The sequence below is a fragment of the Dermacentor andersoni genome, chromosome 7, assembly GCF_023375885.2.
Source record: "Dermacentor andersoni chromosome 7, qqDerAnde1_hic_scaffold, whole genome shotgun sequence".
Classification (NCBI taxonomy): domain Eukaryota; kingdom Metazoa; phylum Arthropoda; class Arachnida; order Ixodida; family Ixodidae; genus Dermacentor; species Dermacentor andersoni.
This window is the reverse complement of record NC_092820.1, coordinates 63,122,736-63,183,683: the sequence shown is the minus strand read 5'-3', so window position 1 is coordinate 63,183,683 and position 60,948 is coordinate 63,122,736. Positions and strand designations below refer to the sequence as shown.

The 60,948-nt window shown below is 46.6% G+C and overlaps 1 protein-coding gene across 1 annotated transcript; it reads left to right on the top strand.

The window, feature by feature from the left end:
• The first annotated feature begins 1,339 nt into the window (after positions 1-1,339).
• LOC126534850 (nephrin-like) lies at positions 1,340-21,706 on the top strand. The gene is made up of 7 exons (XM_050182074.3): positions 1,340-1,567; positions 5,081-5,231; positions 8,058-8,168; positions 10,947-11,159; positions 16,253-16,546; positions 18,521-18,781; positions 20,418-21,706. The coding sequence occupies exons 1-7, from the start codon at positions 1,340-1,342 to the stop codon at positions 20,645-20,647; spliced, it is 1,488 nt and encodes a 495-aa protein (XP_050038031.3). The 3' UTR covers positions 20,648-21,706.
• The last annotated feature ends 39,242 nt before the right edge of the window (positions 21,707-60,948 follow it).

Sequence of the window (60,948 nt, the reverse complement as noted above, 5' to 3'; positions counted from 1 at the left end):
TCCGGAGCCCATAGAATCTCTTCGGCGCAGGAAAGTCAATGGCTGCAACCACGGTACGCTGCTCCGTTCTTAGACTGCGTTTTGTCGTTTTTAGCTTATGCGAGTTCAGTTGAGAGTGCTGTAAACACAATCGGCCCTAGCTTTTTCCTAAGGTATTTCTGCGAATGTGTCATAAACGTTACAACTTAGCGTGTGATTGCCTTTCCTAACATTCGCGATTGCGTCGTTACTTCGCCCAGTAGTTTCTAGCCACGAATCAGCTCTTCAAACTGCTCAGTTGGTCAACTCCATTGAAGAATAGAACGGTTACCGACTCCTTCCTATCTCGCGGGAGCTACGTTGCCACGCTTTTGTGCTATCATCTGCAAAGAAACGCTACCAGCAATAACAGATGTGCTAAGGTTCAACTTGCAGCGAACGAGCAAGTTTGGTATTCTCGCGACCCTCCGGAAGACCATGTGTAACGCACGGGGTTGTAACTATAGTCCATAAGAGAAATATTCCTCAGTACTACGTCTATGAATCATCTACGTGTTGCCACTGTTCCACTGCATCGTGATATATGCCATATATGTGTGCAACAGGTTTAACCTACAAGTCACAGGTTGTCACGATTGACAAACCATAGACGCACATGTCATCATTTAAGCGACAGTTATAGGCCGGAACCATACTACGCAAGCTACATGTCGGCAGCACTTCGAGTGTCTGAGTACATCAATTATGTCAGTTCATCTGCACCGCGAGTGATCAATTACCAATATTCAAGCATGAAGCAGGAATTGAACAGTTGGCTTCCAAACCTTAGAGCGCTTGCCATCCTTCAGTGCTTAGGAGTGGCTCGAGTTTCTACGTTATAAGCCATTCTAGTGTTGAGTTCGATGGTAACCAAGTGCTTCATTTGAGGGTACAGCCTCGATTCTACAGACTCAACACTTCTGTGTAGCTGTGGGCCACTCCACTGAAACTTAGCTGCGGCAAACGTTGTCACACATTGTTAGCCTTTTTGGCACGGTGCTCCAACGATCGGAAGCGCCGAACCACGCCCTCTGGAAGCGTCATTCCACAGGGTGCCTGCCGATCCTTGAAAAAGTGAGCATCTGTCTGCTGATAGGACCGATTTCTATATTAAGAGTGTGTTAACCGCCTATGCACATGAACAAAGCTGTTAGCTGATACCGTCAAATCTGTTGCGGTTGCAACAGCTATTGCAATTTCTGGCTGATTTCTTGCCTAAATACTCTCTACAACGATAACCGAAGTAAGACGCAGCCAAGTGAGTACTTGAAAAGAGCTGCGCCGAAGGAATTCTATGCTGGTAGTAGACTGTTGCCCAAAAATGGCCACGAAGTGCGTGTTGTTCCCTTGGCTCGCGCTGCTGGTAGTAGTGTACCCGTGGTGCCTCCTCATCACTGCCGGTGAATCGTACGGGCTGTCCTTCCAAGCGGCCGCTCCGCCAGCCACTTGTCTCCACGTGCCACGCCGAGAAGTCCTTCAAGGTTCCAGCGTGTCAGTGCCTTGCGCTGGGGCAGATCACGACAGCGGCGGTCAGATCAGATGGTACAAGGTGAGCCCCTTGCTGGATCTTTGGGTGAAGCAGAATAGACAGAAAGAATAGAATGACGATTTTATAAAAATGCGAAAATGTGCTTAGTTGTCGCACACTGGCACTGCGGGAAAAGAAAGGGGGGGCGGGAGAGGGGTAGTGGCTGAGGATAATAAAAGAACCTGAAGATAAATGCCGCCTTCCGGACCAAGATGGAGGACAGCGGGCGCGCTTAGCAGAAACTGCGCGTCACTAGGTAATTTAATTATTTGGACACAACGGAACACGTGACGTGTGTGCTACCAATGTGCGGATACGGCCGCTCCTTCCTTCCTTCCCCTAAATAATCTGTTTTACTTCGCGAACACAGAGGGAGAAATAATTATATATATAAAGAATGGCTCGAGGCCTTTTGGTTGAAATAGGTTAAATTAATTAAATTCTGGGGTTTTACGAGGCACGCCGTGGTGGAGAACTCTAGATTAATTTTGACCACCTGGGGCTCTTTAACGTGCACCCAATGCATGGCACACGGTCGTTTTTATGTTTCCCCCCCTTCGAAATGCGACCGCCGCAGCTGGGATTCGATCGCGCGCTCTGAGACTTAGCAGCGCAACGCCAAAGCCGCTGTGCTGCTAAGCCCGAGAGCGCGGGATAAACCACTTACTCACACCACCCAGGTGAATAATTGGATTAGGCGAAGGGAGATCGAACGCCACATCGAAATGTAGGCAGAGGAACGGTCCAAGGGCGCGCGTAGTCGACTCGTATAGCTTAGCTGCAGCACACAGCAGAAGAGCCACCAGTGCGTGTAGACCACGTAATCAGCACTGACTGCTAAGCAAAAGTTTACGGAGTCTAACTGTCGGACGACAAAATAAGAAAAAGGACACTCATAATACATCAGCGTGACTTATGCTTTCTTTTTTTTTATTTTCAAGGAAGCTCGCCGTAAGAAATAATGTTTCTGGTTCATATACTCAAGGTGAAGGAGACCAGGCCACGTTTCGGCGTTTCCGCTGTGGCGCACCCAGCGATCACAGCTAGATGTGGCAATGTAGCCAAGGCCGGCTTGGAGGAGAACTCGAGTATTTCTGTTGTAAGTTGGGACAACTAGACAGACCTTTTCAACAAGAGCGCCGCACTAGGCGTCGCCACAATGCTATCTAGGCTGTGCTAATCCCGCGTGAACACCCGCGCAAAAGCATTGCAGACGCTGCCACGCGTGCCTTTCTGCTGCCGCACCCCGGAAAGGAGGTTCTTGCTATCCCCAATGAAAAGCGTCTGTAGTAAGCGGTTAGCAACAGCTTCCGTAGCTCGGAGGGGACAGTTTGGGTGTGTTACATTCAGGGGAAAGTATTGCTAGTTGAAAGCACCGGTGACAGTTGATGCAAGGGCCAGCCCGGTTCATCGTGCCCAACGTCTAACTTTCTCCGCTCTTGTAAGGTTCCAAAGAAGGGTCAAGTCACACGGTTGTGTAAAAACGCGTGAGCCCTGCCTGAGAGAATTTTCACAACAGTGAAATAAGGTGAGGGATCGAGGATGGAGGAGGATCCGCACAGGGTGAGAAGTGTGTCACTGCTATTGGGAAGCAACGGCGAACGGATTCGCAGCCTTGTCTTGAATCAAGTGTACCTTGGCGCAGGTACAGTCTGTGTTGCTATAGATGTAAAACATCCCTCGCTGACTTACACTGCGTTGTGAAATTTTTTCGCCACTTGAATAAACGCTCTGGAATCTGGAAACGCAAACATGTGGAATACCCTAAGAGATCCGCAACTTGCTCTGAGTCGAAGGTGACTTGAACTCTGGCGACCGCGGACGAAATCATGTGGTAATTAGGCTAACAAATGTGCGCGCGCTGCCTGATAGGGTACCAGTATCTGTACGGACGCTTTGAGTGTCAACTCAATTTGAGTCAGTGGTGTGGGGGTCGCGAGTGATATTTCTGCCTCGCTATCTTACTCCTAACTTAGCAGTTTCGTTCATCGTTATGTGGATGAAGTCACGTGAAAGCACTGGCTTGTGCTAATTGTTTATGTAAAGGCTACACTGAAGGTGCATAAACAGTGCGGAGAAAGGCAAAGTAAGTTGTTTTTAAACCTTGGCCGGATGCTTGGAAATCAGCTTCGTTAGTGGCGTTTATATACGCACATTCTTATAAAGCAGGTCTTGGAGTAAAGCGAAGCAGCGCAGTTATGGTGCGTACAGAGGCTCAGTTAGGCGCCCCAAGTGAGCCCACTGCTTAACACTAGGTCACCTAAATAGAGCCATGACGCGATATCTGTTTGAGCTTCGGCTGCTTGTGATGCTGTGCGTATGTAGTGCGCTGGTGATGTTTATTTATTATATAAACAATCAGTATGTGCTGGCTTCCACTTTCTTTATTTCTCGGGGCTGTGTTCATCAGTCTCTATTGTTCCATTAGCACAGGCCAGTTTAAATATAAAGTCGTCGGTGACAGATAGCATCATGCCCCTCTTCTCCACTGGGAAGGGGCCATTACCTCTTCCATTTAAGGAAAATGTAAAATTTATCTGCATGAGAAATTGCCATGTCAACAAAAGTAATAAATGTATTTACTGTTTCCGTTTTATTTAACGGCTTTTGGGCACTTGTTGCCACAGCGAAAGCGACGCTAGGCGGTAGTGACGTCATGTCTGCTTAGCCGAAATCATAAATCAACCGCCATTTTAAGAGATATACGTCAACTATAGCAATTAAATAGCCCATTTGTTTACCAGTTATGATGATCTTTCTCTGGTTCAAGGAGGTTTTTGTGAAACTGTTAGATGGAACAACAGTTAATTTCGTAGCACATTTTCAAGCTGGATGCTTCGAAACTAGTACTGGTCTTATGATTGTTGCTGTTGTGTGGTTCCTGTTGTTGACGTACTGCCGTTTCTGTCACTGCGAGTGCGTTAGCGTTTCTACAACTAGCGACTTCTAATACGGCTGAAGGCTGCATTTCTAACTACCATTATTGATATTGTTTGTTACAATATTAAAGAAACAGCAAAGGAAAAAGAAAAAATTTCGTACGTTTGAAGACATTTCTTTCAAAAGTTAGCTTTCATTTCTTTGAGGGCAGGAAGTCGACTAAAATTTTCTTGTCAATTTGCCGTTCAAACGATTCCGATGCCGTACGCGTTAAGGCGCCGATATCACAGCGCTTTCTTTAGTGGCAACCTTGCACCAGAACGGCTCCCGAGATTTCATTGCTTACTTACCAAGTGATGACCCGATGCATTAAAAGAACAATTACCTAGCTCCAGAAAGTGCTGGGAAAGAAAGCTAGTCAAAAGGAGGAAAGTAAGCAGAGCTCAACCAGGGCTACCAAAGTGTTTGACTTCTTGGGAAGCCGTTGCGCAAATGTCAACATGGTGAAGCCGCAAATACAGTGAATCACTTGCCTTCCTGGCTTGCCTCGCCTAATGCTATAGTAAACTGAGTCATTTGCTGTTTCATCTGTGAGAGCTACCAGTACGTATTGATAAATGTGTTCAACGCACTCTCAACATTGCCTGTTCGTAGGAAGGCAAGCTCGTATTGCCCGTGCAACAAGGCCCCGTGGCCATGAACGGCTCCTCGCTCAGGCTGACGCAACTGGGCTCAGCTGACTCCGGTTGCTACCAATGTTTACGGGACGACGGCCGCTGGAGCTCGTACGCTCTCGAGGTTATAGGTAAGCCTACGGACGGTAAAGGTCACAAGGATGGCGGTTTTGGCGAGCTCGCATCTATTGCATAGTATTGTCCGCAGAAAAACGCAGAACGAGAAATCGAAAAGTATGGTGAAGGCAAGAAAGTGGAAGCAGAAGGGGAAAGGGATCCGGCGGAAAGGCGTTAGACTTGCAAGTGTTTATTGCGCTATATGTTTGAACAGCCTTCAGCAATGGACATCATGCTTGCGTGTAATTGCTGTGAGCATGTCACAAGTGTCACGTAATAAACACTTCGAAGTTTAATGGTTCCCTCCTACTGTCCCCGGTTTCTTTTTGCGTTTTTCATACTCTTAGGTAACTCATTCTGACTTGCACTGCTTTCAATACAGCTGCAAAAGTGGGCACGGGCATGTGGACCCCGCTTTATTATTAGGGAAATTGATTTTCGCTGGCTTCGACCATCATGCTCACTTTCGAGTCGCTTTCCGAAGCATTTTATCCTTTATGAGAAAATATTTGGCGTTTCTTGGTGCATGCTACCGCCATAGTACGTAGCCGAGCCACAAAAGAGGGACACTTGGCAAGGGGCATTATATCCGAAGGTGAATATATCCTTACGAGAAATTCCTTGCAGGAGTGGCACCTCAGACTATCAAGCACATGTGTTTCATGCCAGGGGTGAACGCTGCTTGATAGTTCCCGGATAAAGGAAGCAACACTGACACTGAGATCTGCCACCCCAGACGTTTTATTGTGTCACAGTCACCACCGCTGCATATCTAGAGTGAGAGATACTCATAGCGGAGATAAATAAAAAAATAGGCAGATAGCGAAGACTAGTATCTCGCAAGGAATTGTGGGATGCAGCGTCTTCTGCAGGAACTTCCTCTTCAGGACGCCGCGTCTCGTCGTTTACGCTCTGCGGTCCGTGCCGTCGCTTTCTCTGTGCTTTGTTGGCCTTCGCAGTTGCTTTTCTCGCAAGTTTCTCACGTTATACCTTGAGCGCTGTTAACACTTAACTTAATGACCAGTGTATTCCCCACTCTTGTTTTCCCGAAGCAAGCTACCATTCCTTTATTCTAGTGGTAACGCCTCTGGACTACTGTTCGTTCGCAGCAAAATGTTTGTTTGTCGTCCGCGTTTGGCGCTATACAGCTTGTCCCACATAACTTGAGCCAAACTTTTAAAAACGAAAGGCGCTCCGGACGCGAGTTGAACCGAATGCATAATGTTGGCACTGACCCAGACCTACTCAGGCTATTTTTCTTGTTTCCCCCTTAAACTAACGGATTAGTTATGTTTAAGTAATCAACTTTTTAAGTGTTGGCTGCAGACCCCAAGTGGGATACGCAAAGTTGTAAAGCACCTTGGAAAACCTCTTAATAAATTGTTTCCAACACGATATATCTCACGTGGTCCCTTTTTCCGTGTTCCAAAGAAAGCCCTGAAAATATGAAAAAATTCCACGTGACGGAGCGCTTGCGCACTGATATTGTGCGCCGCTCAAGCGTGCGATGGATTAACAAGGTCGGCAACACTCGGCCAGCAGCATGCATTTGCTACGTCATACGCTAAGAGCCGCATATCCATATACCTACACCAGGCATAACGCCCTGTTGCGGGCCAGTCTCGCTGCAGCCGACCTTGTTCATCAATCGCACGCTTGATAACAGCACAATAACAGTGCGGAAGCGCCCCGTCACGGGGAATTTTTTCATATTTCGTGGTTTCTCTTTGTAACGCGGAAAAAAGGACCACGTGAGATATATCGTGTTGGAAACAATTTATTGAGATGTTTCTCAAGGAGCTCTACGACTTTGCGTATCACACTTGGGGTCTGCCGCCAATACTTAAATAGTTGATTAATTAAACATTACTAATGCGTTAGTTAAGGGGAAAATAAAAAAGATAGCCTTAGTAACTGTAGGCCAGTGTCAACATTATGCATTCGGTTCAACTCGCGTCCGGTCCGGAGTGGCTTTCATTTTTAAAGCTTTGGCTCAAGTTATGTGGGACAAGCTTTATAAGAACTTGTTGCACTTCATACGGTAATGCGTCGAGTAATTCCTTCGACATGGCACTCACGATGATCTGACGTATGAAATTGTGAAACTTATCCATCACGTGGGAGAAAAGGAGCATGATGTCTCTTTTCAATAGATACCAAGCCATTGCGGCATCATTGGAAATGATGACGCAGATAGGGCAACTCGAACGTCAAACCAAGAACACTGCGTCCGCATACCTATCTAAAGGACCGACCCTGCGAGACAGCTTCAGATTTTAGAAAGCACATTATCCTTTGCTGAGTGGAATACCGCGCATAGAAGGCGCACCAGACTGCACAGACTAAACCCTTCGCTGCAGCACTGACCTCTGGCCGGACTACACCGACCCAAAGCGCCTCTTCTGTGTCTAATGTGGGTGGGAGTTTCCTTCACAAAAGCTTAGTCAGCACTAATTGGAATGGCCGATAGTCCTGCATGTGATGCTTGCGGATACGAGGAGAACATTGATCTTTTATTGTGCGGCTGTCCTAAACTTGCAGCACAAGGACAAAGTGGCTTTTTCGTAAGTAATATGAGTGTCACGCTGCTTTACAACTCCTCTTTTCATGGCCAGGCACCAAGATAACGCAATCTTGAGGGGAAATGCGTATTTTTCTCACAAAAGGCAACGGGAAGTCAACAGTGTGTCTCGTTCATTCGCCTTGTCCCTTGTTTAGATATCAGCATAATACAATCACCATTACAGCGCATCAAAACGCTAAAATTTAAACAGCAGCCCCTCCATTGCCTCGTCTATTGTTGTTGTTTTACGAAAACTTCATTCAACTTTTATGTGCAGGTCCGATGTCGCCGCCGGAGATCACTGACTCTGACGGAAATGCTGTCGGATCCAAGCTAGGCTCTCTCGTGCAGGGCGAGGCACTGGAGCTGTTTTGCAGCCCACCGCAGGGTATGGTGGTGTCCAAATACGCGCTCCAGCGACAGCGCTCCCTGGGTAACAGAAGCTAATCTCGAAGGCCAAGCTTTTGTCACGGCGTGCGCTGGAAGCACATGCGTAGCCGGAAACACATCATTGACGCTTATCCAGTTAGAGAATCACGTCCTCATGTTAAGCATTTTTGTTCGTATTATTGCTGGAAGCAAATCCCTCGGCGTAACAGGTAATGCTTCATGGGTTCACTCAAGGTGCATGTGGACTTACCGTAAATGGTGCACGGGTTGTCAGAGATCGCGCCTGATGTTGATCTGGCCTGCTACCAGATATGAAAGGCCCCGGTGAACTCATAATGGGACAGAATCTGCTGGGGGAGGGAACACGTACAAGACCAGAACAACCTCCGCTTAGCGATTCCTTCAGCCCTGTAGTCAACCACTGGTACGTGTCTCCTTTACGCTGACTCTTCCATGTAAGGAGCTGGTGACACAGCGTTTGAAAGCCGCCTACCGCGAGCACGGAACAAGGAATACGAGTGAGAAATTTTTGACTTTCGCGGACACGAAAATAATGACGTAATTTCAAAATCTCTGATCCAGCATTTATTTCACACATGGGTGACAAAAGAAAGTCGTCTTGTTAAGTAAAACACAGCCTCCCGCTACCCCCCCCCCCCCAAAAAAAAATATTTTGTTATTGTTGCAACTACCTCTAATTAACATGTGTGTCATTTCGTCCCAACGCCATCGTACGTACTAACAATGAAGCTTTAGCTCGACGGCTTTTATCTAAATACATCGGAACGGAGAAATCGTTTTTCTCGGCATCCACTGCACCGAATTAGAACTAGGTTTCTTGCATTCAAAAGAAAAAGTTAAAATGCAGTGACTGTAGTAAGGAAACTTTTTATTTAGCTCGTCAATTATTTAGGAAAAATGATTGAAAAGCTCACAGTGTAGAAAAGAAAAACGGTTAGTATCGTGTTTACAACTTTGTAACTCACCAAAAAAAAGAAAAAGAACATTATCGGAATTAGGTTGTGAAGCGACGAACATTTACGTAATATACATCGCTCTGAAATATAGCAGTAATCTGTAAGTAGGAATTATGCAAGACCGTCACACACTTTGTAACAGTTTCGTGTAAGCTGTAGAATCATATATATCATTTGTTGAGTTAACAGCTTAACAGATGCCGTTTAAGGAACCACGATATTTGTTTTTGGTGCAGACATACGAATTTCTAAATTTCGCGCCTGAAATGTTTTTAAACTTACAAATTTTCGAAAATTTTTGTAAAAGTTCAAGGCACTAAAGCGAAATTCCGCGTCAAGAGACGCTACAATTAAACTTTGTCTTTCATATGCAACAAGCTTCAGTCAGAGCGGTGCAGCGCCTGTCTCATTTAAGCATTCTTGGTTTTTACAAGTATTTGAACGCGGAAATTGAAGTTGGGCCCGAGCCCAGCTTCCCCTTAAGCCAAAATATACTTTGTCAAGCACGGCGCAGAGTAGTGTAACGGCCGCAAGTATAATGTGGCTGACCAGTACATAAACCTCATTGCTACCTCATTGCTTGTGAATCAATGGGGTCCAATTGTCAACACGAGGAGTGCGGTCCATTAATTATGTAGATCAGGTGCTCAAGTCAAGCGTGCATTCCGTCTTTGAATGTGGCGCTGCGGCGGGAATAGTATGCATTCATAAAAACAAGACAAATGACAACTTTCATTTGGCGTAATTGTTCTAAATAACAAAACAGCGTTGTTGTGAAACGCCCTTAATAACGCATAAACAGTGTTCACAACTTTGGTCGCGACAAGCCTAAACAAAAACCGCCAGGTCGACCATGTCTCTCACGCAATTGAATGTCTCTGTTACGTTTAACACGATTATACACAAGGAACTACAATGAAATGTCAGCAGCAAACAACAGGAAGTACATTGCATTGGCACAAAAGCGTGGCTTGAAAAGTTTCTTCTGGAGCATTCCGTGAGGGAATGTACCTTCGGGCACCTAAGCAAGCTATTTCAATGCAATAGTACCTGTGCGTTTTTTTTACGAATAATCAACTGTATTTTAATGCTATTAACAACAACTCACTACCTAACACTAATAATACTCGTTTAGTGTCGAAGAAAAATTTGTGACTACCACGAGTTCATAATATTTGCAGAATAAACTACTTGTTAATATGACCGATATCATTTTGGAATTATTTGCCAGCTAACATGAAGTCTCGCTGCTAAACACAATAGTTGGTTGCTGGATTCTTGATTGACGTTACTAGAGCCGTCTAAACAGTACGTAAATACAAGGCACAGATATTACAAACACAGATTCTTTCTTTCTCGCCATCGTTTCTGGTGTCCGCTTCTTCTTTCCGTGTCCCACTCATAATGCGCTAGTAACGCCAAACACCGATTAATTGTGAAGTGCACGACTCAACTATCATTATTTAGAGAAAGTCCTAAAATCAGTCTCCGTATCGTAATTTTATGGCCATACTGCCCTCATTGTCTCGCGTTATTAAGCTTCCTTGTGGTGCATATATTTATCTGAATTATTTGTAAGGTACTTTTATTTGCAGTGTTACGTTCGTCTTCTTCCTGTTTGCCTGCTGTGCTTTAACGTTGCCCTTCTCGACGTCGGTAGACCTACGCTCTTCGGACTAGGCTCTGGTCTTCGGCAAACGTCTTCGGAGTTCGGCGTCCTAATTTGTAAAGATGTATTTATGTGCACGTGCACCATTATCTTTATGCTAACAAAATTTGCAATCCTCCGGCTGCCGCAGAGTTTCCGAGTGCACGCATCCGCTGGCAGCTGCAAGACCAGTGGGGTCCCTCGTCTTCGGCCGCGGCTGGCACCACGGTGCTGCTGAGCGGCACGGGGTCGCTGCTGCGCGTCGAGGCGCTGGACCGGCGCCACCACGGACTGAAGCTGCGCTGCACCGCGAGCCGGCCCGTGGCCGGAGCTGCGTCGGCTTCTGTCACGCTGGACGTTTTCCGTAAGGGCGACCGAGAACCTTTCCGTCTGTGCTTTTTGTTTCACTTATTGGGAGGAGACCAACACAAAACGACCCTTACGTCGCTTGACGCCATGTTGTGAGCGAGAAAGGAGCGAGTGGTATGCGCACTAGTTTCGGCGGGCGTTATCTAAGGAGCGGGGTCAAGTTCAAGGCATGCCCTGAAGAGCAACGTGAGCGACGCCATTTTTTTAGCTTGCGCATTGTTTCAACAGCAAGAAGACAGGTCATGGAAACGCTACAGGCAAAGGCCGAAGAATGAATTGAACTTTGAAACTTTAGTAAGGATACTTGCTACTAATACGAGGGTCAAGGGCACAATGAAAAAAAAAGCGGGTGGGGGAGAAGTGTAAAGGCTCATCCAAGCAAATACAGACAATGAAACCCTGAGTGTAAGTGATTAAATTATGGTGTTCTACGCACCGACACCACGATACGATTAGGAGGCATGCCATAGTAGAGGGCTGCGGAACCACTTCTGGGTCTGCCAGTGTACTAGTGGACCTTTTATCATTCGAAACAAAAACGGAAGCACTTATACGTCGAATAAAATTTGTCTCAATGGCTGGGGTGCATGTTGCCTATTGTACTATTCAAAGCTCCGAAATGGAGAATGACTAAACCAGGTGCCCAACGAGATAAACTATTTTACCACATCACACACATATACACTTCCTCTCGCGCATGGCGCTTGTTGGAAATCACGTGGAAGTCTGTGAGTTCCCGTTCATAGATTTCCATAGCACCAACGATTGCATAATTGGGCATTTTTCTTCCTGCGTCCCTCTCCCCCGGTGTAGGGTAGCAAACCTGTAGCAATGTCGTCAATTCCTCTACATTTCTGTTACTTGCCTTCCTCTCTTCCCACAGTCCGATTACTACCGTGCACTGATCCAGGCAGTGATGCTCACTTTCTGCGCCCCTTTCGTGCATTCCGCTTCCATAGCTCATTCTATCGTAAAATTAGCTGCCGTTGGTTGCAGCGCGCCATAGCGCACTTAGATAAAGCAACCCCCACTATGAGTACCATGACACATAGCAGGGAATCGTTTCGGGCCATGCGGACTTATTTACTCTGTTAGATTTGGCTGTCGGTCACAACAGGTACAAACAATAACTTGACTTTAAACATTGACTTGTCTAACACTTCATTAAACGAACTGACAAATATATCTATAAATAGGAGCTCATTGGAAGCGAATTCCTGTTAACCCGTGATACAATTCTTTTCTGTGTACGTTGAACTTGTTCAAGTATTCTATGCTATTTTACTAAGTATTCTGTGATATTGTACCGCTTTATGGCTCTGTTGGGATGCCATGTCTGATTTGAAGCAGATTTTTTTTCTCTCTCCTCTTCAGCATGTATCCAATTTCTAGAATCTGCAAGATTAGAGGTTGTTGCATTGCACTGTGCTTTGTATTGTATTGCGCTCTTCACCAATCCTCCACGTTCTGCTCAGCGTTGTGGTGGCCAGGTCTCCTCAAGCTGTCCTAAAGAGCTTTTCTTTTTTCCTGGTCTCGCGCAGTATGTTTGCTGCAAATATGTTTGCGAAGCATGTTTGCACAGCATTTTTGCTGCAAATAAATACAAATTTAATTTGATAACGCTAATGTTGCGCCGCACTTGTTTGCACATTGTGACATGTGCTTGCTTTATTTTTCTTTTGTTTACTTTCAGCATTCTTTATTTCAGTGGTATACTTCGCCACAGCAGTTTTATAATGTTCGGTTCTATATACTATGTTGTGGCCTGTCTTTTGCTACACGTGAACTGCGATTATCATGCATTTCTTAATAGAGACCCCCGGTCGACAACGCATAAGGAACAGCTGTTACGAGGTCAACTCTTCCTTGGAACGACATTCCTGGGGAACAAAGCTGGTAGTTCTTGCAGATGGCAAACTGTTCGCGGATAACACGCTATTGGGCGAGACACGCACTTCTAAATTTCTGACTTAAATTTTGTTTGATTTGATTTTTAGCTCACGAGAAATTGCCAATTTATTTGAACTCTATGCGCGGCGTTGCCATTACTTAGAGCCTTAGCCGGCGACAAACGCAGCCTGCATAAGTGAGCACAGTGATGCACGCGTCTCGAATGACGTGCGCCGTAGATCGTATCTATTTCTGCGCTAAACACACTTGCGCGTACCCCTGGCTGTGAATAAGAACAGTTATGCATTTACAGGGAGTCAATAGTTAACTGACAACTTGCTGACAGCGCCGATAGCGACTCAGTAACAGCGCTGATAGGCGCTGTCACTGAGGCATGGGCATCATGACTACGTGCACGTGCTGGGGGCATGTTATGCAGCCGCGAGTTTAGTCTTCGTTAGCGCAAAGTTTCGATGTCCTCCACTGTCAGGGTGAGGTGATAGGCCACTTATGTACGAGAAGCACCTTGTATGTTTTTATTTATTTATATATGCAGCAGCCCTAACTGAGGGCTACAGCAGGAGTGCGAAAGGTTACAGACTATCAGTAAAACACAGCAAAGTAAGTAAAAGGAAGTAATTGAAACAAGTATAATTGAACCGCGAACACATACACGAAAAGAACAGTAATACTGATGGAGCAATTCACGTGTTATAAAGGTGGTCCCCAGTGGCAACTAAACTAGTTTAGTGGTAAGGAACGGATGTTACCGGGCGAAAAATTCCAAGGCTCTATTATGCATGAAAAAAAAAAGCTGTATTTGAATGTGTTGGTACGCTGAGTAAAAAAAGGTGTAAAGTTCTAAGCGTGGGAGCTGCGGGGACAACTTGCTTTTGTATATGTCAGATGGTTACAGTAACAAAGGCCAGAGGTGGAGTTATTAATTGCATATAAAATTTCAAAGTTTCGATGTGATGACGCGAAAGCAGCGCTTCCATGCTCGCTGATTATAGATAATGTGTTGCTGAGAATATGCGGCTGTAATGCGGAGAATATGCGGCTGTAATGAAACGAATGAATTTTCATTTAACGTTTTCGAGGGAGCTTACTCCACAGTGTTTGTAGGTGTACCAAGCCGCGGACACGTATTCGAGAACCTGGATGCACTTGCAGTTTTATATAAAGGCAGTTTTATGTCACGAGGGGGTCTTTGTTAAAGCGCGGCCCGAATAGCCTGGTTATTTTAGTGCTTTTCCGTTTACATATTCAATGTGGTTAGACGAAGAAAGGTTTTCTGTTAGAATGACGCCTAAATATTTATATTCGGACACTCTTTAAGGGCGAACCAAAACGCCTTTCAAAGAATAGCCAAAAGAAAAGTAGCTCCGTCGGTTGGTAAATGACATCACCACTGTTTCACTAAAGATGGCGCTAACTTACGGTATTTTAGACCAAGTGCAAGAAGACATGAATCATTGCACAAGAAAGTAATGGTCTTGGATGAAATAATGGTTTCATACAGAGAACAATCCTCTGTGTAAAGACTAACTTCAGACGAGGGGCAGCAAAATAGGTCGCTAATATATACTAAAACTAATAAGGAATAATAAGGTGCCTTTGCGGACCCCTGAAGAACACCGGGGCTGACGTCAATATGGAACGATTCTACTGAATTGAAGGAAACAACTGAAGAAAACTGGCTATCCAGGAAACAAGACGGCATTTATTAAGTACATAATTTCATAATTTCATAATTTATTTAGCTATGGTGTTCAGTTTTACTAGTAGCCTAGAATGAAGCACATAATCAAAGGCTTAAGAAATTCAATGAAGATTTCATCCAGTATAGATTACCTAGATGTGGATTACAAGTGGCATCATGAACATCTTAACTTGGCATCACGCGATACTTTGGCTCAAGTGCGAGCTTTAATAGTTTACCATATATGGTTCTTGAATAGCAACGGCATTCATCCGTCATTGTAGTGGGACAATTCCGAAGCGCGAAGTAAATTACGAAGCGCGAAGTAAAACGCCACCGGCCGTTTCTTTCGTTGTCGTTCAAACAGATCTTTCCTGTCCCAATTACATGCCCCCTACAATCACGTTTCCCTGTCTAATGGGCGCTTAAATTAGTTTCAACGGACCGCCACATGAAAGTAAGAAAGATTACTGAGCCCTACAATATGCTCAATTGTCTTTCTGGCTTTCATCTAACAAATAGATGGGTTCATAGGAAGATAGGGGCTTGCAATGTTAACTGTGGCAAAACAAGTGTACTTCAGCAACCTATCTTCTTCTACCATGGTTAGCTTCATACACCAGGGAATATTGTTTACAATGTGCTCAGTGAACCTACCGTATTAGTGCAAATATAACAGGAGCGCTTCTTTTTATGTTCGGCCTGGGAACGTGCCTCGCGTTTTGTTTTGATTTGTCACACAAATATAATGCGTTTTTTCTTTCTGGCATTTGAAACTGCAGCGGGCTAAACCAAAAGGCACCAAACGATCTCTACCGTGAATGGATCCGTGTTCCGTTCTGCCGCCGGCACTTCTGAAATGCTGCCTCTCTAATCACCGTGGTGGTGCGGAGGACGACGTCGTTCTTGCCATTGTAGCAACGACTAAACCGTGCATTCACTCGTCCTTTCAGTTGATTTCGCTAATGCAGGTCTAACTAACGATGTTTAAAACGCCATGCGTGTATGCGCTCTAATGCATCGTTTCTTGCTCCTTTGCGGTATCATTCCGCATTATAATCGTAATATACGTTTTTTTTTCTTTTTCAGGGACCTCACAAGACCCCATCACCTTGTAGTCGTCCTCTGGTTATTTTCATGCATATTCGGTATTTGTCTTTACACCTCGTTCTCGTGACCCAAAGCACACTTATCGGCGTTCGACGCACACCAACTCTGGTGTTGGGCTGCTGAGCATGAGGTCGCGCGATCGAATCCCGGCCACGGCGGCCGCATTTCGGTGGAGGCGAAATGCGAAAACACCCGTGTACTTAGCTTTAGGTGCACGTTAAAGAACCTCAGATGGTCGAAATTTCCGGAGTCCTCCACTACGGTGTGCCTCATAATCAGAAAGTGGTTTTGGCACGTAAAACCCCATAATTTATTTTTAAAACCAACCCTATGCGTGTTTACCAACACGTGCGTTCACTGAAGCGGCCTCGAACTCTCCGGCGCAGTGGCTCCCGTTCAGGCCCTGCTCGTGCGCCGGGGTCCCCTGGTGGCCGGCGTGACCGCCGAGCTGGAGTGCGTCGCCTGGGGCTCGCGTCCCGAGCCGACACTGCGCTGGACGCTGGGCGGCCGTCCGCTGGCCTCGGCTTTCAGCCACTGGGACGGCCGGAACGTGAGCACGGCCACGGTCACGCTGAGACCGACACCGGCGGACCACGGACGCCGCCTGGTGTGCGCCGCCAGTAACCCTAAGACTCCCACCGTCCCGCCCGTGCAGGACTCACGACGACTGGACGTGCACTGTAAGTGCGCCGCCGTCGTTATCCGCATGCTACTGGCGGAGGCCTCTCTCGGAGATCTCGAGGACAAGCACCCTTACGCTGTATCAGCCCATTCCATCGTGTAGGGAGCGATCTTTAGAGCAAAGCTTTCCTTCGCGATCGGCAAATGGTGCGCGTCGCCGCTACCTGTAAGGCGCCTAATTAGCCGCTTTATGCAAGCTTCGCTTCGTAGAGAGTCCAATATTTGCGTTGGGCTGGCATGACTATTTATTCGATAGTCGCGCGTTGGCCGCTTTTCTGGAACATGCCGCAACATTCCCGGAACAGCTTGTTTCTGAAGCTGCCGAAAGGCATTTTTTTTCCATAATTATCCCTTTCAGACGCTGTCTACACAATTGTGTACAGCAAGATAGTGCATCAATAGCAATAGCACTGATGTGAGTAATGATATTTAAAATGTATCACATATGTCTTAAAACACTTATTATTGGAGCTGTGGTAGAATTTTGAATGATGTGCAGAATGTTTTAGCCGAATGAGCGGAAAGGTTGGGTGTTTTTACTCGGTGTCATTATGCTGTATGTAGCGGCTTCACTTCTTTCATTGTTTTTCACAGTGTCATGCGCCAGGCATAATTTTCAAGTGGCTGGATGAGTGCTTTTTAAGCGTTTGAAAACGCGAAATGGTTTATGTTCTCATATTGGATGTTCCTGTAGGGAGTTTTCTCATGGAGTCCACATTCTGTAAACTTGACAAAACTCAATAAACAATATAAAATTCTTAGTCTTTCCTGCAGCTGTACACTTTCGATGATTCTGAAGTGTCAGTAAAACTGGTGAAAGCAAGTTTTCAATCAAGGGGATATGGGAGAGAGAGAGATGCAGATGAGAGAAAGGCAGGGAGGTTAACCAGACCTAAAACCTCTGGTTTGCTACCCTGCACTAGGGGAAGGGAAAGGGGAAGTAAACACGGAAAGAAGAGCTTGACAAAAATAAAAGCGTGAGAAAAAAAAATATGAAGAGGGATGAAATGGGGTCATTATAGTCTTTCTAATAGGCCACTGTCACGTAGAAAAGTCAACAAAGCCTTGACCGACTTTTGCTGCGACGACGACCGACTTTTGCTGCGACGACTCGGAAGGCGAAGGATCTTGTGTAGGCGACACCAAGCCACAGTCGGCAAAGTACTGCTTTTTCGAGTCGAGAGAGTCCAGATGGGGGTCGAAGTCGAAGGGGATATAGTGAATACAGACAATGCAAGTACCTAGAACAAAAGTTACATTGAATGATCCAGGCCATAAAATGAAATATTTGTGCGAAATTTCAGCAAGGGTAAAAGTGAGGTAAGCGCAACATTACTAAATGCATAAGCATTTCTATGCCTACCTACAAGAAATTTGTTCGTGTGTCGCATAAGACTAATGCAACGGTTAATACCCCCTTAAACAATGGGTCGTACTCTCGTAAGTAATGGCTCATGCCCCCTTAAGGCAGAGGAAACAAGAAATGTAATGCAAAAGGATAGAAAGTTGGGCGAGTTGTTACGGTAACATGATCTTGGATTGTAGCGCGAAGTGACACGGACACAGACTAGAAGCAGACAGGACGAGCATCCGAACCATTAATAAAGCATTGAATGCCCCCCCCCCCCCCCTTCATATAATGCGGTGGTTTTGCAACAGCTTCGCTTGACATCCAGGTTGATAAGGAGCGATAAGAGTTGAGAAAGGTCGGATAAAGTTCGGTAAGGTTGATAACAATCGGCGAGCGTTAATAAGGGTTTATGCTGGTCAAATCAAGTGTCATAACGTTTATAACGACATAAGCTGCGCGGCGATGAGCAAGTGGCACAATGTTTACGCATACTTAGGCAACTTAGACGCATACTTCGGCAATTTTCGTTCGGTCGTTAGCAGCGATTAACGCGCGTACTTCAAACGCGACTTCCGAACTCCGGGCACGAATCGTTCAGGTTGTTCGGCGCACTCGCGTGCAGACGCTCCCGAGGTGCAGCTGGAGACTTGCAATGCAGCAGCGGGCTGGGCGTGTCTTCGCTGCCGGGTGGACGCCAACCCGCCCCCGCTGCGGCTCACCTGGACACGTGACGGTGAGCCGGTGCGAGACGTGCCCGCGCTGTCCACCGTGCTTCGCTGGCGCCAGAGGCCAGGCCGACTCGAGCACTACGCCTGCGCCGCCGAGAACCCTCTCGGCGCGGCGTCTAGTCGGCCGGTGGGGCTCATTCTGCTCGAGAAACACGGTAACGAGATACACTGCGTACTCGATTCCGCAATGTTACATCGCGCGCTCCTCATTTGGTTTCCGGAAGTATAATGAGAGTTTTTTGCTCATTTATTTATTCGTTCGTACTTTTTTTTCTCTATGAGTAAACACCAGGACACTGGACAGTGCCGGCAAAGAAAAGACGGTACAATATGGTCACGAACAGAGCTCGTTGGGTCATGCATTCCTGAAATTCAGCAGATGACTTGGATAACACTAAACGCCTTCAGCTTTGGATCGTGTTTTTTTTTTCATCACTTTAGAGCAGCTTGCCTGGTTAATTCTAAGGAACAAACTAGGCCAGAATTTCCCACCGCTATCTTTCTAAGTAGGAGATAGCACGCAGCTGTGTGCGCGTGCAAAACGGGCGACCTCACACACTCTCATTTAATATAGTGGCCTTTCTATACGCTGTATCTTTTACTATCTCGTGATTTGCTACACAGACTGATGCCGCTCTCATAAGCTCAACGCACCTCGAGTTTTCTGTTAGATACCTAAACAATAGGTGAAGTGCGCCTACATGTTATAAAAGAAATGTGTGACCGATGATTGGAGCAAACTTCGGTCTTCTATAGCAGAGCAGCCAGTGCTCTAGCCATTAGGCCAAGATCGCACGCATGATTTTCTCGTGCCAGAACACGCTGCCTAAAACTTCTTGTGTGTGTGTCACGCGTGCCATTTTCTCGCATTTCCCTCCTCCTCCCTCATGACAGCTAGCGCTTTGATACGCTGTGTTGGGCTGCACTGCCTTTGGGATCGGCCCATATTTTTCGTCAAACGAATACCCACACAGTGGGTGCAGTCCGGATTTATTGCAATCGTATTACAAAAATACGGTATCATGTTGGGACACGAGATGTAGAAGAGCGCAGCATACGTGGGAAAACTTCCTTAAGATGTTATGAAAATCAATGCGGAAGGAAAGTAGGACAATGAGCAATTCAACGCATTTAGCGCAGAGTAGTCGGCTACAATGATCAGCACCGGGCGCCGTCCGCAAAAGCTCTCGACAGTGGCGTATCGGAGAGACGCTAAGGCTGAAGTGTTTTGGTGCCAGAACTCTCCCCACGCCATCCTTTTTTATGTCTAAAATGCGAAGCCTGATGAAAAGAAAACGTGGTAACATATCATACCCGTATATAGTTAGAAGACACTGGCCGAAATAAACAGCAGGCTGGAAGTGCCTCCGAATTTCACTCTTGGCTCTGACAATGGGTCTTGTTCGTGCGCGTAATCACGCCGCTCTTTGGCACCAACCATTGCCGCAAGTAAATGGTTGTTTATCTTAAGCAAAATGAAGAAACGTAAAGAGAGAGAGTGACTGCTGACAACGCTATAACTGTCTAGCTACATCACAGCTGAACAGCGGCAACGCTAAGCATTGCTGTAGCAGACCACGGATGACCATCATTTCTTTTAATCCCGTAAGATGTGCATCAGAATATATGTGTGTATTGAAGTTTCTTTGCGCTATTATAATGAAGGCGGAGGTCCTGCCGCAACTACAGCTTGTGACGCTGCACTCTGCAGCAGACCGTCGCTGCCACTAAGCCACTGGTGGCGTGTACCTAAACCGAGGCTCACCGTTGGTACCTCCACCATTTGCGCAGGCAAGGCGACAATGTCGACGGCCCTTACAGCAGCCCTGCTTCTCCTGCTCGCTCTCCTGCTGTTGCTCGTTGCTTTCTTCTGTATCCTGGCGTGGAACAGGCGCCGCCTGTGGCTCCGAGAAGTGCGAGGTCGGACCAGAGGGCGGCGAAGCGCTGACGTGCTCCACGCGGCGTCGCACAGTGGACCATTAGCGTCGCTTGAGCGCGGCGACGTGCACAAGCCGGCGTAGACGGGACGTTCAGTTCTACAGGTCGCACACTTCCTTTGCCTGCACCGCAAGAGTGGCAATCAAAGGAACTCTATGCTTTCGATTGGCCAACCAATCGGTGGAATATGGCCATGTGTTGGAAGCATTGCAGCGTGGAACGAATGGAGGGAAGTGGTTGAACAGAGCTACATTGATTTTTTAGGTACTATTCCGAAAGAAACGGCAAATGTTTTTGGAATGAAAAAGAAAAACGAACTGAAAAACAAAACAAAAGGTACCTACTGCATCCATTGACCATTAAACAAGTTCTTGTTCGGGGAGGAGCCGGTTGCACAATAGGTGCCAAGGTAATAGATGTATATCATATATTTCACATATAATATGCATTCATATGTTGGTAACAAAAGGAAGGCCCTTGTGTTGCCATGGCGACGCCTCCCCAGTAATTATAAGTCTGTAAAATAAAAAAAAAAGTCGCTCAGACTCACTCACAAACTATTTCTATTGATCAGGGCTGATTCGGACTCAGATTTACCAAAATTCTACTAAGCCGGGCTCACTCGGACTCAAACTCACCAAAATTGTACTTAGCCGCGTTCACTCAGACTCACACTTCTGTCTCAGTTTGAGGGAATCGACTCATGAGTGAGTTTGTCGACCAATGGTTGCGAGACCTCATCAGTAATTCAATCAATGATTTTATTCGTCAGGAAACGAAAGCAATCGCGAGATGCAGGAAGAGGTGGAGAGATTCACGAGAATTTAAGGTAGAAGAGGTGGGCTGGCTAGTGAGTGCGACCATTAACCGTGCGCCGTGCCGATACACATGACGTACGACTGGCACCATGCTTCAAAAATTATATCTACTTGCACACACCCCGTTATCGATGGTTTATGCCCTTGGATCAACTAGCGCCCTTGTAAAAATAAACATACTCACCAAAATCTAAATATCGAATGTAGACTGTCTATCCTCTTCATACCTTAGATAGCCTCCTTTCATAGCTCTTCGGTTGAATTGCTGCATGCCTATAAGTTTGTTGCCTTGCCACCTCTTTTGTATTTCACATTCTTCGTCAAAAATAGCGTCTGCATGAAAAACAAAGAACAGATTTCGTGGCCAAGAACTGGTGCTGTGCAATTGTTCCTGTTCTGTCAATCTGTCGTGCTATAATACTTCAGCAAGACTGGTCGAGATAATGGCTGCAATCAGACGCTACCATACGGTACGTGATTACAAAGAACATTTCGGCGAAACGTTTGCAGCAGAACACACTACCTGTCTCTAGAGAACTTCTAGCTCTCCAGGCACGGACCAAGCATGCGGCCAGACAACACATGTTTTTTGCATTACATTGCTCACAAGCTAGGACGAAACAGAAACTTCAAATCAGGGTGGCGCACAGTGCGAGACTACACACAGCGATGGACCAAGGACGAAGACCATGCATGATGTTTGTTGAGGCAAGAATTGTGATGATAGGTATATGCCCAGGAAAGTAAGAGAGCAACAGCATCAAACAATATTTAGGGGTTCTGTGCCTCTCGCGCCACAGTTGAACAAACCCGTCCTGGAATATACTCCACTGCACAGTCATTTAATTTCATCAAGCCACTTGAACAATTAAGAGCAACGAAGAGCAAAATGCCCTTGTTAGGTGGCCTGCTTCCAGGTAGTTGTGCTGCCCCTACTGTTTTTTCCAGCCTTTTGAGATTAATAGTGGAAATGTCAGAAGGCCCAAAATACTCTATTGGGCAGCCACCTGCGAGCATGACGGGCCCTGTGATGGAATAACATTAGTCAGGGCACGCTTGAAAGGCACTTTTAGCAGTCTGCATTCCACAGTGCAGTCATGCGTAGCCATTGTAGGTGAAATAGCAGCAGTCAATGCGAAAATGACACCCACTGTTGGCAGCTGGCATGAAAAAGCACATTCATATGGTAGCATTGTTTAACTTGGTTATCTGGCCCAGGCAAGTAATGCGAATAAGAGAACAATTATCAAGCATCATTAGCTTAGTGAGGCCCAAAATACTCAATCGGGTAGCTACTCACAGCAGTAGTCGAGGGCACGCTTGAAAGGCACCGTTTGCAGTCTGCAAATCAAATCGCAGTCATGCCGCAGCCATTGTTGTATTTGTTATCTGACTGGGCAAGTAACACGAATGTAAGCACAATTTTTCACCCTGAATAGCTCCGCTAGCATTGTCTGTACTAAAAAATGCTCAGTAAAGCTTAATGTGTTTTATTGAGGCAATTATTTAATTCACAAGCCATCGGCATAGCGATCGACGGCCAGGTTCAGACAATGACATTTGTGAAGTAATAAATGGTGAAAGTTGCAAAAGCTCTCAGTGCACTGCTTTGCGGGGCTCTATTCACTTAAAGATGTGTTTGTAACGATGAAAGCGTCAGACAGGAAATGACACGCCACTGCACAATGTTATTCATATTGAAAATTTTTGCCATCATAAGTGATGGACAGCGAAACCGTCGGTTTACTAAGACTCAAAGCATGAAAAATGCACCAGCATAGCAAGGTGTTGTTTCACAATATGCAGCCTTTCACGTGCACTTCTGGCGAGCGGCCACATGCACTGATGCATAAACATGAACAGAGGTAAGAGGCAAAGTTACTGTGCAACCCCCATAATGCTTTTAAGAAAATGTATCTGTCAACCTTTCTGTTTTCATAGGCGATCAAAATTTGTTTTGAGCAAGTTGGTTAATCACATTGCGGCAACAGCACAAGAAGCGAGGACATAAAACACCGCGGGTAGGCAGATTGATAAGACGAGGTAGACTAGTGAGAAAGGTTTTAATGAGATGGAAGAGGCCAGCCCTGCAGTCTACATGACTTAGTGCTTTGAATGAGATTGGTTAATGAAAAACAAATGCTAACATAAGATAAAAGGACAGAAATAAAAGTAAGCGCAAATACGCATGGAAGCAGGCACGTATTCACACACAAACGCGGAAACTAAGAAAATTTGAAATATAAAGAAATGTGGGAAATGAAAAAAATTAGACAAACGCAAGAAAACATGCACACATTTACAAGCAGACGCGGGTACAGGCATTGTAGGAGCGGGTTCACAAGCTGCTGTGTCTACCTTCTCGTTTGCTATTTTTTACCGGTCTCTTAACGCTGTCTTGGTAATCTTTAATTGCAACATATTAGGAGGATCGAAAAGCAGTGCGAAGCTGTGCTGTGGCAAACCATATCGAGCGCTGGCAACACAACTGATGCGTGAGTGTGCCACAGCGCGCATTCTACAGTTTGCGCGCGCGGTGAGCACTGGTGGAAAGTAATCAATCGACGGTGCTACACATATGCTCGAACACCACCGTTAGACGCTCGGCAATCTCACTGCTGACAACGATCGTTGACGCTAAGTTGACGGCGACAAATCTTTGCGTTGGAGGCTTCTTTTGCAAATATTTTCTGTTGAGACGCTCGTAGGTTTGTTTCATGCTCGCACGCTTTTCTCATTTATCCTGAGAATGGTTTTGCTCCATGACTTACCCCGTCCGACGAGAAACGCAACGACACACTACACGAACACACCCGCGCTGACAGTAGGCACCAGACTTTGACAAACTTTTCTCGTCGTAACTTCACATGGGAGCGAAAAAAAAACATGGAACAAACTCGCAGGATGTGTGTTTGCAGCGGTCGCCACGGGATCCTGTTTTCAGGCAAAGCGTAGCGCAGCGTCAGCGATGCTCGCTGCAATGTTTGTGCGCCGAATCACGGCTTAGAATAAACGCAGGCGGCACACATGCGGCATCGTAAGATCACAGTAATATTTCCGGCATGATAGACAATCACAAACAGTTTGGTAATTCACTTTGACTAGGGGTTGACGCGCACAGCTGACGCGACTTGACCCAGTTCGAAGCCCGGGCGGCCATCTTCTCCGACGGCGGGGTCACCGGCCGTCCGGCTCATGACGTCGGTCCAGAGTGCGCGCCCATTGGTGGATGCACGTTTGCATCCGCCTCTGAGAAGTAAACGCCCCCTTTTTTCTAAAGTTGTATCTGACTATAGCACTAGTTGATTCAAAAAACGTTTTGGTGTTTAGTGACTCGCGATCTGCGATTAAAGTCTTCTCAAGAGGACTTGTTGCGGAACCGGCTAACAGACTGCTGCAGGGTAGGGATATCACTTCGCATACAGCTACTTGGTTGTCAGCGCACATGGGGACAGCGGCGGGAGCCCCGCGTAATTTCAATGAGGTGGCGCACAGGGAGGCACGAGGATTAGTGTGCCGTGTACTCTCTGAAGGGGCTGGATCTCCTGCTTCTGAATTCAAGGACCAACTGTCAACCTACGAGATCACAAAGCACTAATACTTAGGGCGCAGGGCATTCCCTCTGCCACATTCTAAGTTAAATAGGCCACAGGCGGTTACATTAAGGCTTCTGCAGACACGAACGTACCCTAACCAGGTCATCATGAATAAAATTAAATCGGACTGCGGGGTGTCAGTCTATTGTAGTAAGTGTGGGGGTTTGCTCGATTTAGAACACATGCTTTGGCGCTGCTTGGCGTTGGCCGGTGATGGTTATCGAGGGGAACAGTGATGCCAGTGGATGCTGCACAGTGAAGTGCTGGCGGACCAACTTAGGGCTGCCCAGAGGGCCCGTGTGACGACAGAGGGGCTCGGTCTCTGTGTCCCGACGTGGGAGAGGCCCGCATCAGTCCCAGACTGATCCCTCAGGACCTAAATAAAGTTCTTCATACCATACCACATAAGTTCATTTACACGCAAAACTTTTTAGTTTTAGTGGGAAAGAATAAAAAAGAAATGAAACGTTGTCTGTTAGTTCATGTCACATTCTTTTTTTTTCCGATGCTCTACCACATTCAAAATTAAGCAAGGAAGAAGCCACCGCCCTCCGTAGACTACAAACGAATACGTATGTCCATGGAATTATCATGCAGGGGATGCACCCCACCAAATTCTCATACCTATGCCGATATTGTGAGGCACCAGACACCCTCCAATACATGGGGTTGGTTTGCCCACACCGCGAGAACAACAATCAAGATGATGCCTCAGAACCGCTACAAGCAATTGAAAAAACGTGGGAGGCAATGTTAAAGGCACAGAGCCTGGAAGATCAGCGAAGTCTGGTGGACCGGGCCCGGGCTGCGGCATTAGCCAACGGCTTTCTGGACTAAGAGAGCCGCCCACCTAGGGCGAAGAAAGAACACTTTCTCGCTGTTTCTCATAATAAACGTTCATTCCTCCTCCTCCTCCTCCTCGCGTCAACTAACGGATAGAGTTGATACTAAGCGGGACGCGTTTCCTCTTGCCAGTTTTTGCCGAGTGTCCCGTCTCGTAGAATTTATTTCTCTATGTTGACAGTTTGTACATCAGGTACAGGAATCGTTCTGAACAATTTCATGCCAGTCAAAAACACGATCAGCATGAGTGTTTTTTTTTTCTAGTGCGCCTTTTCTGGCTTTCGCTCGCTTGTTATCCACTCCTTCTCCGCAGCTGCAGCGTGACGCGGTATTTCTAAATCCAAGTTTGATCACCCGAGGACGACCATTTGAAAAATTCACCGCTGCCGTCTGAAGTCATCCGATCAATGCAGCATTCTTGTCCCCAGTATTTCCCAGTATCCAAATGTGGCGCCACGGCCAGGGTTTGACCCCTTTGGCACCGCAATGCCAGAGCCACGACGCCAGCAGGATGTGTCTAACTGTCATATAAACATCGAAAATATGCATCCTTGGCAAAATGGATCGGACGTATTTATTTATCGCGTCTTCACTGTTTATTAAAGTTGCTAGCGGCATTTTTTGAAGCACCCTGTGAATTCTGCAGCAGCCTAACTAAAAGTTCGTATTTCACATAACGAACATTCGTGATTCTAATAAGGAGCACACCTAGTTCCGTTCCTTGGTTTATTCTCGATGTCATGCGGTTTGACGAAGCGTTGATTTTAAACAAGGACGGTGTTATTAGAACGCTTACTAAAATATTTGAAATGTATGGCGACGACTGCTGTCATTCCAGAGACGAGAAAACCAATTTGCATTAGACTGCGAATATAGTGATATACGATTGCGGTTTACGGCGAAATAGCAAAAGTTATGTATGAGGCCATAAAATGGCATATGTAGAGTTTCCACATGTGGTACTCGTCCACTTGCTCTGCTTATTTTTTTATCACAAAAACTTTGACAGTTATATTTTATCGCAACTTCAACGAAACCACAAAGGCCTTACCAAAATCAAGCCACAACGCATGGGTCATGGGTATGGTTAAGAGTAGTGCTATTTGCCGGATGCGATGAATATTTCGCCGAGGGAAAAGATGCCTTCAACGGATGTCTGTCACATAAGCGAAAATAAAAGGAAATAGGATGCGAAACAGTTGCTGTCGGTCTGGTTAAGCGCAGCTGCCATTACTAGGCGCAAGTTGTTAACTATGAACCTGAAAAAAACAATTTTCAACAAAAGCAGCACATTTTTATTGCTGTTATCCGCCACGTGCCACTACTGTTTCTTAGTTTATTACAGTGCAATCCACGTAAGAAATTTTTTCTCGATCAGTTTAACATTCAACGCTTTAGCGACAACGTCTCGCAGCTTCTGTAAGTCCACAAAATTCTGTCACTCCTAGCGAATGTTTTGATCCTTTCAACCATTAAATTAACATTTGTGTCTTAATATACTAAGCTGTATTAAGTTTGTTTTTTCATCTTTAGTAACGCAAGTAAAGTTGAAGTTCATAAAGGGGCTTGCTTACACCATACGATCCTATGCTTTTCCGGAGCAACGTCTTACATATGCTTTTTCGGGGACAGGCCATGAGAGTAAAGAAGTACTTGCAAGGCCCCCCACAAAGTTATTTACCATACAGTTCAAGCTATTTGAAACCATAAACACTAAATATTCAATCAATAATCAATTAGTCAGTCTACCTGTTGGAAACTGATCGAGAGATGAGAGTAAGGAGGGCCAGGCCATTAACTTGTGAAGATTTACTCTTACACTCGGCACAGCATTTTCAGTCATGGTGTCTCCGTACAAATACGCAACTTACTTATGAATGAGTAAAGCCTGTAACATGCCGCAGAATACAAACATAATCCCCTGCTAATCATATGCGGTCTCACAGGGCGATTTTGTGCTTAAAATAATGTAAAAGAAATGTTATCTAGAAAGTTCACTGCGAAGTTTGACGAGAATCGTTACGAGTTGCTCTGTATCAGTGCAGTTAAGTCGTGCTCTTTCTTGCAGCAGAAAACCCTCAACCCAATAAAAAACTGGTACATGTAACCTTAACAAGAATTTCACTTCTTTTCCTGATATAGCGTCTCCTCTATATAAAGTATGCGTTGTAATTAACAAATTTTCATAATTATAATGGCTGGACTAAAATTTACTTGTTACTTTATTTATATGTTCAAAATGCCCTGAAAGAGGAGGGGTGGCACATGAAAATACTCTCATTAAAATTTGTGAGAAAAACTCAACGAACGCGACAATATAGGCGAGAAAATACGCGGACACGACTTGGTGTAGCAAAATCAAAGTTCGCATAAAACTAAACTAGCGCGAAATTACAAAAAAATTTGAAAATTGTCATAGGTAGAATTCACGATACATAAAAATGCATTAAAAATGATATATCTGGAAAACGAAATCGGATGGATAGCAAATGTACCGGAGGAACACAATATAGACGGTCACTCATCCGAAAAAAAGGAGAGAAAGTGCGTTTTCATATTGCACAAGGACGTCACATTCTGATATATGAAAGCCGCGTTTGTGAAAATTTATCGTGGTCAACTACAGTAGCAAGGTCTGATGGTAGTTTATTGCCGACAACTGTGGTTCTGGGTGTAAATTATTGATCGTAAAGGGCTGAATGACACTCTGGGAGTTTGACTTTAAAAGGGTAATCTCGGCGAGGGAAAACGACAGAGGGCGACTGAATGAAGTCATCACGCAAACGCTCGTAATGATGAAGTTTATAAAAGAGCGATAGGTGCTCATGTTTCCGTCGTAACGATAGGCAATCCAATTTGATGTGATTTCTTTTTTAAATGTAACACTAGAACACGGGGAATAACTTGGAAAGATCAAATGAGCAGCACGGCTTTGCAAGGGTTCAGGACACTTATGATGTAGTCCTGGTTAGAATACGACATGACACATGCATATTCAATTTCACGTATGATTAATGCGGTATACGCGAGTTTTGTAAGTGTGAAGGCGCTTGCTTTAGTCTGTGTTTGATTATTCAGTATGTGCGGTTAACAGATGCAAGAGTAATGTCGATGTGATTATGCCATGTTAGAACCGATTGGAAAATGACTCCTAGGTATTTATACGTGGTAGCAAGCTCAGCAGCATTATTATCAAGAGAGGATGACGTTGCAATATGAGACGAGGAGCGTGTAAATCACAGGCAGCTAGTCGTAGAATAACTTAGGTTCATTTGGCAGTCTGAACACCATGTATTCAATGCGTTAGGTTTGATTGCGATGCTTTGTGGTCAGTGTCAGTAGCAATTTGAGGATAAATAACGCGATCCTCGGCGGACAGTCTTCCTTGGGTGGACACGCAGTTAGGCAAATCATTAGTATAGACTAGAAAAAGCAAAAGCCCAAGCACGCTCCCTTGTGGAACGCCGGACGTAACTGGAATAAACGAGGTGTTGTAGTTATTATTATTTGTGAAATGAGTTCGTTATGACAATAACTCTTTTATCCACGCAATGTCTTCTGCGTGAATGTGAATATATTTTAGTTTCAGCAGTATCCTGTGGCCAGGAACACGGTCGAAAGCATTAAAAAATATAAAATGGCGTCAACATGGTTGCCATTATAAATTTATGAAAGCAAGTCATTAGTAAATCCAACTATATGGCCATCGCATGAATATCTCATGCGAAAGCCGTGCTGATATTTAAAGATTATATTAGGCTCCTCTAGTATGTTATGATTTCCGAATGTATGACATGTTGTATCAGTCTGCCGACGGTACTAGTTACGAAATGGGCTAGTAGTTACGTGATTATGAGCGATCGCGAGATTTAAAATTGGTATGACCTTGGCTGTCCTTCATTTATCAGGAATTTGGCTCAATGACAAAGTTTGCCAAAATAGAGCACACGAAATTCCCGAAATAGCTTTCTGATGGATTTTTTAGCAACTTGTTTAAACCAACGGGAAGGGATGCAGATTATACGTTACGATTATGAAGTAGTGATATTTATTTATTTATTTATTTACCCTCAGGGCCTTTCGGCATTAGAGAGGGGAGTGGGTTATACAACAAATAAGCAGGAAATAAATCATGAGCTTATACATAATATTTGCTAATTATACAATGTTAGCTGAAAGTATGATAAATGCAGTAATAGAACATGACATATAAAAGTAACATTAAACAAGAAAAAGGAAAACACCAGGAGCAGTTCGTAGTTTGCTATTGTACATTGTTAGCTAGTGCTTTTCGAAAATGATCATTGTTATGAATGGAAACAATGTCAGTAGGAAGATCATTCCAATCTTTCGACGTACGTGGCAAAAATGAATGTAAAAAGTGTGTCGTGTTACATGTACCAATTCTAACTTTATGATGATGATCAGTACGGTGAGATAAGTAATATGGTAGCGACATGAATTTTAGATGAAGTGTAGGGTGGTGATACAGCTTATGAAAAAATGAAAGGCGGGAAATTTTTCGACGTGTTGCTAGCGGTTGAAGACCCAGATTCGATTTCATTGAAGAAACGCTCGCACCACGGTAGTAATTCCAAAGAATAAAACGAGTGGCGTTGTTTTGGATGAGTTCAAGGGAATGTATTAGGTTTTCGTGGTAAGGGTCCCATATAGCTGCAGCGTATTCTAATTTTGGCCGTAACAGGGTTTTATAAAGTAGTAATTTTGAAGGAGAGGGAGCATGAGAAAAGTTACGGCGTAAGTATCCCATCAAGCGGTTAGCTTGATTAATTACGTATTCGAAGTGATGATTCCATGTTAATTTAGATGTTATATGTAGGCCTAAGTACTTATATGAGTTAGTAGATTCTAAAGCAACGTTATTCAAGTAGTACACAGGCAGATTATCGTTAGATCGGGATACTCTCAGAAATTTGCATTTGTTAATGTTGAGTTCCATTCGCCAAAATCGGCACCATTTGCTGACGTTGTTGAGATCGGCCTGAAGCAGGGAGATGTCGTGTTCGTTAGTTATTTCTCTGAGGATTACACAGTCGTCTGCAAATAAATGTACGTCAGAGGTTATTGCTGAAGGCAAGTCATTAATGTAGATAAGGAATAATAGAGGTCCCAGGACGGAACCTTGGGGCACACCGGACTGAACGTCGCTATGAGGTGAGTCATGGCCATTAACTGTTACGAACTGAGAACGGTTAGCAAAAAATGACTCAATCCATTTGAGAACGTTATGATCGAGGTTTAATTGGCTTAGTTTATAAAGTAAATGTTTATGACACACTTTGTCAAAGGCTTTCGAAAAATCTAAAAAGATGCAATCGGCAAGAGAAGAACAGTCAAGTATTTGGTGTAGTTTGTGAGCAAATGTTAATAATTGTGATTCACATTAGAATGATTTTCGGAAACCATGTTGTGATGACGAAAAAAATGAATTAGATTCAAGAAAATCTGCAATTTTAGTAAAAATAATGTGTTCTAGCAGTTTGCAGCAGGTACTGGTTAATGATATCGGGCGATAATTTGTAGGTGATGTTTTGCTGCCAGATTTGTGCAAAGGAATTATTTTTCCTATTTTCCATTCTGATGGAACAGTAGATGTGTTGAGTGATTGTTGAAATATATTGGTTAGTATAATGGAATTATAAGTGCAGGTGTTTTTCAGAAATTTAGCACTGATGTTATCAAAGCCGGGTGACGAATCCATCTTCAATGAATCTATTAGTCGAATAACTCCGGGAACTTCAACAGTCCCTGGAGGCATAGTTAAGAAGTTATAGTCATTCAAGATAGGTAGTTCAATATCAACTGTCCACGAGAAATTTTTAACAAAGTTATTATTCAGGAGAGTTGCGCATAGGCTTTTCGGAACAGGGTTACCAGTGCAAGTGTTAAGAGTGATATAATCGTCGGAAAGTGGATGTATGACACGCCAAAATGTTTTTACGTTAGTTATCAGCATAGGTGGTAATGTGGTTGATAAGAATGTTTCTTTAGCGCATTTGAGTGCGGCTACATAGGTGTTAGATGCTAATGTGTAGGCTTTCCAACGTGAGTCAGTGGGTGATTGCTTCGCGGAACGATACAGTCGTCTTTTTTTGTTGGATAGTCGTTTTAAATGATTATTGTACCAAGGCGCGCGCGGGTTGCATGTTATAGTACGGGTTGGGATGTGTTTATTGATTAAGCGATTTACCGCTGCCGAAAACATGTTCCAGTTTGACTGCACACAACGATTTTCAAAATCACTCATGAATGTGTTAAGGAATAGACTGAGTTCATTATTTATTGTTTCGAAGTTAGCTCTCTTATAGTCTCTAATTATTTTTTAGTCTTCGGAAGTTTCACAAACGCAGTATTAAAGTGAATATTTAGTAATAAGTGGTCACTGATACCCGGTAAGTAATGGATGGTAGAGGCATAATCGGGACGATTGGTTAGGATCAAATCGAGAATGTTTGCGGAAGTGGATGTTGATCTCGTGGCTTGTGTGACTAATTGAGTTATTGAAAATGTAGTACAAATATCCAAGAAATCTTTTGAATCAGAAGAAGAAGATAATAAGTTAGGTATATCACTGTTCCAAACTATATTAGGAAAATTAAAGTAACCAAATAAGAAAAGAGGTGTAGAAGGAAACTTTGTCGTAATGGTACTATTATATCATGCAATTCATTGGTAAATGCGGGTGACGAGGAAGGTGGACGATAGCAAACGCCTAAAATTACCTTTTGATGGTTCAGAGTTGCTGTAGCCCACACTGATTCTAGACTGGTGCTGATGTGAATGGGTGACGATGGGATGCGTTTCGAAAGGGCAAGAAGTACGCCGCCACCACGGCGCTCTGTTCGGTCACAGCGGTATATCGTGAATTGTTTGCTATCATGAAACAGTTCCGAGTCTTGAATGTCATTCGAGAGCCACGTTTCAGTTAAAGCTATTATATGGGCTGAACACGTGCCAATTGCGGATGATAATGAGTCACGGTTTTTCAGAACACTTCTGATGTTAGTATAAAGGATGCTGACTTGATTATTTTGCGCATGCCCACTGCCCCTCACGTGTCCCTAAGTAGGAACGTGTTGCGAGGCAGCTGAAACATGGTTTAGGCCGAAGTTGCGTCTTGGCATCTCCTGAATACTATTCGAGTTAGAATGGTACATGTAGCATTTGTTGTTTAGTAGCAGTTTCTTGTGGCTGAGTTTAAACTGTGGCGAGTCTGGTTGCGATTTCGCAAACTCAATTAGTTTTTTACGGGCAAGTCGAGTTGCGGGTGAAAAGTCCTCATTAACTGCAATGTTACTAGATCTTAACTGCGCGCGTGATGAAAGTACCGATTCTTTCGCTTTGTAGTTAGTAAATTTAGCAATTATCGGGCGACATTTGTTAGCTTGGTAAGTGGCGAGCCGGTGGGCTCGCTGAATTGAACTGCTGGGAAAAGATTCAAGATCAGCGTTAAGTACTGAGGTTAGTTTTTCTTCTGTCTGTTGCCAGGTTTCTTTCGAGTCGGTTAGGCCATGAAATATTAAATTATCGCGACGAGACCTGTCCTCCAGATCATCCAGACGTGATAATAAGGAGCTGTTCTGAGCAGCGAGGCTATCTACGTTGTCTTGCCTGCGTGTTAGGTTAGTGTCGAAACGGTCTAGGGATTTTGATTTTTCTTCTAAATCGTCAAGCCTTTTCTTGATACCTGCTAGCTCAGTTTGTATGTTTTTCTGTCCGTTTTTAATGGCTTTGACATCTGAAACAAGTTCGGTTTGACACCTCGAAGACTGTAGTGAACGAGAGTGTACGTCCTTAAGCAGTTTAAACATGATCTTCATTTGGTCTGCGGGATCGTCAGGTAAATCATCCAGTTCAGATAAGGCGACAGTACGTGTGTTAGGTCCAGGGTTATATTCAATGTCTCCAGAGCGTAACAATAAAATCGCCATTGCGTAGCACTCGAGGAACGACTCGCACAACACTCGTGGGCACGGGAAGACAATCAGGCAGAGTTCATCAGTTTTTTTAGTGTATGGTAAGAACCGTGTGCGCACCTGCATCGCAAAAACGTGCCGATTAAGCACAACGCTGCCAACGCTGGTCCCGTGCCCACTCGGCACGGCACGGGACCAGCGGGATGATACGGGACTCCCTAACAATTACCTGGGGCATAGCGATAGCGGGAAGTGTACCCAAGTTTGGGCATGAAGTGACATCCTCGGGGGTAAATACAGACGAGAATGCGTCGTATAATACTTGTACACACTTCGGCTCTGAAACAGTGGTGCCCGTGGGATCAGAAAGCGTTACATCAGGATGATTGTTTGCGATTATTACATGCCAAGATTGCCGAGCTGTCAGCTTAGATCATATGTCGTGGTTGAAAAAGTGACGGCGAGTGGTTTTAAGCAGAGCTTAGTATTCCCTGTCACATTGCTTGTATTTGAGCCACGACGATAAGAGGCTACGTTTGCCGACTTGCCTGCACAATTGGTTTTGGTTCTGCTTAGGCGCCGCAGTTTCAGGTTAAAACAGCGTGCAGAACTCTTACTCCTACTTGTCATCATTGGTATGTACTTGCTAGTGAGGGCACTAAACACACTTTTGAACGCAGTTTAGTTATCTCCAATGGAACGGCATAAGTAGTCATTACGAAACTGATCTGCATAGAGATAATTCGACGTTTATTCCATCACAGTTAACTCTCTTATGACATTTACTTTTGTTTGTAATAATTTTCCTACTTATAGGTCGACAAACTATGTAACCAGTGATGACGTCATGATGGGAGAAATGAACTGAATGACTAATGTTGGTGGAAATATTAGGGAAATTAGTAAGGATAGGATCGAGAATACTGGAGCAAGTGGCAGTGCGGCGTGTTATTTGCAGGATAAGTTGAAGTAACGAAAATCTAAACATGACTGAGAAATGAGTTAGATATTCTTTCACTTTCCCTGACAGATAGTGTCGTCTGATTAATATGTGGGTGATTAAAGTCGTCAAATATTAAAAAAACCATTTGGAAATGAGTTACAACAATCACTGAAAGTGCAAAAAAACTGTTCAGCAAAAACACTGCCCATGTCTGGGGTGCGATAACAAACGCCAATATCTAAGTCACACTACCAGCTTTTAGCCACGCCCATACAAACTCAAGAAACGTAGTAATCACACTAGCGTAAACAGGATAATTGTCCTTTTATTGCCAACAAAACACCACCGCCTGTGTGATTCGCTCTGTCACAGCGAAAAATATTGAACGAAGCCTGTGTAAGAAAGATGTCTTCAGGTACCTTGTCTTTTAGCCACGTTTCCGTAAGCGCCATTAATGATATAGAGCACGAGCCCATGAGCAAGGAAAGTGGCATGGTTTTCGAGAGGATGCTTCTGATATTTGTATAGAGGAAACGCAATGTGTTATCATGACTATGCTAAAGTATTTTTGATACTATTCCAAATTTCTTTCTCTAATGTTGCGAGCATATATATAGAAAAATATTTAGATTTCGAGGCTTTAAGGACACTAAGTCATAATTCACGACTGCGGGAGATAGGATATTATCGCCGGTAATGTCCTCGCAACTATTACATAATAGGAGACTAACCACATGAACGCGAAAATTGTAATCTGCTAGAGAATAGCGCGAAGGCACCAGTGAAACTCATTACCCGTTTCTGAGAAAGTTTCATGGTTTAAAGTAAACAAAGTTGAAAAACAGAAAACTGGTATTGAGTTTGCTTCGTGGCTTGGCTAGTTTCTCGGATGGGTCTTTATTTTCCGTTCATCAATCCTTCCATGCCTAGGGGATTTTCTCAGAACTTATTTGCATTGCCAGGAAACATTTGTAGCCCAATTACATATTAAGAAATATGTTCACCACGTTTAGTAAACATATTTGAACAAAACATAGTGAACATCGTGAACACAAGTGTGCCCTCGATACCTACAGGCATCAAACAGGCGAAAACGACATCGACGGTGTTTAGATTTTGAAGGCTAGTAAGCCTACAAAAGTTAATGAACATCTTCACGAGTCAAAATACAATTATTGATTCATTTCTGATAGTCCAAGTGGAGTGAACAGTGCAGTCAAGTACATATTAATACTGCTGCGTCTCTTCTACTTCAATTACAAAGACAACGATGGGATCTTTAGTAGGCTTCGTGTCGTGCGTCAGCCTAGCGGAGATTTGAAGACGCAGATCACACCTCTACGCTCGAACTACTAAAGCAAGCTGTTTTTGTTATACATGATCACGTCTCCATTCTTCTACCAGTGTCGCGTTGCACCGCGTCACTGGTGTGGCTGCGGGGCACGACAACGCGATGCTCCGGACCCCTAATGGGAGCCGTTCATCCAGCCCGGACACTCTGGCGCCCATTGCAACGCCTGTGCGTCGTTTCAGTCGTCGATTGCTAGGCCTTGCTCTGGAGCTCACCCCCATATAGAAACCTTCGTCCACATGCTTCAGAGAGCCGCCACACAAACTGCTATCTACCTCCGTAATCGAGGCCTGGAAGTTTCCTCCGAGAAATGCGCACTAGTGCCATTTACGCGCCAACCCATGGCAAACTACAGTGTAACGATAAATGGCCAAATAATACGACGGGTCCAATCGTACAAGTTTCTAGGTGTCATAATCGACAGGGACTTGTCATGGAGCCCACACATATCATACGTGAAAAAACGGTTGACAGGCATCTGCCACCTGTTCAAGTTTTTCGCTGGCAAGACCTGGGGAATGTCGCCTAGTGCCACGTTACAACTGTACAGGGTGCTTTTTCTAGGATTTCTGCGATACAGCTTGCCAGCAATAAACAACACAGGCAAAACGAATCTACGCACAATACAAAGTCTTCAGGGTCAAGTGCTCCGGATCTGTCTAGGCCTGCCTCAGAGTGCTTCAACAGTGGCTACGATAGCAATCGCTAGAGACCACCTTGTCAAGACCCACATTGAAATTGAAGTACTCAGGACCCATATAAGGCATCTAGCCAGGACTCCTCGTCACCATTTAGCCTCTCTACCCGCGGACAGGCCACAGACATCTTTCAGCCAAACAATAACTGCATATGATGAATCATTGCCAGCTTGTTTCACTCTGGCTGGGAGACCTTCGATCCCTCCATGGTGCCTCGCTCAGCCAAAAATCAACCTCGCAATACCTGGTATCTCGAAAAAAGCTGATCTGTCATCACCAGCCCTTAGACAGCTCAGGCTACTATATTTGTACGAGAACTACCGTGACTCTACGCATATTTACACTGATGGATCAGTCCTTCCAAGCAGCTCCGCGGCGGCAGTCGTCATACCAGCGAAAGCTACAACAATTAAATTTAAGACGACCCACGCGACAACATCGACGGCAGCAGAGTTAGCAGCGCTTTTTACTGCCCTTCATCACATTGGTGATGAACCGCCACACAAATGGACAATATTCTGCGATTCGAAGGCGGCACTGCAGTCTCTACTGTCACCTTTACGACGCGGACCGCACGAACAGCTAATATTCCATATTACCAAGACGTTACACCATATAAGTGATGCAGGCCATGAAATAACCTTCCAGTGGCTTCCAAGTCACTGCGGGATTATCGGCAATGAACGGGCGGATCACGCTGCCCGCTCAGCCCATACTGAGGAGCGTCACGTCCCAATTCCTGTTTCTAGAACTGACGCGGCACGGAAGCTCCGCCTACTTGCTCGGCAGTGCACCGCGTCGCAATGGAATGAGACACATTTAAGAAATACGCGACTGTACTCACTTGATCCAACATAAAGTCTTCGAGCGCCATCACAGCTTCGCAGTAGAGACGCCACGCTTTTATATCGACTTTGGTTGGGCGTTGCCTTTACTAAAGTCTATGCCTTCCGGATAGGGATGACCGACACACCAACCTGTGACCACTGCGGCCATGAAGAATCAATTGGCCATATTTTGTGCGCCTGCCCGCAGTACAGTCCACAGAGGGCATGCCTTAGCCACGAACTTGGCCAACTGGACGACCAACCGCTATCCGAAAAAAGAATTCTACAACATCGAAAGGACCTACCTTCACAGAAGAAGGCCGTGCAAGCGCTTTTGCGCTTTTTGCGATCTACCGGCCTGTGTGAACGACTTTAACTGGAACGCCTTTTGTGTGTGTGTCTCCATGTGTGCGCGTTCCTGTTTTTTTAATTTTTTTTAATTTCGTTTTTTTTCCTCTCTATCATCTTTCCAACCCCTATCCCCCATCCCCAGCGTAGGGTAGCAAACCGGAGACTCATATCTGGTTAACCTCCCTGGCTTTCCTCTTCATTCTCTCTCTCTCGTCCACATGCTACCCATCGCCGCCCATGGCAAACTCCAGCCCGCCACAGGACCCCGAAAGCATCCGTTTGTCCATCCCGCCGCAGGTAACCCTTCTTCATCCACGGATTCCGGATCGCTTTCACGGTGGCGCCCTTCAAGACGTCGAAGGCTAGCTTGACCAGTTTCAGGGCGTCGCTAAGATTAATAAGTGTAGTTATATGCAAAATCTCAGCGATGTCTATTTTGCGCTTGGCGATATCGCTCGTAAGTGGTATGAAAACTGAAAAGCTAGTCTGTGGACGTGACGTGACTTCCACCAGCAGCTCCTTGACACGTTTTCGAGTGTCGACTGACGCCAGTGTGCCCAGCAGCTATTGAGTTACTGGTTCATAAACCCAACGAAGCCGTCGCAAAGTTCGCCGAGGACATTACCCGTCTGTGTCGTAGAACCGACCCAGACATGAGAGTTAAGTTGCGGTACCTCATGCGCGGCGGGAACGAGCAGTTGTTCGCCGCATTGATGCACGATCCACCAAGTACCGTGGTTGATTTTATCAAGCGAGATATTGTTATTTGATCGAGCACTTGATCAACGATGAAGGCAGTACGATCGCTTGTCCCACAGCAACGAGGCCAGTGCCGCCCCCATAGCAGTTGAAATTCAGAGCTCTCTGCGTGATCTCATCGAGATCGAGAACGAGTGTTCGCGATGAAATTCAGAAGGTCGGGACTTCGGCCCTGAAACCACCAGTGGAGTCTGTCGCCGAAGTCATGCGTGATGAACTCAGGCAAAAATTCTTGTTTCCACAATTTCTAGAGCCGCATTCCATGAACTACGCCACCGCTGTCCGACGTCCACCATCTGTTACGTCGATACCACCATATCACCAGCCGTCGACTGCCACACCTTGCTCACCCGAGGAAGAGCCCTTGAGACATTCGCAGTTTCGGGAAACAGACATATTGCGGAGTGCAGATCAGCGCGCACTCTGTTTCAACTGTGGCGCGGAGTCGACCACATTCCCCGCCATTGCTGGCATCAAGACGTGCCGTTTCGCGCTCCCCGCCCATGGACTTCTCCATAACAAGTCAAGACCTCCCAGTTCGTTTCAAGAAAGTAAAGGCGCCGTGGAAAAGGCCACATGTAAGGACTGCAGGCGGTTAGTTACTGATGCCTGCCCGACGATGTCTGGCGAGAGTAATCATAGAAGGTGCATGTTTCGTCGCCACTTCCATTATTATTACCGCGTGTGGTAAAGATTTTATCATTGGAATGCACTTTTTGCAGAATATGGTGCGGTCATCAACATCCCAGACAGTTAGGTAACATTTTACTTTAACCCTGATTCATTTGTTTGTTTAGAACCACGACACAATAATTCCGCCTGAGTGATGATGACGTTGTCGTCCGGCCTCGATCGTGCACCGTGGTTTCTGTGGTTTGCGCCGCGCTATTCGACGGGGAAGGAGTTGCAGACCTAATTACCCCGCTGTTATTTACTCACGGTGTTTCAGTCTTTCATAGTAGTAATCGCCAATAGCCGATTACATTACCATTGTACTACGAAGGCACCTTCCATTGGGTTCAATGATCTCCTTGCGAGAGCTCATTGCATAATATCTGTAAGTTTCCTAAGCTAATGGCACGCCATGCCGTCTTTCACAGCGTTTATTTTGCGTAATAAATTATCCCAATAGAGAAACATACTAATGCTAGCGTTCTCGCTGATGAACTTTGCCTAATTTCCCGAATATGAATGTAGAATATGAGTCCCACCCAGTTCCACCGAATCTGCCCTGCCATTTTCCAGCGTCTTAACGAAACTTATCAATTGGCTTCTGTGGGACTTGAATGTGGGCGCAGGCCAGCCAGAAGCACGAAGAAAGCTCCCAGAGACACAAGAGGCCTTTATACCAAAAACACGGCACATGGAACTGGCACAGGGGCTACTTAACAATAAATATATGCTCGTTATACGATGCGACTGTCACACGTACACACTCAAAGTTCCGGCGTAGAAGCTGAGGCGTAGTGGCAACTGCTTGGCGGATTTGGCTCCCGATAGCAGTGAACCCCGTAGGTTGTCGGCTTGCGACGCACCAGTAGCTAAGGACCTGGCCCGGGCTTAGCAGCACAGCTCCGGCATATAGCCTGGTTTGAGCTGGACAGCAGCGGCCAGCCTGAGGTTCAGGAGACGCGGCGCTAGGACGAAGCCCAAGTTCCGGAGCCTTGGCTCTGGGACGTGGCCCAAACTTGGCTGCACAGCAACGGTACTGAAAGCCGGGATGACGCCCAGCTCAGCAGTAGCTGTGATGATGGTAAAAGCCAGGGCGAGGCACGGTTCGCAGTGCAAGACCGGGACGTTGGGGCGTGGCCAGCGTTCGATCCGCTACCGTCTAAAGCTCGCCGTGCCGCGTCGTTCTGTCAGCTGGTCCGCCGTATCGCTACAATTGCTGTCTCGTGGCGCGCACAGCAACCAAACGCACTCCCACACTGTTCGGCCCCTAAAGCCGAACAAAAGCGTAAAAACCACGCGCATTTCCCTTGTCGGGCCCGCACATCATGCACAAGCATCTAAGTGTCGTACTCTTGCCATTGTTGTAATCGTACCGCTGGCACGAGTTGTTGGGGTCTCGGTGCTGACGCCCGTTATTGCCAATGGGTCGCAAGCCCCAAGGGTAGCGTTGGCCTGGCGGCCTGGGGCACTGGAAACATCCGAAGGTCCGGCAAAGCAAGAGAAGACTGGTAACAGAACAACTTGTTTATTCTAACATAGCAAAAGAGCGGCCGGTCAGGTCGACCGAAGTGGAGAGACGGGAGAGCACGTAACTCAACAGTACAAATCGGAGCCTCTCTCCTGGCGTCCGGGGGCAGCTGCTCTTATACTCCCGGCGTCGCGGTCCAAAAAGGGAAGGTCACGGGATGAAGGTCACGGGATGAAGGTCACGGGACGGCGGAGCATGACCCCACGACGGCGCGAACTGTCGAGCCGAGAGACCTGCTGAACCGAGTGTAGTGACGCATCGCCAACCCTCACACACGACGGCGCGAACGGTTGAGCCGAGAGACCTCCAGGCTCCTCATTCGGGGAACTCCGCTCCCCGGCTGCCGCGCTTTGACAAGCGAGGGCACACACACACACACGCACACACGAAGACACGTGGCACTGAAACACGCCTGGACACGCTTGGCGGGTAGGCGTTGCGGCGGCGTCGAACGTGCCAAAATGTCCGCCATTTTGAACAAAGCCCCGCGTCCGTTGCATCCGCGCCGGCATTACCGCGCGTTGTAGGCGAAACGTAACAGACCGCCCCGCCGGGGGAAGGAGATCCCGATGGTCAGGGGACTGCATCCGCTGTCCGGAGGGATGTCGCTCGATGATGCTCATAACCGAAGTCGGGCGTCCTTTGGCGTTTCTTGAGCGCAGCGCACAGAGAAGCCCTCGTTCTCACGTTCAGGTGCACACAGGACACTGCAAAGTGACTTCGGGAGAGTTGACATTTTTGTTCTCGTTTCCGGCAAGCGTTAGAACCACGCCTGAAAGTCAACCGCTCAGTCAGCAAGCACGGCACAACCCTCACTAAGCCCTGCCAGGCTCTTTCCCCTTTTATACTGCTGCCTAGTTCCTTACAGTAGTTTAGCAGCACTCAGAACGCGTCCACAAATCGGAAAATTGCACTAGAAAGCACATCATCACTTTGAAACACTACACAAAAGCAATAAGTTAAAAAAAATCCTGCCTCAGGAAGAAAAACATCAGTAACAAGCAATTTTGAGGCTGATTCCCACGTTAGGGGCTTCGACTTAAGCCATCGGCGTTACCGTTGAGACTCCCCTTTTTGTAACGCACCTCAAAGGAATATTGTTGCAAAGCGAGGCTCCAGCGCAGGAGGCGGCCATTTTTGGGAGAGATGGTCTGCAGCCATTGGAGAGGGCAGTGATCCGTTTCAATGATAAACCTCGAGCCGGCTAGGTAACATGACAATTTCTGAACGGCCCACACGATACACGCACACTCTTTCTCGGTGGCGCTATACGCCTGCTCACGACTGGTCAGCTTACGACTAGCATACAGGACGGGGTGTTCTACTTCTCCATTTTCCCGTTGGCACAGTACAACGCCCATGCCTCGCTCACTAGCATCACACTGAACAACGAACCCTTTTGTGTAGTCGGGCGATCGTAGCACAGGCTGGCTTGTTAGGGCGCTCTTTAGGGCGCTAAAAGCTCTTTCCTTCGTCTCATCCCAGACGACTGTTTGCGGCTCTGTCTTTCTCAGAGCATCCGTCAAGGGAGCCGCGATATCAGAGTACCTGGGGATGTACCTCTGATAGTAGCCGGCGACACCTAAGAACGACCGAATATCGGTCTTCGTGCGTGGTTGCGGGAAGTCTCGCACAGCGGCCACCTTTATTTCAGAGGGGCGGCGACGACCCCGACCAATCACGTGTCCGAGGTAGACAACCTCGGCCTGTGCTAACTGGCACTTGGGAGCCTTGACTGTCAAGCCCGCATCGCGCAGGCGGGTTAGCACTGCCCGCAAGTGCGCCATATGCTCAGGCCAGGATGCGGAGAATATCGCTACGTCGTCTAGATACGGTAAAGCGAATTCTTGCTGTCCCCGCAACACTTTATCCATGAGGCTTGAAAAGCAGTATGGCGCGTTCTTCAAACCAAAACTCAAAACTTTAGGACGGAATGTCCCCATTGGTGAAATGAACGCCGCATACCTACTAGCCTCTTCTGTAAGTGGAACCTGCCAATAACCCCTGACAAGATCTAGGGTGGAAATAAACTGAGCGCTACTCACTCTCTCAAGGCGCTCCTCGATGTTAGGGATCGGATAAATTTGATCCTTAGTGATGGAATTAAGCCTGCGGTAGTCGACGCAAGGACGAGGTTCCTTGCCCGGTACCTCAACTAAAATCAAAGGGGAGGTATAATCACTCTCACCCGCTTCAATAACACCGAGCTGTAGCATTTTCTTTACCTCAGCCTCCATAATATCGCTCTGGCGGGGTGACACCCGGTACGCCTTGGATCGTACTGGCTCTGGGGAGGTAAGTTCTATGTCATGAGTAAGGACAGAAGTCCTACCAGGCCTCTCAGAGAACAGACCTTGAAACTCTTGTAAGAGCTGGTGTAGTTCGGTTTTCTGCTCAGGCGACAGCGATGCTTTACTTATTAAGTCACTAATGACTTGATCGGTGTCTTTCCTGTTCGTCACTGAGCCTAGTCCCGGAAGCTCGACCGAAAGCTCTTCGGGCACGTTTACCATCATGCACACCACTGCTTCCCGTTGCTTATAGGGTTTCAGCAGATTACAGTGGTAAACTTGCTGTGCTTTCCGCTTTCCTGGCAGACTCACCACGTAGTTAACGTCCGACAGTTTTTGAACAATCCGTGCTGGGCCCTCCCACTGCACGTCGAGTTTGTTCTTTAGCGATGTGCGCAATATCATGACCTCATCGCCCACCTCAAAACGACGGGCCCTGGCTGTCCGATCATAATAAACCTTGGCCCTCTGCTGGGCCTCTGCCATTGCTTCACCTGACAACTCCTGTGCCCTTCTTAAGCGTTCGAGGAGCTTAAGCACGTACTCTACCACGACTGGGTCGTCGCCCCTGCCTTCCCATGATTCTCGAAGCATGCGAAGCGGAGATCGCAGCGAGCGACCGTACACCAGCTCAGCTGGCGAGAACCCCGTAGCCGCATGCGGCGCGGTTCTTAAAGCAAACATCACTCCAGGCAGACACAGCTCCCAGTCAGTTTGATGTTCAAAACACAATGCTCTCAACACGCGCTTCATGACGGAGTGGAGCTTCTCAACGGAATTCGACTGGGGGTGGTGCACTGAGCTGTGTAACAGCCCTACCCCGCACCTTTCGAGAAAGGCTGTCGTCAAAGCGCTAGTAAACACTGTACCCTGATCTGACTGGATTTCTGCAGGAAAACCAACTCGCGCAAATATGGACAGTAGTGCATTGACTATCTCAACTGAGCTGAGTTCTTTAAGCGGCACTGCTTCAGGGAACTTTGTCGCTGGGCAGATCACAGTCAAAATGTGTCGGTACCCCGTGGCTGTTACCGGCAGAGGTCCCACTGTATCAATAACGAGCCGTCTAAAAGGCTCCGTAATGATAGGTACCAACTTCAACGGCGCCCTCGATTTGTCCCCTGGCTTGCCCACCCGCTGACAGGTGTCGCATGTCCTCACAAAGTGGTCTGCGTCCCGAAAACACCCTGGCCAATAGTACTCCTGCAAGAGACGGTCCTTAGTTTTCTTAACTCCTAGGTGTCCGGACCACGAACCCCCATGCGACAAGCGCAACAGATCCTGACGATAGCATTGAGGCACGATCAGCTGATCGAACTCCACTCCCCTGCGGTCTAGATACTTCCGGTACAGGACCCCACCTCTTTCCACAAAGCGAGCATTTTTTTTGGCGATACCTTCCTTGATAATGCAGCGTATGTTTTCTAGGCTGCCATCCTTCTTTTGCTCGGCTATCAAAGCCGACCGGCTGACTTTTAGCAACCTGTTAAGTCCGTCTGACGTAGGCGCGATGAGCAAATCTGGAGACAGCTCTTCTAACTTTCCCGTGTCGGAAATTTCCTCTCCAGTATCTGCTGCCTTTAACGCTACAGGCTCAATTTTATTCAGTTCGGGCGTGCTCTGAATACCAGCTTGCTGCGCCTCTGACCCTTTCTCATCGTTCAACAACGTCGGCCCCGCAACTACCGCCTTTGCAGCGAGCTCCCGAACCTTCGATCTGGTTAAGGCCTGAACGCTAGCCTCACCAAACAAAAGCCCCTTCTCGCGCAGGAGGTGATCGGACCTGTTCGAAAATAGGTACGGGTACTGGGGGGGCAGCATAGATGACACTGCGGCCTCCGTCTCAAGTGCTCCGAAAGGTCCTTCAATAAGCACTTTTGCTACCGGCAGACACACGCTATGAGCTTCCACTGCTTGCTTGATCCATGCGCACTCGCCCGTGAACATATCGGGTTCTACGTAAGAGGGGTGAACTACATCCATTGTAGCTGCGGAATCGCGAAGCACTCGGCACTCTTTCCCGTTCACGAGGAGGTCTCGCATGTAAGGCTCGAGAAGCTTCATGTTCTCGTCAGTGCTGCATATAGACAAAAACACGACTTGTGTTTTTGTTTCTGGACACTGCGCCGAAAAGTGACCCGGCTTCTGGCACGTATAACAAACGCGCGCTTGCCTCATCTCGAACCGCTTTCTGCGTTCGGCTTCGGTTGCCGCCGTCTCCTTACGTTCGGTCGGACTGCTTTCACTCGCATCCGCACTACGTGTGTCCCCCTTTGCTCTCATGGGCGTGAACTTCGGCCTCTCAAACTTGGAGCCAAATTCACCCTTTTGACCGTCCTTAGCTCCGCGAGCCCGACGCGTCACAAACTCCTCGGCTAACTCAGCGGCTCTAGCCACCGTACTAACGTCTGGCCTATCCAAGACCCAGTACCCCACGTTCTCAGGTAACCGACTATAAAACTGTTCTAGCCCGAAACACTGCAGAACTTTCTCGTGGTCACCAAACGCTTTCTCTTCTTTGAGCCACTCCTGCATGTTTGACATAAGCCTGTACGCAAACTCTGTATATGACTCACTTCTGCCTTTCTCATTTTCCCGGAACTTCCGACGGAACGCCTCCGCTGACAGCCGGTACTTTTTTAGCAGACTTGATTTCACTTTGTCGAAATCCTCTGCCTCCTCTCTCTCCAAGCGAGCGACTACGTCGGCCGCCTCGCCGGGTAACAAAGTGAGCAAGCGCTGTGGCCACGTTTCCCGAGAGAACCCCTGCTTCTCGCACGTTCGCTCAAAGTTAACCAGGAACAAACCAATGTCCTCTCCAAGCTTAAACGGCCGCATCAGGTCAGTCATTTTGAACAATACTCGTTCTCCTGCACCGTGTGCCTGACTTCCATTACGAGCGCGTTCCATCTCTAACTCGAGACGCTTCATTTCCAAAGCGTGTTCGCGCTCTTCTTTTTCTTTCTGTTCTTTACGTTCGCGCTCATCTTTCTCTTTCTGTTCTTTAAGTTCACGCTCCTGTCTTTTTGCCGTCTCCCTCTCCTCAATGGTCTCAAGGCATTCCGACAGCTCGTCATCCTCAGCTTCTAACTCAAGAATAGCCCTTAGCAGTTCTGGTTTTCTGAGTTTGTCTGAGACATCCAGACCCAACTCTCTCGCAAGCTCCAGCAATTTCGGTTTGAGCAACGACTTCAAATCCATGGCTGCTCTGAATGCTGCTTTCTCTACTGCCTACTATTGTCTTGCCGCAAACTAAACCGGCAGCAACGACAACCACAATTACCAGCTCTGTTTCTAACACTAACAAAAGCCTGGCAAAACTCAGAAGAAGAAAGTCCCGCACTCACCAAACCTCGCAGTCAAGAATTCAGCGCAGTCGTTCCGCTGCAGGCAACCAGTCATCACACAGGGCTCGTTGCACTGCTCCCGGATGGTCGTTGTGCTGCTCAGCATACAGTCAACCGCATCTCTTCGCTGCTGGCCTCCGTTGTCGCGATCTCACCGCTGGCAACCAGATGTTGTAATCGTGCCGCTGGCACGAGTTGTTGGGGTCTCGGTGCTGACGCCCGTTATTGCCAATGGGTCGCAAGCCCCAAGGGTAGCGTTGGCCTGGCGGCCTGGGGCACTGGAAACATCCGAAGGTCCGGCAAAGCAAGAGAAGACTGGTAACAGAACAACTTGTTTATTCTAACATAGCAAAAGAGCGGCCGGTCAGGTCGACCGAAGTGGAGAGACGGGAGAGCACGTAACTCAACAGTACAAATCGGAGCCTCTCTCCTGGCGTCCGGGGGCAGCTGCTCTTATACTCCCGGCGTCGCGGTCCAAAAAGGGAAGGTCACGGGATGAAGGTCACGGGACGGCGGAGCATGACCCCACGACGGCGCGAACTGTCGAGCCGAGAGACCTGCTGAACCGAGTGTAGTGACGCATCGCCAACCCTCACACACGACGGCGCGAACGGTTGAGCCGAGAGACCTCCAGGCTCCTCATTCGGGGAACTCCGCTCCCCGGCTGCCGCGCTTTGACAAGCGAGGGCACACACACACACACGCACACACGAAGACACGTGGCACTGAAACACGCCTGGACACGCTTGGCGGGTAGGCGTTGCGGCGGCGTCGAACGGGCCAAAATGTCCGCCATTTTGAACAAAGCCCCGGCGTCCGTTGCATCCGCGCCGGCATTACCGCGCGTTGTAGGCGAAACGTAACACCATACTTCACAGCTCGCTGCGTGGTCCTTCATTTTCGCCGCTCCTGAAGTTCTTTTGCAACCCCCATTCTTTGTCGCTAAGGTAGACGTTAGCAGAGTTTGCCGACTTCAACTCTATATTTAAAGGTAACTGCAAGCTTAGCTTGAAACTGAAAAACATTATGAGGTTTAACTTGCCAAAGCAACGATTCGATTATGAGGCATGCCGCAGTGAGGGAGTCGGGATTGATTTTGACAACCTGGGGTTCTTTAACGACAGCTTAAATGTAACTACACGGGTGTTTTTGTACATCGGCCTCATCGGAATTCGGCTGCTGTGGCCGGAATTCGATTCGGCGACCTCGTGCTTAACAGCGTAACACCATAGCCACTAAGCAACCACGGCGGTTCAGCTTGAAATTGGACACGGTATGTACTCCATTCCATTTGTATTCGTCTGGAGATTTATCCTCGACGTCCTGGTACTTTCACATATTTGCCTTCAAGAAATGTGCCCTTTCACTGCCTCAAGAGGCTGGAGAGCAATAAAGATTAAGGAAAAGGAAACTAAAGTTGTGAAACTAAATGTACAGCAGTGATATTTCGCCATCACGATTGCAAAATGTGCGTTAGGAATACACGACTTCACAGACATTGCGTCGTTTAAAATTCGCTTCCTTCATGTTCTCTTTTGTACGTCTGCATACTTTACGCAGATATCTACCTGCAAGTCATTGCAACAGGCACGTACCCGGGGGGGGGCCCGGGCCCCCCCCGAAACCAAGTGGCATACCCCCCCCCCTCCTCCCCACCCACGCCACCACTCCTCACACATTCCTAAAGCGCCGCCAGATCAATGTTGAGACTTGGCAGGTATTCATCAGTCAGCATTATGCTGCCTTTTTCACTCCTTTTAGATGGCGGTAGTTATCGGCTTCTCTTGTAATGTGAAGGACAGTTTTCTCATAGATTCCGCACCCGCGCGATTAACTCGAGATGCGTTGAGTTGTCACCATCTATTCAACCGTCATGCGCATAGCTGTTGCTTTTGTTAGTCCAACCTTCTTTGTTTAGGCTGATCCTGGTACCAGGAGAGGGATGCGGCTATTACTCAGCTGGTCTGTACTCTCATGGAACGAGTTGTGGCCGGAGAAAACGCCAATTGCGTTTAACTTGTTTCTTTGCCTTATTATTTCCTTGAGTTACGGCTCGCCGCGACGCTGGCAGATGCCCGGAACCATATACACGTGATATGGGTTAGATAAGGTGGGAAATAAAATATTGTGAAAGAGCGTCCATCATGAGACCCTGCATTAACCCTTAAACCGATAAGCAAGATGACTGTCGCCCATTACCTCGTCTGTGTTTCCCTAATTGTATAGCACTTTTCGTGCAAAATTGGCAACTGGAAACAAAAATCGCAAGGAGTTGAGAAATTAAGCGATCTACTAAGGGAGAGAGCCAAGGCAACAACCAAATTGCAAGAAAAAGCGAACAATAAAAAATTTAACCGTTGTTTATGAGAATATTTATGGATCAACATCTTTTTATTTAAAAATGAAGTAGAGAAAACCCCGCCGGAAGTGGGGAACAATTACTTGTTTTGAATGACGCTTCTACAGTTATCGGTCGAACCGCCTCACGTAGCCACTTCTCTGCTGTGCTTATGTGGGTGTTTTTCTAACCTTTTGCGGTGGGCGCAGTACGTCTAGAATCGCAGTGTCCTGCGCTCTACGCGGTTGTATGGGACTGGCGGCCGCACAGCGTTACGCAGTTCGCGGAACTGTCAAAACTGATCAACAAGGCGAAAATAACTGATATTCGAAGCTATAATATGAGAAAGACTGAAGAAGCCGTAAAAAATGAACGCAGCCTGAAATCAGTAAAAAAGAAACCTGGCATAGGACAAACCTTGATGTATGCACTAAAAGATAAGAAGGGTAATATCACAATCTCGAAGATATAGTAAAAGCAGCGGAAAAGTTCTAAGCTGACCTGTATACAGTACCCAGAGGAGTCACGATACCTCACTTAGAAACAGTAATGAACAGGATACAGAAACTCTCCTATAACTAGCGATGAGGTCAGAAGGGCCCTGCAAAACATGAAACGATGAAGAGCGGGAGGAGAAAGTAGAATAAAAGTCGATTTAATCAAAGATGGAGGAGACATAATGCTTGGCAAACTGGCGGCTCTTTATACGAAGTATCTATCGACTGCAAGGGTCTCAGAAAATTGGAAAAATGCAGACATTATACTAATCCACAAAAAAGGAGACGTTAAAGAATTGAAAAATTATACGACCATTAGCTTGCTCCCAGTATTATATAAAATATTTACCAAAATAATCTCCAATAGAATAAGGGCAACACTGGATTTTGTCAACCAAGGGAACAGGCTGGCTTCAGGAAGAGATACTTTACAATGGATCACATCCATGTCATCAATCAGGTTATCGCGAAATCCGCAGAGTACAATAAGCCTCTCTATGTGGCTTAGATAGATTACGAAAAGGCATTTGATTCAGTAGAGATACCAGCAGTCATAGAGGCACTACGTAATCCAGGAGTACAGAACGCTTACGTAAAAAGCTTGGAAACTATTGCTACATGCGTGTGGTGTTTGTTTGTTTGAACGAGGCGCTTGGGTGCAATCACTCCAGAAAAGAGGAGGAAGAACGAACTGTGCTCGCGCTGTGAATCTAACCGGTCAGCCCTGCAACCGCTGTTGTAAATATAATCTGCAAATAGTTTCTCGTCTTACTGACTCGTCCTTCGCGTAAGAATATCTACAGGGGTTCTACACCTACCTTAATTCTACACAAGAAAAGCAGGGAGATACCTACAGAGAAAGGGGTCAGACAGGGAGACACAATTTCTCCAAAGCTATTCACTCAGCGCTTAGGAGAATTCAAGCTATTAAACTGGGAAGGCTTAGTAGTAAAGATCGACGGCAAATATCTCAGCAGCCTTCGGTTTGTCGATGACATTGTTCTATTCAACAACAATGCAGACGAGTTACAACAAATGATTGGAGACCTTAAAAGAGAGAGTGTAAGAGTGGGGTTGAATATTAATATGCAGAAGATGAAGATAATGATAAATAGTCGGGCAAAGGAGCAAGAGATCAGGGTCGCCAGTCGGCCACTAGAGACTGTGAAGGAGTACGTTTATCTAGGTCAAATAATCACAGGGATCCCTGATCATGAGAAGGAAATTCACAGAAGAATAAAAATAGGTTGGATCGCATACGGCAGACATTGCCAGCGCCTGACTGGAAGCTTACCATTATTATTGAAAAGTAAGTTGTGCAATCAGTGCATTTTGCCAGTGCTGACATATGAGGTAGAGACTTGAGAGGAAGTTAAGGACCGCGCAAAGAGCGATCGAACGAAGATTGCTAGGCATAACGTTAAGAGAGAGAAAGAGAGCGGTTTGGATCAGAGAGCGAACAGGTATAGACGATATTCTAATAGACATCAAGAAGAAAAAATGTAGCTGGGCTGGTCATGTAATGAGCCGGTTAGATAACCGTTGGACCATTAGGGTTACAGAATGGGTACCAAGAGAAGGAAAACGCGATCGAGGACGACAAAAGACTAGGTAGCGCGATTAAATTAGGAAATTCGCGGGCGCTAGTTGGAATCGGTTGGCGCAGGACAGGGGTAATTACAGGTCGCAGGGAGAGGCCGTCGTCCTGCAGTGGGCATGAAACAGGATGATGAATGATGATGATGATGATGATGATGATGACGATGATGATGATGGAGGTGGTGGGCCCCACCCCGAAAAAAAATCCTGGGTACGTGCCTGCATTGCAAGAGAGTGTTTGTATACGTTGTTAGGCCCACAGACAACGCACGGCATAACGGCAAGTGATGGCAACCAGACTTTGGTTGTCCTGAAGATATTGCTAGACATTACAGTGGTTTAACCTATTCAGTGATATCAGAGTCACCCTTTCTAAGAGCATCTCTTAAATTGAACAGTGCTGAAGCAATAAACACCGCAAACTTGCATTAAAATTATTGATTTAAATACACAGATGTACAGTATTGTACCTTTGCGCCGTGACCATTCAAATATTCCTCAGGATCTCATTTCGGCACTACATAACCTCTCCAACGCGCACGAGCAAGCTAGTTTATTAGCAAGTCATCCAGAAGCTTTAGTATTGCACTTCAATCAAATAACATCTTCGGTTAGCATTACGGACACTGTGTTCATACCATTAGAGTGGGTTAACTTTGTCACTATTCGCCTTCCTTTGTTTCAGTTAAATGTAATGCGCGGAAGGAAGGCACATTGACGAAAACAGAAAAGCATAACATCGAAAAACATAATGACGAAATATTTTTTGAAACCCTGTACAGTCTTCCCGTAAGAGTTAGGGCTGGTTGACTAGTACATTGAAATATTTAGGACAGAAAAACTGCCAAGCAGCCACTCGAAGCATTCGCCATCTTGCCATAAGCAGACACGTTCCAGCTCTCATTATGGCCCAGCCGCCGAGTCCTCCAAACACAGAGGATAAAGTGTCTGGCTCATCCTTCTCGAGAATACAAGTGTTAATGCATATTCTGAAGAGTCTGAGGTCAGCGGCCACTGGTTTCCCGTTCATCTCTGCTAAAGTGTGGTTGCCCCTGATTTACAAGTGCCTGTGTCTAGACTTCGTAGTATCAATCAATTGGAGACGTTCCTAGCGTCCTCTACACATATCATCCCTATAGGATACTTAAGTGCAGCAGGCCGGTTTTGGTAGTCGATTATAGCTATTCTTTTCTTTTATGGCTTTCAATGCATTTAGGTTGATGGGCTATTTCATGAAAAACAGTAAAGCCTAGATTAGGAGCTCATCTTAAAAGCTGTAAAACAATGCAGGTAAAAGTCTTGATTCTCTACATTTTTATTCTCCTACTACGTTGGTTTACCTAATATCAGTCATAGGCTACACAGTAATCCAGCCTTAATCACTCATTTTTCCTTACGTTCCGTCTATCTACAGGAGACAAGTCCGCAGCAAAGGAAGCACGCAACCTACGTCATGTCCCTTGTTTGGTTTGTTGTGACATTTGCTGTATGCGTTCTGTTGAAGCTAGTTATGCAACACTGGTTTAGGGAGCGAAGCCTTCCTGTCGGAACCGTGCATCCTCCAATGCCGCCTGTGAGCAGCATTTTTGGACACGAAGAACTCAAGTGGCGCGATTTCCACTGCACAAAAGCAGTCGAATGGGCCAAGGAATACGGGCCCGTGTATAGGTAAGACATGCTACCCAAAGATATCAGCACACAATCCACAAGCACTGGATATCATACTTTCACCGTACAAAATTGCACGTATCTTCATAAACATAACTGCACTTGGTGACACTGCTAAGTTTTAAGTGCGCTGGCTTTAACTAGCAAAATCACATTGCGTGCAGGAGTGCTGAAACTGGCAAGACGCACGGTTATTTATGCGACTATTTCGAATAGTGTTCTCCGCTTTTACCTAATTCTTAAGAACACTCTGCGGCATAGGCTTGTCTTTCGTCGTTGTACTTCAAAATAGACGAAGAGAACTAAAAGAAATTAATGGGGTGGTCAGCAAGTACACGTTAGTAAATGAAAACAGACAAAAAGTTTTGAAACACTGCACGCAGCGTGATACCAGCGCTGAAACTTGGGTTGCCAACAGCTGCGCCCCTACAGGGAGCGGCGGCAGCATTTGTCAGCGGTACTTGCTGTGAAATTGCGTCCCAGAAATTCGTAACTGATCTTGTGCATTGTGCGCCCAGCTTCTGACATGACAGGTAATTGGCGTTCTGGAACGTAGCAGCGCACGCACTTCTTGCACCACGCGTAGCCATAGAAAGAGTTTGACAGGAAGCATGGAGCTAACGCAAAACTTCGGCACCGGAAATACAGGCGCTCATATGTCATCGTTCAAAATGTCAGGCCAATTATGCGGCCTGCCTACCGAACGGCGTCAGCCTATCTTAGTTGCACAAACCGTGACGCAAAATTTCGTAGTATACCTGTTTGCCAACGCTGGTTCCCTTACGTTTTACGTGTCTGAGACGCGAGTTAGTTGTACTGGATGATTTTGAAATAATTTCTATTCTAATAGTGTAACACGGTCATGAAGACTGCATTTTCATTCAAATATGTCCTCACGCTACTGATGTAATTTACCTTTTCAAATAACTTCAGACAATCCACTGTTCACAGCCGTTAACGTTTCTTTCTTCACTAACATCCCAATTATCATTGAACTAAGTACGCCAATGGGGTAACATTTACTTGAAAGACCTCTTTGATTGGAAGCTTAGACTAAAGATAAAAATCACAGGCCCGCGCGGCAGCAGCACGATCACAGCGTAATCTGGAGGTGCGCCTCCATGGGAGCTCCCCTTTCGGCAGCAAGCACTAGAATTTTCGCACCCTGCGAGGAGGCGCTAGATACGAACCTTAAAGACAGGTTACTCAAGGCACCACCGGTCACCAAGTTGAGACAGCGACTTTGACAGCGAATACCTAAATACATGTCGCAAATGAAGCGAAATTCGATTATTTAAACGAGTAAAACAATTTTTGCTTGAATCCATAGCGCAAAAAAAAAACAACGAAAAAGAAATTCGTCTATCTGTTTGTAATCTGGAAGCAGCCTATGAAACTCCAGAACGTAAGGCACCTTAATTATACTTTTTAGCAGCGCTTCGTGTGTTCCATACCGAGAAACTACATGCTTAAAATTCATTCCATATTGATATGGACGGTGGGCATTGTTCTCTTCCTCCGCAGATTGAATCTCAATTTTACGGATGTGGTTGTCCTCAGCAATGTACACAGTATCAAGACATTTTGTAAGAATAGCAACGGATTGTGTCGTTCTGGTTGTTTCATCGTCGGTCGTGACTACAACAAAGGTAAGACGATGCATCAATGGCAATGCGAAAATGTTTTTTCTGACGCTTGAAGGCTTTTAGGGAGCATGTACATATGCTTTACGCGGCATGCACATATGATGCATATTTTTTTCTCGGTTGTACGGCGTTTTACGCCGACTTTATGGCGATGAGACTGGTTTGCTAGATGAGGAGAATCATCTGCTACAGATTAAGAACGTTTCTTTAAAGATTAGCCATGGTCTATAAAACTCAGAAATAGGCAGCGTGTATGTCACACGGTTTTCTCAGCTTATAAACTGATGAAAGATCGTTTCGCCAATACCCTTGGAAACTATACTGTTATGAGTCAATGCCCAAGCAGTAGTCATATCTAGAAAATGATATATATATATATATATATATATATATATATATATATATATATATATATATATATATATATATATATATATATATATATATATATATATATATATATATATATATGTGTATATATATATATATATATATATATATATATATATATATATATATATATATATATATATATATATATATATATAAATGATGCAGCGACTGTGTAGGCAACAATAATGTGCCAGAGAAAACGTTTGTCAAGCGAAATTGATGTCGAAATTCGATGACGACTGAGCACACAGTTGTGTTTACTGAGGTTAGCTTATCTTTCACAATCATCGTAGTATCGATAGCTACTTAAAGTACATGCTGAATTTATTGTCAGAACTCACACGACTGTTTACAGAAGCATTGCACTTAGCACTTCTCCATTCATTGAAAAGTAAACGTGCCCGTTTCGTAAAAAAAAAGGTAGTGATTATTTATGCGCGACATTAAAAAAAAATAATTCAGGAGCCATTCCACCCTGTGAAGGTGGTCGACCAGCGAAGCTGTTACGCTGGTATAGACTTTAGTTGGTATGTAACTATACATATAAATATTTATATGTCATTTATGCGAAATACAAAGAAATACACAGTCACTTGCTGGCTCGGCTATTTTCTCTTTATTTTGTGTTTATCTTGTCACGCAAGTGATGAAGGCCTTTGATCGCTGTCATAAACCGCCAGTTGCTCTGTGACGACGCCAGTTAGGTTCTTGGCTAGCGTCAAATCTATTCCCGACTTTGGGGCCACTGTAACACTATACCGAAGCATTCGAGCACAAAGGACAGAAGCCACTTATCATAGGGTCGCGACACGTCGACGTTGAAGTCGCCCACGCCGATGGCGGGCGTGTCGTCGGTGGACGGTCGCCACCAGAATGCGTCCGTCGCAGCACATGCGCCGTTTGGCCTTGCCGGATCACGGCATAATCGCCTAGACCGACTCCTTCAGAGCGTGGTATCTGCATGGATTTAATGTCAATCGCAGGAATTGACCGGGGTTGTTGGAGAAGTATGGGAGAGGCCTTTGCCCTGCAGTGGGCGTAACCAGGCTGATGATGATGATGATTATGCAGGAATATCAGGCCTCCGTAGAGTAAACGAGCAACGAAGAAGACACAGGGGCGCAGCCGCTGTGACGCCATTATCGACACGCTGTCGAAGCTTGATTGTCCTTTTGTCCTTTTGTCTTGTTAGTGAGGTTATTGTCAACGTCGCGCTGTCGTCTCGATGGTCGTCACACCGTCATCGTCGCACCGCAGCCGTCATCGACATGACGATGTCGTGCCGTCCACGAAAATATGTCGACAATAACTTGTACTGATATCAGCAAGCACTGCTATTGTCGTCAGCAGTGCACTTCAGGAGTATTTCGAGTGAGTTCACTTGATTTCCGCGTTCTGTGTGAGCTATTCCCTCGCTTTCACAATAATATTAAGTGATTTCTGCAACATTCATTTTAACACTTCATCCACTAAGCTACAATTTTCATAGTGGTTATAGGTCTTCCAAATTACAAAACCATAGAAGGTAACAAATTAGCTTATTCCGGCAAATATTCGTTTCATGAAGCTAAACTGAGCTGTCGGAATTGTGCCCGTATGCTCATAAAATATGAAACAAGAGCTGAGAAGCAGGTTACATATTGGCAGTTGTGTACTGCTTAACAAGGAAAAATAAGCAAGAAGAAATTTTCAACAATGCCGCAATAGGCACCCGTACTCGGAGACTGCATTTCTCACTCGGACTTACTGGACTGCATTCCACCCGCTAACTGAAAGTTATCGCCCAGCGAAAGACGCGCCTGCATGACTGGAGCTTACTCGACTGTTATCGTTCATTATGTCTCCTGTGTATATTCTCGCCGAACCTTGCGTAATCAGAAAATATGCGCCACACAAATTGCGTAGTACTTTCGGGTAACGCACGCTGGAACCTGCGACGAGTGATGCATGAAAGCCGACGCGCTTCGCATCACAGATGAGATTTTGACGATTGCCGACTGTGTTCACCGCTACCGTTGTTCTTCGAATGTCACTTGCTTTTTTGAACACAGGTTCGCCTAAAAAAGTAATTTTCGTCCTTAAGAACTTTGCTACTGTGTTCTTGACTGTCACTACGACATGACAGATGTTGGAGATACTTTTCTACCCAGGCATCGTAAGCGCCCGTCCAACTGAGAGTCTGTTCCAAATGCTGAAGAGGACACCAGCACCGCCCCGGACCATCAAGTTAGCCGCTAACTACACAACCTGCACCAAGAGCACGGACTTCTACCAGAGAGGGTCAAAATAACCAAAGCCAGGTCATCAGTCATGATCACCGACCGAGCAACCCCCACAGCCATGCTCTGCAGCAGCGAAGGGAGCCACCTATTTTCCGTGGATCCTCGTCAGACGACGTCGAAACTTAGCTTGAGACTTTTGAAATGATCACCATATTCAATAATCGGAACGCTTATGAGAAATTGCGCCATGTATACTTCTTCTTAGAAGACGTCGGGAGGACGTGGTCAGAGAACTCAGAATCCACCCTCACAGCATGGGACCTAATTATTTAAGGGAAAATGAGACGCCCATCCATCGTAGCATTTGCTACAAAGAGAAACCCATACGGGATCCTCGAAAGAAAAGCCTCGCATTTGAAGAAAAACTCCTCCTGGTCCGGAACTCGAATTCGGGACTACCGCATTTTCGGGGCAGCCGCTCTTCCATCCGAGCTAACCAGGCGGTGTTACGTTTCGCCTACAACGCGCGGTAATGCCGGCGCGGATGCAACGGACGCCGGGGCTTCGTTCAAAGCGGCGGACATTTTGGCCCGTTCGACGCCGCCGCAACGCCTCCCCGCCAAGCGTGTCCAGGCGTGTTTCAGTGCCACGTGTCTTCGTGTGTGCGTGTGTGTGTGTGTGCCCACGCTTGTCAATGCGCGGCAGCCGGGGAGCGGAGCTCCCCAAGTGAGGTGCCAGGAGGTCTGTCCGTCGGCGGGTTGGCGATGCGTCACTACACTCGGCTCAACATGTCTCTCGGCTCGACCGTGCGCGCCGTCGTGGGCTCATGCTCCGCCGTCGCGTGGGCTCATCCCGTGACCTTCCTTCTGGCCCGCGACGCCGAGAGTATAAGAGCAGCTGCCCCCGGCCGCCAGGAGAGAGGCTCCGATTTGTACTGTTGAGTTACGTGCTCTCCCGTCTCTCCACTCCGGTCGACCTGACCGGCCGCTCTTTTGCTATGTTAGAATAAACAAGTTGTTCTGTTACCAGTCTACTCTTGCTTTGCCGGGACCTTCGGATGCTTCCAGTGCCCCAGGCCGCCAGGCCAACGCTACCCTTGGGGCTTGCGACCCATTGGCAATAACGGGCGTCAGCACCGAGACCCCAACAACTGGTTGCCAGCGGTGAGATGGCGACAACGGAGGCCAGCAGCGAAGAGATGCGGTTGACTGTATGCTGAGCAGCACAACGACCATCCGGGAGCAGTGCAACGAGCCCTGTGTGATGACTGGTTGCCTGCAGCGGAACGACTGCGCTGAATTCTTGGCTGCGAGGTTTGGTGAGTGCGGGACTTTCTTTTTCTGAGTTTTGCCAGGCTTTTGTTAGTGTCAGAAACAGAGCTGGTAATTGTGGTTGTCGTTGCTGCCGGGTTAGTTTGCGGCAAGACAATAGTAGGCAGTAGAGAAAGCAGCATTCAGAGCAGCCATGGATTTGAAGTCGTTGCGCAAACCGAAATTGCTGGAGCTTGCAAGAGAGTTGGGTCTGGATGTCTCAGACAAACTCAGAAAACCAGAACTGCTAAGGGCTATTCTTGAGTTAGAAGCTGAGGATGACGAGCTGTCGGAATGCCTTGAGACCATTGAGGAGAGGGAGCGTGAACTTAAAGAACAGAAAGAGAAACAAGAGCGTGAACTTAAAGAACAAAAAGAGAAAGAAAAAGAAGAGCGCGACCGTCAACACGCTTTGGAAATGAAGCGTCTCGAGTTAGAGATGGAACGCGCTCGTAATGGAAGTCAGGCACACGGTGCAGGAGAACGAGTATTGTTCAAAATGACTGACCTGATGCGGCCGTTTAAGCTTGGAGAGGACATTGGTTTGTTCCTGGTTAACTTTGAGCGAACGTGCGAGAAGCAGGGGTTCTCTCGGGAAACGTGGCCACAGCGCTTGCTCACTTTGCTACCCGGCGAGGCGGCCGACGTAGTCGCTCGCTTGGAGAGAGAGGAGGCAGAGGATTTCGACAAAGTGAAATCGAGTCTGCTAAAAAAGTACCGGCTGTCAGCGGAGGCGTTCCGTCGGAAGTTTCGGGAAAATGAGAAAGGCAAAAGTGAGTCATATACAGAGTTTGCGTACAGGCTTATGTCAAACATGCAGGAGTGGCTCAAAGAAGAGAAAGCGTTTGGTGACCACGAGAAAGTTCTGCAGTGTTTCGGGCTAGAACAGTTTTATAGTCGGTTACCTGAGAACGTGCGGTACTGGGTCTTGGATAGGCCAGACGTTAGTACGGTGGCTAGAGCCGCTGAGTTAGCCGAGGAGTTTGTGACGCGTCGGGCTCGCGGAGCTAAGGACGGTCAAAAGGGTGAATTTGGCTCCAAGTTTGAGAGGCCGAAGTTCACACCCATGAGAGCAAAGGGGGATACACGTAGTTCGGATGCAAGTGAAAGCAGTCCGACCGAACGTAAGGAGACGGCGGCAACCGAAGCCGAACGCAGAAAGCGGTTCGAGACGAGGCAAGCGCGCGTTTGTTATACGTGCCAGAAGCCGGGTCACTTTTCGGCGCAGTGTCCAGAAACAAAACCAAAAGTCGTGTTTTTGTCATTACGCAGCACTGACGAGAACATCAAGCTTCTCGAGCCTTACATGCGAGACCTCCTCGTGAACGGGAAAGAGTGCCGAGTGCTTCGCGATTCCGCAGCTACAATGGATGTAGTTCACCCCTCTTACGTAGAACCCGATATGTTCACGGGCGAGTGCGCATGGATCAAGGAAGCAGTGGAAGCTCATAGCGTGTGTCTGCCGGTAGCAAAAGTGCTTATTGAAGGACCTTTCGGAGCACTTGAGACGGAGGCCGCAGTGTCATCTATGCTGCCCCCCCAGTACCCGTACCTATTTTCGAACAGGTCCGATCACCTCCTGCGCGAGAAGGGGCTTTTGTTTGGTGAGGCTAGCGTTCAGGCCTTAACCAGATCGAAGGTTCGGGAGCTCGCTGCAAAGGCGGTAGTTGCGGGACCGACGTTGTCAAACAATGAGAAAGGGTCAGAGGTGCAGCAAGCTGATATTCAGAGCACGCCCGAACTGAATAAAATTGCGCCTGTAGCGTTAAAGGCAGCAGATACTGGAGAGGAAAATCCCGACACGGGAAAGTTAGAAGAGCTGTCTCCAGATTTGCTCATCGCGCCTACGTCAGACGGACTAAACAGGTTGCTAAAAGTCAGCCGGTCGGCTTTGATAGCCGAGCAAAAGAAGGATGGCAGCCTAGAAAACATACGCTGCATTGTCAAGGAAGGTATCGCCAAGAAAAATGCTCGCTTTGTGGAAAGAGGTGGGGTCCTGTACCGGAAGTATCTAGACCGCAGGGGAGTGGAGTTCGATCAGCTGATCGTGCCTCAATGCTATCGTCAGGATCTGTTGCGCTTGTCGCATGGGGGTTCGTGGTCCGGACACCTAGGAGTTAAGAAAACTAAGGACCGTCTCTTGCAAGAGTACTATTGGCCAGGGTGTTTTCGGGACGCAGACCACTTTGTGAAGACATGCGACACCTGTCAGCGGGTGGGCAAGCCAGGGGACAAATCGAGGGCGCCGTTGAAGTTGGTACCTATCATTACGGAGCCTTTTAGACGGCTCGTTATTGATACAGTGGGACCTCTGCCGGTAGCAGCCACGGGGTACCGACACATTTTGACTGTGATCTGCCCAGCGACAAAGTTCCCTGAAGCAGTGCCGCTTAAAGAACCCAGCTCAGTTGAGATAGTCAATGCACTACTGTCCATATTTGCGCGAGTTGGTTTTCCTGCAGAAATCCAGTCAGATCAGGGTACAGTGTTTACTAGCGCTTTGACGACAGCCTTTCTCGAAAGGTGCGGGGTAGGGCTGTTACACAGCTCAGTGCACCACCCCCAGTCGAATTCCGTTGAGAAGCTCCACTCCGTCATGAAGCGCGTGTTGAGAGCATTGTGTTTTGAACATCAAACTGACTGGGAGCTGTGTCTGCCTGGAGTGATGTTTGCTTTAAGAACCGCGCCGCATGCGGCTACGGGGTTCTCGCCAGCTGAGCTGGTGTACGGTCGCTCGCTGCGATCTCCGC

Excerpts from the sequence above, each read along its gene's own strand:
- LOC126534850 (XM_050182074.3), top strand. The coding sequence starts at position 1,340 with ATGGCCACGAAGTGCGTGTTGTTCCCTTGGCTCGCGCTGCTGGTAGTA. Across the intron at positions 11,160-16,252 it reads TGTCACGCTGGACGTTTTCC|TGGCTCCCGTTCAGGCCCTG; the intron begins GTAAGGGCGACC and ends TCTCCGGCGCAG. Across the intron at positions 16,547-18,520 it reads ACGACGACTGGACGTGCACT|ACGCTCCCGAGGTGCAGCTG; the intron begins GTAAGTGCGCCG and ends ACTCGCGTGCAG.